Source organism: Magnolia sinica, chromosome 15, assembly GCF_029962835.1.
Source record: "Magnolia sinica isolate HGM2019 chromosome 15, MsV1, whole genome shotgun sequence".
NCBI classification, from domain to species: Eukaryota; Viridiplantae; Streptophyta; class Magnoliopsida; order Magnoliales; family Magnoliaceae; genus Magnolia; species Magnolia sinica.
The window spans coordinates 65868072-65940160 of NC_080587.1; the positions used below are offsets into that span (position 1 = coordinate 65868072).

The 72089-nt window shown below is 41.4% G+C and overlaps 2 protein-coding genes and 1 long non-coding RNA gene across 9 annotated transcripts; all 3 read right to left on the bottom strand.

Annotated features, from left to right (window-relative positions):
- Positions 1–263: 263 nt before the first annotated feature.
- Positions 264–30109, bottom strand: LOC131228233 (anthranilate synthase beta subunit 1, chloroplastic-like). 7 transcript variants are annotated; one of them, XM_058224125.1, is made up of 11 exons: positions 28136–28268; positions 28085–28102; positions 27830–27980; positions 27244–27301; positions 27015–27157; positions 12955–13025; positions 12390–12427; positions 12200–12310; positions 4809–4908; positions 1705–1840; positions 264–557 (listed from the first exon to the last, which is right to left on the bottom strand). In XM_058224125.1, exons 3-11 carry the CDS (start codon positions 27974–27976, stop codon positions 444–446), a joined length of 918 nt encoding a protein of 305 aa, XP_058080108.1. In that variant the 5' UTR covers positions 27977–27980; positions 28085–28102; positions 28136–28268; the 3' UTR covers positions 264–443. The 7 variants fall into 7 exon arrangements, with proteins under 7 accessions (XP_058080108.1, XP_058080110.1, XP_058080109.1 ...); XM_058224127.1 differs by lacking the exons at positions 28085–28102; positions 28136–28268 and adding an exon at positions 30009–30109 and having other exon boundaries at positions 27830–27976; XM_058224126.1 differs by lacking the exons at positions 28085–28102; positions 28136–28268 and adding an exon at positions 28275–28401.
- A 6061-nt stretch (positions 30110–36170) lies between these two features.
- Positions 36171–36523, bottom strand: LOC131228236 (uncharacterized). The gene is made up of 2 exons (XR_009162759.1): positions 36419–36523; positions 36171–36358 (listed from the first exon to the last, which is right to left on the bottom strand). It is a non-coding gene; the product is annotated as an uncharacterized LOC131228236 (long non-coding RNA).
- A 7549-nt stretch (positions 36524–44072) lies between these two features.
- Positions 44073–59564, bottom strand: LOC131228235 (anthranilate synthase beta subunit 1, chloroplastic-like). Its single transcript, XM_058224130.1, has 8 exons — positions 59275–59564; positions 59045–59187; positions 57265–57335; positions 56697–56734; positions 56506–56616; positions 55706–55805; positions 45911–46046; positions 44073–44385 (listed from the first exon to the last, which is right to left on the bottom strand). Exons 1-8 carry the CDS (start codon positions 59387–59389, stop codon positions 44272–44274), a joined length of 828 nt encoding a protein of 275 aa, XP_058080113.1. The 5' UTR covers positions 59390–59564; the 3' UTR covers positions 44073–44271.
- Positions 59565–72089: the final 12525 nt, after the last annotated feature.

Sequence of the window (72089 nt, forward strand, 5' to 3'; positions counted from 1 at the left end):
CAAATAGATGGTTAAGAACAAAAATACAGCAACAGTTCACATTCAACTATAAAAGGGCCAAATCTTCAACAGAAACAAACAGGTGATTTTGGGTGCATGGGCCATCTGTGCAGAGACCACTGTATTAATGGTTTGGATCACCCCACTGATACCAACTGGAAACCCAAACATACCATGCAAACTGATAACCTTATGGTGACATCCAAGGTTTCAGTTTAGATGCATTCGACATAAGCACTAGTCGAAACCAATAAACAACCCTATGATGAATTAAATGATAGAATAATAATAATAATAATAATACTAACATCAACTTACCTCACATGATATCTGAAAGTTGTAAATGGCGAAAATCAATCTATAGGCATATAATTTGAAAGACAGCACAACAAATTGCTTATGGATTTTCTTCTTCTTTCATTTCCAACTATAAAAATCAAAACCTATGGCTGGACAAATATGTATCCAGCCTCCATTCGATCGATTAGTTTGAGAAAATTGCGGACTACCTCTTTGCCTTCGGTGGTTATAATGCTTTCTGGATGGAACTGGACCCCCTGCAGTTCGATTGCTATTAGTTAGCTATCAGTTACTTATAAAAGCAAATACAAGACACCGCCAGTCTGTCCTCAAAAGAACAGATAGATTCTCTAATCATTTCAAGATTGACTGATGCATGATCACGTGACCTCCAATATCTAATGAACTGATGTTAGAGCAGGGCACAAGACGACTCGACTCATCCGACTCGTTCAGACCCAACTTGACCTGAACCAAATGGGTGAGTTGGTCCGAACCAAGTAGGCTTCACCCAATCCGAATTCAAACCAGTCTAGTTCGAGTACCCAAAACACGATCTGGTCAGACACGACTCAATCTGATCTGAAACTGACTAGACTCAGATTTGGGTATACACATAATAAAAAACCTTAATTTTTAAGTATATCTAACCCTATACGCCGCACCCGACCTCGACCCCGACCCGATCCTAAACCCTCTCTCCCTCCCTCATCCTCCTCCTCATCCAAGCCCGGCAACCACCCACCACCCTCCACTCTCTCTCTCTCTCCTCTCCACTCCCTCCCCCGCTCCTCTTCCAAGCTTCGTGGATGGAGCATAGCCCAAAGTTCACACTGCTCGAATGATCTTAACCATGTGATTTTGCTTGCTGAATTTGGATGGCCAACCAATTCATTCTTAACTGCCTATTTGATAGCTGCCAATTGGATGTTTATGATTGTTCAATCAGCTTTATTCTTGGGACAGGCTCCATCCACAGCCCTACAAATTGGACAGTCTGGATTGCTGTGCATTATGCTATATATATGGTGGATGAGATACCGCTAGGTCCACAACTTCAAATGGTAGTGAGCTATCACTATCATCTTGCCCTTCCCACAAACAAAATTTGAATGCGTGCAGAAAAGGATGAGCTAAGTTCAAGACTCAAAGAGTATGGATGCCCAATTTTAAGTACAAAATTCAAAAGATCAAGGGCCTGTTTGATTGCCACTTAAAGATGAGTTGGTCTCATTCATGGGCAGTAATATCAACATATTTTGAAATGAGACTTGAAAATCTCACTCATTGTGTTGGGTTCCTACATGTGCACCAATTCTCACTAAAAATTGTGCACACCAAAATGAGGCCCAGTATACAACAATTACTATGACGATGAAAACAACAACAATGATAATGTCTCACCTGGATATGCTTGTATTTTCTGTGACGAGCAGCCATTACCAACCCATCTTCTGTCCATGCTGTAATCTCAAGTGCCTCATTAGGAAAACTATCATTTTCAATCACAAGGCTGTGATATCTACCAGCGGTGAAAGGGCTGCAATACCATGATACATAAGAGAACCATCAGCCATGTTAAAAGCACGAGGTCCATTCACAAAATTGTGCAAAAACCCAGATTCTGATTTCATTCCAAATTCTTATCATCTTACAAGGTCCATTCACTTCAAAAAAATGGAAATATAGAATGTTCGAGAAAATTTTCTTATATACACAGCAAATGCTCGACTTCAAAATTGTTTTATTAATGATGGAAGATTTAGTAAACAACTTGATAAAATGATGGCGATAAACAACAAGAAAGATGGAATTTACAGCTACAGGCTACTTATGAGTGGCAATCGTTGGGCCTGAAAATGTCCTGGCCCCGATGTCTCACGTGTCAGTGTTCCACAACAGGACTGACTGCATTTTCTATCTTTCAAATGTATTTACTTTGAGGAGCATTTATATGTTCATTTCCAAAATTACAGTAGCGTTAAAAATAGCTCATTCCATTCAATATCTATACGTGCTAAAGGACAGGGTGACGGTATTTCACCCTGATATCAAAACCAATCAACATGCACCGATTTTCCATTTTGGGAATTAAATAGTACACATTTGCACTTTGAATTCCCAAAATGGAAAATGAATGAATGCAAATCAATCAGGGTGGGTGCAATGGCAGATCCTACAGGTATTTATGCCCATCACACCACAAAAAACAGTATATAAATCTTTTCTTTGCAAGGAGGAGGAGAAGAAAAGTCTGACAAACATCCACGTCTTGACTAGGCTTCCCTCAACGTACAGTATATAAAGGAATATTTGATCTCTGAAGATACAAAGGAACAACACCTATAGCAAACCTTCTCCCTCAAAAGAATATGGGAATTTTACAAATAGTACCTCATTAATATGGTATTTATATCCAGTACCTTTTTTTAATAAAGTTTTCATTAAGCCACCTCATTAATCAAGTTATTGTCAAGCAAGTACCTTCTGTTAGTTTCCTCTAGCGTCCGTCCATTTAAAGTATGATTTTTCCTAAAATGACGTCCCTCCGTTTAAAGTATAATTTTTGCTAAAATGATGAAAATGCCCACCAATGCGGAGCCTTTAACCAGGATGTGTGTGTGTGTTTAATCTACGCTGTCCATCCAATTTTCCAAATCAATTTAGGGAACATGCCCAAAAAGAAGGCAGATCCAAATCTCAGGTGGACCACACTGCCGGAAACAGTGGCGATGAACAACCACCATTAAAAATTTCTTGTGGGCTACAAAAGTGTTGGATCAAGCTGATATTTGCTTCTTCCCTTCATCCAGGTGTCCTTATCAACTGGTTGGATGGCAAGCAAAGATTATGGTGGTCATTACGGTGGGCCCTAAGAGGTTTTTAATGGTGGGAATTCAATCAGCACTGTTTCCTATGGTATGGTCCAGCTGAGATTTGGATCTGCTTAGTTTTTCGGTTCGTGGCCTAAAAGGAGCTGGCAAAGTGGATGGACGGCATGGATATACAATACATACATCGATGTAGGCCCCATGGTCAGGGCCACACCGTGTTGGGTGAAGCCGAGGCTACACCTATTCCGGAAACCTTTAACCAGTTGCAAAGATAGACGCAGATTGTGTGCGCTCCCGGGACTTCCTGTAGTCAGAAGCTGTGTCAGGCCCACAGATTTCCTCAACAAATCCTCTCCATTCATCAATTTTGCAAGACAACAAAAGGACGGGAATCTAAAAATCAGGCAGATCCAAAACTCATGTGGGCCACACCACACAAAACAGTGGGGATTGGACGCCCACCAATGGAAACTTTGTGGGGGCCACAGAAGTTATGTATTAGGATGATATTTGTGCCTACCGTTTATCTCAGTGGTAATAACCCCATGACCAGTTTGGATGGCCTGTAAACATCATGGTCAGCTCCAGGAAGGTTTCAACTGTGGACGTTTGCATTCCCACTGCTTACCAAGGTGTGGCCCACATGAGTTCTCGATTTGCCTGATCTTTAGAATCCTGTCCTATTGTCGTCTAGCAAAACTGATGGAAGGAGTGGATTGGTGATGGGAAATTCTGTGGGCCGTGCATCATATCCGACTACATGAACTTCCTATGCCAAGGGCACAGGCAATCTGCATAGGGCAAAGACACTTGCATACAGTGCTATGTGGGCCCCACCATGATGTATGTGTTTAATCCACACAGTCTATCCATTTTGCCAGATTGTTTTAGGGCATGAGCCCAGAGATGAAGCAGATACAAGTCTCAGGTAGACCACACTGTATGAAATAGTGACAATGAACACCCACCATTTAAAACTTCTGGTGGGCTACAAAAGTTCTAGATCAAGGTCATATTTGTTTTTTCCCTTCATCCAGGTCTGTGTGACCTAATCAACAGGTTGGATGGAAAATAAACATTATGGCGGGCATTAAGGTGGGCCCAAGGAAGTTTTTAATGGTGACCATTCAATCACCACTGTTTCCTATGGCGTGGTCCACCTGAGATTTGAATCTGCCTCATTTTTTGGGCTCATGCCCTAAAATGGTCTGGAAAAATGGTTGGACTGAGTGGTACATCATGGTGGGTCCCACAAAACACCAACCAGTAACCACGTCCCTGTTACTATGCAATCAGCTTACAGAGACTTTTTTCCCTTTAAATTTTATTTTTATATAATAACACATTAAAATCTAGGTACCTATTTAATTCTTGTTAAGCAACTGCATTAATTGGTGGGCATTTTTGGCATTTTAGGAAAAATCATTCTTCAAACTAACGGATGTTAGAGAAAACTAACGGAAGGTACCTGTTTGGCAACAACTTGATTAATGAGATAGCTTAATGAAAACTTAATTAAAAAGGTACTGGGATGTAAATATCATATTAATGAGGTATTATTTTATAAAATTCCCAATGAATATATTAATTAACCAATCGTGATCGAGCTAAGCATAAGCAAAGCACAACAAAACGTGGGAACTAAAAAATAGTGAAAGGAATAGAAAACCTTACTTTGATAGACCTGAAAACAAACCATCTTCACCCTTTTCGTCATAAAACACTTGAGAACATTTTCCATGCACGACACCATATGGAGAGCGCACAATTCGTCCTGCAGATTAGTAAGGGGCTTTATTGGCGAAACTGACTCTACTGACAACAAAGACTTGCTTATGTGCCATAAAAGAAAAGAAAAGAAAAGAAAAAAATAGCACCAGCTACATCGCATGAATTCTTCTAAATGGGCAAAGTATCTTTGCATGGTTTCTTCTAACTTGGCGAAGAGCACCCTTGTCAGCTTCCAAGACTCTCAAAGGTTCTTATGTGAAACTACCATAGGTTTTGAGTTTCACCCTACAAAGTTTTACATGAGAAATAAATTCACGTTTACGTAACCCTATACTACAGAAATGATTAGGCAGATCATGAGCAATTTCTTCACCCCCCCCCCCCCCCTTTTTTTAATAGTTTCCCTTCCTGAATCCTATTTTGAATCTTCATGAAGAACCATTCGTCAAATTGCTTTAAATTTTCAAATTTCTCCTCTTAATTCAATCTCCAGCCCTTGATGCTAATTGTTACAGGCTTCCTACCCAGTTAATCCAATTGCAAAAAGAACATCCAATTATCAACTTGCTGGGTTTCGAATCTACAAATCATGTTTTTCAGGGTTTTAGAGTGTCACAATCCATACTATTGGCAATTTAACACTACCAACTTTTAGAAACAACTGATGGCTAATAGACTATCATAAATACCATGATCAAGAAACGAGATGTTTTCAAAGAAAGACGATCTTTAATAATTAAACTAGGTAAGATGGAAGAAGATGCAGGCGATCCCACAGAGACAAGAACCGCGAAGACAATATCTCAAAATCATGCAAGAAAGGGAGAGACAGGAGAATGGATAGAGGTTCAAAGTAAATGGGGGAAGAAAACTCAGCTAGAAAGATATGGAAGAGAAGTGTCAAAACTACCCAACTCTATTTGTTTCAGGATACCCAAAAGGATGGCTCCCCATCAACATATCCAGAGTTTTCGGCCGCGCGGGAACTGTTATGGATGTGGTTATGCCAAGAGACAGGATCGGTGGTCATTACAGAGGTTTTGCGTTGGTTAGGATGAGCTTAGAGGAGGAGCTGGCTAGAGCGGTTCAGATGCTTCATGGTGAAAGCTTTGGCGGGTTAAGATGTTGGTCCAATGAGCGAGATTCGGCCCTGAACGTAGAGTGAAGAAACGGAATTGTACAGTTAACACAGTCCTTACGAAGTCAAAATCGATGCATTCTCAGGTTCGCCCCCTTCAGATTGATGGCCCCTCCTTTAAGGAGGTGCTCATCAATCACTCTCTATCTTAGACGCAAGATCCCCATAAAATCAATATCCGAAACGATATAGAGAATCTGAGAAACAAGCATAGCAGTAAATCTGAATCCAGTGAGTTTAAAGAAGATGGGGTTCTGTATATCAATCAAGAATGCTTGGAACGATCAAGAAGAGAGCTCCGGGACACGATAGTGGTCACTACCAGAGAAGGGGTTTCCATTTCTCAAGTTAGAAGATGGATCAACGAATGTTGTAACATCCAACCAGAGAAATACATAGGGTTGGGCATCGGACCAAGTCGGATCAGATTGGGTCTAACCCGATCCGGTCCGAAATCTAGCTGGACTGACCCGAACTCGATCCGATCCGGGACCGGGTCCGAGACATACGACTCGATCCGATCCGACACACGGTTGGCCTGACCCGAACCAAGTCCGACTCGGCCAGGGAAACTGACTCGGATCGGGTTGGGTGCGATTCAGATCAACTGTTTTTAACGGTAAAAATCATTATCCTCGTTATTATTTTCGGTGTGGTCCATTTGAGCTTTAGATATGATTCATTTTTTTTTCTAAATGATCTAAAATGATCACGAAAAATGGATAAACGGTATGGATATAAAAAATACATCATTGTGGGGCCCATGTAACGTTGATATCATTTGAGCCGTTTGTACAACTCGGAGCTCAAGGCGTTACAGCTGTGAACGTCACAGCAGCTGTAACGTGTTGTGCAAGCTTTCACGTTAGCAAGTTCTGTAGGTTCAGTGGGATATTTGTTATATCCAAACCGTCCATCCATTTGGCGAGCTCATGTTAAGGCCTGAGACGAAAAATATGATAGATCTGACTATCAAGTGGACCACACTTGACAAATCATTCTCAGCTACTATTTGTGGTGTGGTCCAGATGATCTTTGCATATGATTTATTTTTTGGATAATACTCTATAATGATCTCTAAAACTATATGAACGGTGTAGATATAATAAATACATCACTATGGGGCCCATATAACTTTGATCTCCTTTGAACCGTTCATACAACTCGGAGCTCGAGGAGCGTCAGTGCTCGTCTTCGCACGACACATGCCTACAGCTATAGGCTTAGGGACGCGAATTGCGTACTACCCCCGCCCATCCCTAGCTCCGAACAAGCAGTTCTGTGGACGGGCCCACCATGATGTATCTGTACATCCAAACCGTCTATCCCTTTTCTCGTATTATTTTAAGGCATCAAAATAAAAAATGAGACAGATCCAACAATCAAATGGACCGCACCATAGATGACTCTTGCATTTAATGCAACTGACATTTAATGCTTTATACATTTTAATGCAACCAAGATTAAGATTATTATTTGGTGTGGTCCACTTGAGCGTTGGATATGCCTCATTTTTGTATTTATGCCTAAAAATAATCTAAGAAAAGGGATTGACGGTTTGGATGTACAGATAAATCACGGTGGGCCCACCCATAGAACTGCCCGTTCAGAAGTAGGGACTGGCGGGGGTAGTACGCAATCCGCGTGCTAGGCTTATACTATGTATATATAGAGGAGGGGAAAACTTGTAATTTACACCCGGTCCGGCCCGGATCAAATCGAATCGGATCCAAACGGATCAGATTTCGGTTCGGTTCGATCGGATTTGTTGTTTACCCGAATCCGATCCGATTATCATTCGGAACTGCCCGGTCCTACCCGAACCTAACCGATCCAGGCCATCGGTTCTGTTCGAATCGGGCGGATCAGGTCGGATCCGCCGGATCGAGTCTATCTTGCCCACCTCTAGAAATACACCATCAAACCCATTGGTTACAATGATCTCAGTGCCCAGTGCCACAGTAGAAGTTGCTCCTGAGTTCCTGCTGCATCCGAGAAGGTCACCCTGCATCTTTGCGACACATCGGAAGCTTCCCATCTTGTTTCAACAGCATCAGACAGGGGATTTGTCTTCGAAGGGTAATGAAGGTTTGTCGACTCAAGTTCATCTACTCGACTCCTATATCTTTTCTTCCGCGGATGACGATGTCATGGAGACTGATAATCACTCATGGACGTCGGACAATCCTGACTCTCCCGTTTCTCCCACATACCCCCCATTTCAGTCCTCCTGCGACTGGCCAGATCAAGCCCTCATTACGCTTTTTCATGATGGATCTGAAGAAGATATCATAGAAGCAGAACCATTGCAGGTTCGACCTGGAATATTATCGAATCAGGAGGTTGTCTATGACAAGCAATTGGAAGAGGATCAGATCAGGGCAAAGCTGATAGACACTATTCAAAAAAAGAAATGGATTAGGGATGCAATTGCACACGTCGGAAGATCCTTAGGACTGTCCTTTGGAGATTGCCCTGAGGATTTTATAGCTCTATTCCAATGTGTGGAGACCCGCGGCAGACCCCTTCCAACCTCAAAATTTCACAGATTCCATCCTCCCAAGTCCAACAACTACAAAGAACTTCAATGCAACGACCCGAGTCCAGTCAGGTCCGAAGGCATTGGCATCGATTCAGGTCTTCAGGGTATTCGGGGCAGTGCGGTTCTCTAATGAAGATAGTTTCCTGGAATGTTAGGGGTGTGGGATCTAAACAGAAAATGAGGCTTATAAAAAACTCCTATGGGAGGAGCAATCCTGATGTGATTTGCTTTTAGGAGACAAAGGTGCACCAGTTTAATGATGCTCTGCTAGGTACCCTCTGGAAGGTTAGGTATGCTAAATGGGTGATTCTGGACGCTGTTGGAAGTGCTTGTGGCATTCTAGTAGCTTGGAATTCATCTCGGTGGTCCCTCTTGAACAATTGGGTTGGTTTGTTCTCTGTGTCAGTTATTCTTCAAGACAATTCATCTAATCTCCGCTGTCTCATATCTTTAGTTTATGGCCCTAATCTTGAAGTTAGCAGAAATCATTTCTGGGAGGAGCTGAGCGCTAATAGACAGTGCTTCTCTGGCCTTGCTTGTATCGTTGGAGATTTCAACCTCATCAGATCTGCTGAAGAAAAATCCCACGGTAAAAAAATCTCGCCGGCGATGAGACCGTTTTTGTCTTGGATCGATGATCAAGATTTAGTGGATCTTCCCCTTCTCGGGTCCAGATTCACATGGACCAATGGGCGTGTGAACCCAACTCTTTCTAGGCTGGACAGGTTTTTGTTGTCCCCTGAATGGTTGGAGTCCTTCCCCTCTGTCTCTTAGTCAGTCCTCCCTAGAACTACTTTAGATCACTGGTCGATCCTCCTCTCAGCTAAGGAGCAAAATTGGGGTCCAAAACCATTTAGATTTGATTCCTTCTGGTTTAGAATTGAATGATTTCGTTAGTTGTTAGCAGATTGGTGGGGTGGTCTCCAAGTGGAAGATTTTGCTAGTTACAGGTTATGCTTGAAACTTAGATTGTTGAAGGAAAAAATAAATCAGTGGAAACTTCAGGTCCTGCGCGAAAGGGAAGAGGAAACGGATGCGATTCTGTTGGAGTTGCATAAGATTGACGTTGGCATAGAAGATGGTCTGTCGTCTCCTGACATTCTATCCAGAAGAATTCAGCTCATCCAATTTCTTTCAGCAAGGGCCCTTGAGAACATTGTTGTCATGTGAGATCGCATATGCACGTATGCGATCATGGCATATGCGATCTGGCACATATGCGATCGCATGTGTTGTATATGTGAAAATATGCGATCGCATATTGGCCATGGCACAATGAATTTTTGTTTTTTTGCAAAATAATAATAATAATAACATTTTGTCTATAAAAAGGCTTCCATATCTCCTCCATTTGCAATATTCTCACTCTAAAACTCTCTTACTCTATTTTTCTCTTACATTTCTTAATTACAAGTGGTCTTAATCTCCCTCTCTCTTGTATTTCCTACTACCAAGTGATCTTAAATCTCTCTCTCTCTCTCTCTCTTGGAAGTTGGAAGATCAACATTCAAGCACTTTTAAGTTATAAGTTTCAAGGAAGATAGCTTGTTGATTTTCTACCATAATAAATAAATAGCTTGTTGATTTTGTTGTTACTTCTTGTTAACTATATTGTTAAATGTGGATGACTTGATGTTTAATTCATTGTTTAATTGATTTTATCTCTTTCAAATGTATTTTAAATGTGTAAAATTAGTTATCTATTAACTTAGAAAAGTTCTCCTCGGTTTCTTTTTTTTTTAACAATTTTTTGAATTTTTCCCTAATATATATATATATATATATATATATATATATATATATATATATATATTTCGAAAAAAAAAAATTTTAAGTATGCAATCGCATATGCGATTCAACAACATTGCTTGAGAATGAGATCCCTTGGAAACAGAAATCCCATGCTAAATGGATTAAAGAGGGACAAAAATACGAAATTTTTTCAAAGTATTGCCAGTATGCGCGCTAGAATCAATAAAATTAACAGTATAGTTGTGAATGAGAACCGTATAGAAGATAAAGTCAGAATAGCAGAAGAAGCTATTGCTCATTTCAGCTCCCTCCTTTAGGTAGAAGATTGGGATAGGCCTCATTTGGACCAGCTTCAGATTGATTCAATTTCGGGAGATGATGCCGCAGCCATTGAATCTCCTTTCAGCAAGGAAGAAGTGAAGATGGCGATTGATGCTTTAGGGGGAGACAAAGCCCCTGGGCCGGATGGTTTCCCCATCCTGTTTTTTCGATCCCTTTGGGATGTCATTCAAGATGATGTGATGGATTTTTTCGTAGAGTTTCACGACAGAGGAAGGCTATCTAAAGGGCTGGGGGCCTCCTTTATCACCTTAATTCCTAAATTTTCGGGTGCAGCGGCTTTCAAAGACTTTAGGCCAATTAGCCTGCAAATATGGCAGATCAGTGGGCGGTTGGTGGACCAAAGACTCGTCTCGCTATAAGTCCTTGGCCCTTTGGAAGCGTATCCTTCAAATGAGAAAGGAGGTCCTTAAAGGTATTGCTTTCGAGCTAGGTAAGGGCGACAATATTCACTTTTGGGAAGATAAATGGGTGGGTGATTCTATTTTGAAAATCGAGTTTCTGAACATTTTCCTTCTCGCCCCAAAGCAAGATATTTATGTAGCCGACTGCTACTCTGTTTCAGTAGGAAAAACTGTTTGGAATCTGGAATGTAGGAGGAATCTCCAAGATCTTGGAGATCAAGGAATATGTGGACCTTCTTCAATGCATCTATAGATCTGCTCCAAATCAATTATCCAAAGACAGGTTGATATGGTTGTCAGATAAATCCAGCATGTTTTCAGTGAAGTCGTTTCTATTATCAGATTATATCCCCGGTCAGAAATGATGAACCCCCCCCCCCCCGCCGCTAGATTGGGAGATCAAGGAATATGCGAACCTTCTTCAATGCATCTGTAGATCTGCTCCAAATCAATTATCCAAAGACAGATTGATATGGTTGTCAGATAAATCCAGCATGTTTTCAGTTAAGTCGTTTCTATTATCAGCTTATATCCCCGGTCAAAAATGATGATTATATGTTCAAACTTGCTAGTTGGTAAGAAGAAAATTCTGACGGTGGACAACTTAAGGAAAAAAGGGATGCCTTTAGTTAACATCTATCTCTGCAGCATGAAGAACGAAGAATCGGTTGATCATCTGCTCCTCCATTGTCCTTTCATTGCCTCAATCTGGTCTGATATTTGTACGTGTTTCAACATTTGTTGGTGTTCTCCTCAATCGACAGATCAACAGTTCAAGGCTTGGCATGGGTTAAATATAGGCAAGCAAAGATCTCGGATATGGAGAATGGCTATTCTAGCTGTTTGGTGGTCTGTTTGGGAAGAAAGAAATGGGAGATGTTTCAGGGATTCTTCAAACTCTGTTCAGGCAGTTTCTTCTAAGGCAAAGCGTCTTATCTTAGTATGGGCTGGTCAAGTCGATTCTCTAAAGGGCAACGATCTTCTATTTATTGGAGTTTAGTTCAGTCTGCTTCCTCAGCAGACTCTCTCTCCTCTTTCTGCTTTTCCTTTTTTCTGTTTCTTCCTTTTCTGTAATCCTTTTTCGTTTTCAATACAAGCTTTGTAATCTTTCAAAAAAAAAAAAGACGTCCGATACAACCATGAATACTGCAGAAATTACCTCCAAAAGCCTCCCCAATGCACTGTAAGCCCATGCATACTCCAAATAAAGGTATAGTAGGGCCAAGTTCCAAAACTGTTTGCAATGATATCCCTGAATCTTGAGGTGTACCTAGAAAAAACAAAGCATAAGCACTCAGTCATTATGAATGATGTCATTACGTAATAGAAAGTTGTGGAAATTTTCTCACCAGGTCCTGGGGAAATAAGAATGCCTCTTGGATTTTTCCTGGACATATGCAACAGACAAAGTTATTTATGACCAATTATTCACAACGTCAAGTAACCATAACAAGCATTATCAGCCGCTTAAACAGCATCAGGAAGTTAATAGTGTCCCTGTGTGCCCTGTCCATACAGGTAAGCCAATGGTTCAATTATCCAGACCATTGACCTGATAAGCCCCAACGCACATAAGGAGTTCCCAAAATAACCCAGATTCAAAGATCCTAACCTCAACCAGTTGCCTACAAATAGACAGTAAAAAAGAATAGCAATAGCATGGAAAGAAAGCCAAATATTGTATGTCTGAGACATTCTAATCTGGAAGATTTTTGGGAGACCCCCGTCCCATATGGGCCCATCAGATCACTAAACTATGGTAAATGTGTACAGAATGGGCCTATCAGGACATTACCCACATCCTCATACGTCAGAACCTGATTATTCCTCCTGAGGAACAACGCTAGTCTCCTACTTAGACAGATCATAAACATCCAATCACCAATGGAAACTTACAAGAATGAGAATGCTTACATTTTCATTTCCTCAACTGTGAGCTCGTCATTCCGATAGACCTCAAAGTTAGCACCAAGCTCTCCCATATACTTCAACACCACAAAGGTACACAATGAGAAAGATTTCTTCTTCTGATTCTAGCTTATAATTGATCAAGGGAAAACAGTTTTTCATCAAGCAACACCCAAATCCCAATGAAGTCCATGCAGCTGTCAAGCTTTCAGGAAGACACAAAATACAGGAAAGAACTGTACAGTTTTTGTTCTTTCTAGGAAATTCAAGAGGCAAGCAACCTTCATATGACCAGCATCAGATTATCACTTAAAGTCAAAGCTGGAGTTCCATGGAAGAGATACAGAGAATTTATTCCGACGCCTAAAACTGCAGGAAGATCCTCATGAAAATAACTGACCCTAAAAATAGATATAAGACGCAGCATGGTTCTGTGGTGAAAATATGTCTCCCATAGTATTTTGCATGTGAGATAGTGGATCAGATTGCGGGTGGATAGACATCATTGGCGATGGAACATTCTCGTTCTATTGGAAAAAGTGGCTAGACTCGCCCATGGACATGCAAGAGAATATAAAATACAAGAAAGCCAAAGACCCCCACGGTTCAATTATCCAGACCGTTGACCTGATGAGCCCCAACGCACATGAGGAGTTCCCAAAATACCCAGATTCAAAGATACTAACCTCAACCAGTTGCCTACAAATAGGCAGAAAAAAAGAATAGCAACAGTATGGAAAGAAAGCCAAATATTGTACGTCTGAGACGTTCTAATCTGGAAGATTTTTGGGAGACCCCCATCCGATATGGGCCCATCAGATCACCAAAACCATGATAAATGTGTACAGAATGGGCCTATCAGGACATTACTCACATCCTCATTCGTCAGAACCTGATTATTCCTCCTGAGGAACAACGCTAGTCTCCTACTTAGACAGATCATAAACATCCAATCACCTATGGAAACTTACAAGAATGAGAATGCTTACATTTTCATTTCCTCAACTGTAAGCTCGTCATTCCGATAGACCTCAAAGTTAGCACCAAGCTCTCCCATATACTTCAACACCACAAAGGTACACACAATGAGAAAGATTTCTTCTTCTGATTCTAGCTTATAATTGATACAAGGGAAAACAGTTTTTCATCAAGCAACACCCAAATCCCAATGAAGTCCATGCAGCTGTCAAGCTTTCAGGAAGACACAAAATACAGGAAAGAACTGTACAGTTTTTGTTCTTTCTAGGAAATTCAAGAGCCAAGCGACCTTCATATGATCAGAATCAGATTATCACTTAAAGTCAAAGCTGGAGTTCCATGGAAGAGATACAGAGAATTTATTCCGATGCCTAAAACTGCATGAAGATCCTCATGAAAATAACTGACCCTAAAAATAGATATAAGATGCAGCATGGTTCTGTGGTGAAAAAATGTCTCCCATAGTTTTAGAGTGACCACCACCACCGCAAGCTGACGAAGACGACGACGAATACCACAAGCTGACGTCAACGACCACCACCACCGCAAGCTGACGAAGACGAGGACATCGACGACGACGAGGAATACCGCAAGTGGACGTCGACAACGACCACCGCAAGCTGACGACGACCACAATGACTACGACAACCGGAAAGGAAACGCTTACTGCTGCGGAGAAAGGAAAGAACAAAGCCGATGATAATCCCGGGCTTGCTTGTAGAGTTGATGATGGGGAATGGGTTCAGGTTCAGTACAAAGGGAGCACGAGGGACCTTGTACCTATTGGACGTAGAAAATATTCTTCATATCCTACCTTATTCGTCAAAGGATATCCCCATGGGTGGTCCCCTATTAATCTAGAGAAGATCTTTGGACGAACGGGGGCTGTGAAGGTGTCCCGAATCGGTTACGGAATGGCCGATACGTAACGGTAGCGGTCGGGCCCGTTACGCAATGCAAGGGCATAACGGGCGATGCCCCGATTTTGATACCATAACGACCTTTACAGGACCGTTACTAACCCGTAACGGTCGAGTAATGGTCATATTTTTTTTGCCTTTTTAAGCTCTGTTTTTTCATTTTTTTGAAACTACTTGCTTCCAAACTCTCACTCAATCCTTTTACTACTACTTTCGACCAATCTTAGCTTGGTATTTGAGATTAAAAAAAACACATTACATTATGGATTTTCTTGAATCGAAGCTCGGTGGGCCACTTTTCAGAAATTCGTAAAAAATATGTATTTATACTTTTTTTTGTATGTTTTGTTGTTTTAATCATAGAATATGATGTGTTAATCATAGTAGAACATGTTAATGTGCATTTTACAGATTTGTGGTGTCATTTTATATATTTTTTTTCTATTTACGCATTAATTTTGGCCCTTTTTTAAAAAATTCAAAAAATCATTTTTTAATGAATGTTTTGTTGTTTTAATCATAGAATATGATGTGTTAATCATAATTGAACATGCTAATGTGCATTTTACAGATTTGTGGTATCATTTTATATTTTTTATATTTTTTTCTATTTATACACTAATTTTGGCTCTTTTTTTTATTCAAAAAATCATTTTTTAGTGAATGGTTTGCTGTTTTAATCATAGAATATGATGTGTTACTCATAGTAGAACATGTTAATGTACATTTTACAGATTTGTAATGTCATTTTATATTTTTTTATATTTTTTTCTATTTACGCAATAATTTTGGCCTTTTTTTTCAAATTTCGAAAAATTACTTTTTAATGAATGGTTTGTTGTTTTAATCATAAAATATGATGTGTTAATCATAGTAGAACATGCTAATGTGCATTTTACAGATTTGTGGTGTCATTTTATTTTTTTTTATTTTTTTCTATTTATGCACTAATTTTGACCCTTTTTTTAATTCGAAAAATCATTTTTTAATGAATGATTTGCTGTTTTAATCATAGAATATGATGTATTAATCATAATAGAACATGTTAATGTGCATTTTACAGATTTGTGGTGTCATTTTATATTTTTTTATATTTTTTTCTATTTACGCACTAATTTTGGCCCTTTTTTTAATTCAAAAAATCATTTTTTAATGAATGATTTGTTGTTTTAATCATAGAATATGATGTGTTAATCATAGTAGAACATGTTAATGTGTATTTTACAGATTTGTGGTGTCATTTTTCATTTTTTTTCTGTTTTTTTTCTATTTACGCACTAATTTCAGCCCTTTTTTTTAAAATTCGAAAAATTATTTTTTAATGAATGGTTTGCTGATTTAATCATAGAATTTGATGTGTTAATTATAGTAGAATATGTTAATGTGCATTTTACAAATTTGTGGTGTCATTTTATAATTTTTTTCTATTTTCGAAGTAGTGACTTTATGTTTTTATTTGCTTATATTGAACAAGTTTTGGAGCTTCTTAGGGTTTAGTTAGAACATAAAATTATCTTTATTGACATAGGTCATACACTCATACTCATATCTAATTATCTAGTATCTACCTAAACCTAAAGAAATGTCTGGATCTGGCCAACAACAAGTGAGGATATTGGATGGCAACATTGTGAGAGGATTAGTGGTACTAGGCACCAAATGAAGTGCAAGTATTGTGATAGACTAGTGACTGGTGGAATTACCCGTCTCCAACAACATTCGGCACATCGAAAGGGTCAAGTTGCCGCATGTACTAGAGTACCGAAAGAGATAATGCTTTTAATGCAAGCTAGTCTGGATGAGTCGAAGGGTAAACGTACTACCGTACAAAAGAAGAAAGATTATGTTTTGGATGCAGCTCGACGGGAGGTGTTTGGTCTTGAATATATGAGCGTTCGTGATGAAGATATTATCGATCCTGACGAAAATTCAGATCGGGAATTAACTATAGCTAAGGGAGAGCTTGCGTCTAGCTCGTGAAGAGGAAGAACGTTGCCACATGTTTGGCACGCATGGGTCAGTGCGTGATACAGGGGGAGGCAGTGGGAGTGGGAGTGCAACTGAATGTACAACTGCTTCTGCAGGGGGTAGGTTTGGTGGGTTACGACGTGTTTGGGAGCCGACGACAGACATCTTCACGTGATGCCCCTATACGTTTAGATGAAGAAGTAAATGCGCCCAAAAGACCCTCTATTGATCCAATCCTATTTAGGAAAGAATCAACTAAACAAAAGAAGATAAAATAAATGTGGAGTAGAACTTCCATTGAGAAATTAGGTAGAGCAGCAGCAAAGTTATTTATACATGCCAACATACCTCCTAACGCGGCCAATTCTCCATATTGGCAGGTGGTAATTGATGCAGCAGCAAAAGCAGGTGAAGGAATAAAAGCTCCCACGGCTAAGGAAATTAGGGAGAAATGGACAGATGCAGAGTATGCGGATGTGAAAGCATACGTGGCTATATTTAAACATGTATGGCAAGCCAAGGGATGCACGATCATGTGTGATGCTTGGACTGGCCCAACCAGACGCAGCATGATCAACTTCATGGTGTATTGCCACTTAGAAACTACATACCACAAGTCAATTGATGCCTCAGAGGTAACAAAAGATTCTAATTATATTACTGGACTAATAGATAAATTTGTGGAAGAGATTGGAGAGGAAAATGTAGTGCAGATTGTGACAGATAATGAAGCATCATATAAGCTTGCAGGACATATGTTGATGAATAAGAGAAAACATCTTTTTTGGTCATCATATGCTACCCATTGTATTGATCTTATATTGGAAGATATTGGGAAGAAAAAGAATGTTAAGGAAATGGTCGAAAGGGCAAGAGAAGTGACGAAGTTTATTTACAGCCATAATCAAGTAGTCGCAATAATGAGAAAGTTCACGAAAGGGCAAGAGTTGTTGAGGCCTGCAGCGACTAGATTCGCAACAAACTTTATAGTATTAAAGAGTTTATTCCAGCATAGGGGAGAGTTGAGTGAGATGTTCGCTTCCGGAGAATGGCTCAACACAAAACATGGGAAGAAGACATTAGGGACACCGGTTGAAGTTGCGAACATCATACGGGACAACAAATATTGAAAAAAAGGTCAAGTCGTTCCTAAAGGTGATGGAGCCACTAATGAGGATACTCCGTCTTGTTGAAACCGACGAAGCACCTATCATGAGCTTCCTATACAATGCTATGGATAAGGCAAAGTTGGCAATTCAACGTGATTATAGAAGCTGGGAGTCTTATTGGAGGATGATCGACAGGAGATGGACAAGATAACTCCATCACGATCTTCATGCAGCAGGTTACTACCTAAATCCTAGGTATAGATATGTCCAATCATTTGTTGCGAATGATGAAGTTCGTGTTGGGCTAAAAAATGTGATAAAGAGATTAGAGTCTGACTTAGATCTGTAAATAAATGCGTTAAATGAATTAGATACATTTGGAAATCGCCTTGGTTGCTTTGGAGATGCTCTTGCACAGCATGCAGTATCTAGGTTGCAACCGGCCGAATGGTGGATTAATTTCGGAGGGAGTACGAAGGCTTTCCAAAAAATTGCAGTAAAAATTGAGCCAGACAACATCTTCTTCTAGCTGCGGAAAGAATTGGAGTTGTTTTGCGCTTATTCATTCAAAGAATAGGAATAGATTGCAGACTAGAACATTAGATAGACTTGTCTTCATGCACTATAATATAAAATTAAGAATGCAACGACATCATAAGAGCATTACAGCTGCCGATGACAGAGACTACTATCCAGTAAACTTGGACAATATTTATGATGAGGATGACCCACTTCTACCTTGGTTGGAAACAAGGAAAAAGCAAATTGAAGAGGATAGTGAAGAATTGAAAATTGATGACCCAGAAATACGCATAGCGCAACAAGAGAGTCGTGCAGATATGTTGGACCCAGTAAGAAGGGTTGCGTTTATACCAAGTACGGGTACGGCTCAAGATCAACAAAAGAGTAAGAGCAGTGGTAGCTGACCGTGTCAGATGATGGTGACGATGACCCCCTGCCCCTGGTGCTGGCACTTCTGGTGTTGCTTAGCGCCCTATACATCCGTCTACAGATCGCGATGCCGATAAACATCGACGAGGTAGTACACGAAGTCGGACTTATGAGTGTACTGAGTCATGATACAGCCAGCAGGAGGAGGGTACATCTAGTGGTGCACGGGGTCCGGGAGGTCCGGAACATCAGCAGGCTCATGGTCCTGGTTATTATGATGGATATTCTTATGGTCAATTGGATTATAATTATGGTGGTTATACTGAGCCTGTTCCATCACATTCATGTGGGAGTAGTCCTCCCGATCAATATCCATATAATTATAGATATCCAGATCCAAATCCAAGTTACTCATCGCAGCAGACGCACTCTTAATCTCAAGATTCTCAACAGCCTGAGTATGGGCACCAGTATGGCTATTTGACGGGCACTGGTGGATATCCTTAGTCGAGGTCAGAGTCGTTGCCTAGTCAAGATCAGTCATCCTCTGGTTTCGTTGATCTAATATTTCCTTCTAACACTGAATATTATGGATATGCAGTACTTAACACCTATTGGACAGCCTCAGCCTGATGATGACGATGACGATGATGTGGAGGTCAAACAACCACAAAAAAACGGATTTTCATTTTGGTGGTGACTTGTGATTGTGAGTATATATTTGTATTAAGGTAAGTATTTGCAGCAGACAGCTCACAGCAGTATTATTGCAAGAAGCCAAGCACACACTTGACACTGCCGAACTTGTATTTAAAATAGCACCCCTGACAACCAATCAAGTAATCATTAATCAAGTTGCAGGCGAGTATATCAGACACTACTATTTTATTTTATTTTTAATATTCTTGACTTGAGGATGACAGGTCATAGAGAGTAATCACAGTCACGTCCACAGGTATGTTCGAGAAATTCCTCAAAAATAATTGCAAACACCTAATGTAAGATATTTTCATATTACATTCATTCTAATATATCTATCATTGATAGTAGATAGTTAGAAAATTAAATATATGAATTTTGTAATCAAATTCAGGTTATCTGGTTCATAAATTCATCAGACAGTCCGATACAACTTCTCACTAAAGAGCGGACAGTTACACCACCATAAACATGTTCCAATTTATAAATGAATGCATATTTGGAATGCTTAGAATATTCCAGATTTAATCCATATTTTTTCTTTTTTTTGGCAAAAAAAAATTTGCACCGTTACGGGCCATTACACCCCCGTATCGCCGTTACACCCCCGTATCCGTATCGGTTTCGGAGGGCACCGTTACGCCAACCGATACCGATACGGGATACCTGTGATGGATGTGGTGATGCCTAGAGATAAATCGAGTGGGGCTTATCATGGCTTCGCTCTCATCCGCATGGGAAGTGAGGCTGAGTTGGCTAGAGCAGTCAGTATGCTTCATGGCTTAAGCTTTGGAGGGAAGAAGATGTTGGTGCAAAGAGCGCGTTATGGTCCAGAAACGCTCTCTGCTAAGCACAGTCCTATAAAACAAGGCACTGCCAAATCCTTCAATCCTACTGCTTTCATTTCCCAAAAACCACGGTCGGTATATCTTCCCGTTTCTGATCATCCTAAAATGCCCGAACAAAATTCGTTTAAATATGCTCTGCTTTTCGGTGTTTCCCCCCATTCCCTCATTCCTTCGCCAGATGCTGCTATGGAGGGGAAGAAGGGGATGGACAAGGCTCAGCGCTCCCCTTCTCATAGTGATGAAAAAGATGACACTTCGGGAGCAACCGTCATCGTCGACCAGGATATTTTTGCCAAAAATAGAGCCGATTTGGCCAAGTCTGTGGTTCTTATTACAAAAGAGGGTGCTTCCATTGTGACGGTCAGAGATTGGATTTTTCACAGTACCGGGATTAAGTTCGGAATGTCTGAGTTTAAACCTCTGGGGTTTAACACAGTATGGGTCAGGACGGGAGCGAGTCTTAATCTAGAGATGGAATCGATGGAGGACCTTTTACCTTCCTCTAGTCCGGTGGTCAAGATTCTGCCATGGGAAGAGTTCTCCATCTTTGGTAAAGAAAATATTTGGGTCTTTATTTGGGATATTCCGATGGAATGTTAGTATGACGAATTCTTAATAACGGCTGCTTCAACCCTGGGTTTTCTTTTGGAATTGGACTCCAAGACGAAGCTAGGAGTCGAAGTCGGGGTCATCAGAGCCAGGGTGAGGAGGAAGAAAGGTATCCCCCTGCCTTCAGTCGTGAAGGTGAAGGTGGACAATCGTACTATTTTAATTCCAGTCCAGAAGGAGAATCCTGATGCAGCTCAACCTCAATGGGGAGACGTATGGAGTTCTAGAAATACGGTAAACTCGACCTCTGTGGAGGATACGAGGATAGAAGGAGTACACCTCCCTTTCTCCTGCGGACTACCGAACGAACGGGAAGCGGGAAAGCCTGCAGCAATCCATCAACGTCCCTTTAGAAATCGCCCGAACAAGACACGTGGCTGTCTCTCCGCCGAACCCGCGGCTCGTCCGTGAGATGCAATTTTTTGCTTTGCCGCCACGGAACCGAGAGCCATGGAGAGCCCTACACGTGGCATCTATTCTGCTTCTAGCTCTCGAAAGGAGAGACGACCTTCACATCAGACGACTCCGGAGCAGCCACGTTCGCACCTGCATCCATCTCGCATTAATGAGGGAGGCGTGCCTACTGTATCATGCCACGTGCCATCTGATACCGAAACAGATTCCATCCGAGCCGTCCACTTGCCTGATCGCAAGTCTCACCCAAGGCTAACATCGCTGATCGAATTCGGGTCCTTTGAAGCGGGTCCGGTTTCGACCCGAATCCACCTCTCGCCAGGAAAATGGGGTCCACTCAACATTACCGAGTCTGTCCCCTCTAACCCCTCTCCAACTCACTTCCCCTCCTGATACCCGAATACTCTACATATTCCCGCCCTCCCCACTCTCCCGAGTCCTCCTCTTCGGTTTCACCCTCCTGAGAAATGAGGGGACGTCTCATCTACGGGGACTGCTTCCGAAAGCCTTCTATCCAACAGCCAGCCCTCTAGCCCTGCCTCCCCACTTGATTCCCCTATCCAAGCCAGAGATTGGACTAATATGGGTCCTCTCACTTTATTCCAAGAGAACTCTTCCAATGAAGTGTTAGTCGCTAAACCTCTACAGGCGTACCCCAATTTTCCTCAGCAATAGCAGGACAACACCTTTTCGTCCCCCCATCCTCAGCAGGAACATTCTCTACGATCAATTCCGAAGGGAAGAGTAGAGAGGAAATTTTCGATGAAATTCAGAACAAGAAATGGATTAGAGATGCGGTTGGACACGTGGGCAGGTCCCTCAGTTTATTGTTCGAGAATAGAACTAAAGACTATACTGGCCTTTTCCAATTCATCGAAAATTGAGGTAGACCCCTTCCTCCTCCCAGAACTTCAGCCAAAGCCGTGGTGCGGTCCTCCAGCAACAGAGAGCTGCTAAGTCTCCAATCGTGCCCAGAATCAGCGTCTACATCAGTGGCTCGACGAGGTCGAAAGGGAGTCCGAGGTAGCAATGTTTCCCGATGAACATTTTTTCTTGGAATGTAAGGGGGATTGGCTCCAAACAAAAGAGGGGGCTGATTAAGGAATCCATCAGAAGAAAGAATCCGGACATAGTTTGTCTTCAGGATTTTGTCTTCAGGAAACTAAAGTTCCCCATTTCTCCAATAGGTTGTTGGCGTCAATTTGGAGAGCCAAAGATATTCGTCATGTTACTCTGGATGTTGTGGGCTCTTCGGGGGGAATTATCATCGCCTGGAAATCCTCCAATTGGGTCTTACAATCATCTTTCACCAGGGTCTTCTCCGTTTCAGTCATTCTTCAAGATAAGTCGTCTAGTTTTTGTTCTAAAATTATTGTTGTATATGGCCATAATGATGATTCTCTCAGGTCCTCCTTTTGGAATGAACTGACTACGTCTAGACAGTCATTTCCAGGTCCTTGCTGTATTGTTGGAGACTTCAATGTTATCCGTTTCCCTGACGAACATTCTCGCCCAAGGAGAACGTCCTCTGTCATGCAAGCCTTTTCTGATTGTATCCAAGCGCAGGAGCTGGTAGATCTTCCATTGTCTGGTGCATCCTTCACTTGGTCTAACTGCCGCAGATCTCCCATTCAATCGAGATTGGATAGATTTCTTTTATCGTCTGAGTGGTTGGAGGCCTTCCCTTCGGTTTGCCAGGTTGCCCTTCCTAGAACAACATCTGATCACTGCCCGATCATGCTTTCTATGGAGGAAGTAAACTGGGGTCCTAAGCCGTTTAAATTTAATCCAGCTTGGCTCAAAGTTGAAGGTTTTCAGGAACAAGTAATGGAATGGTGGGGCTCATTCCAGGTTGATGGTTTTGCTTGTCACAGACTGATGTATAAGCTCAGACTTCTCAAAGAAAAAATAAAAGATTGGAAAGAGAACGAACTCAAGAAAAGAGAGAAGGAAACTGAGACCCTATTGGCAGAACTGCAACAGATCGATGTGTCAAATGATGGAGAGGAGATTTCATTAGAAACTCTGACCAAACGGATTCAGATTATCCAGTCTTTATCATCCAGAGCCTTGGAAGATGAAATCTCTTGGAAGGTTAAATCGAGAGTGAAGTGGCTGACAGAAGGTGATAGGAATACCAAATATTTTCACAATATCGCCAATATGAGAGCTCGTGTCAAAGCCATCAGTAACATCACAGTTGAAGGAAGACAGATCGAAGACAAAGACGAGTTTGCTGATTGCGCAATCAACCATTTTAGAACCATTCTCTCCTCTGAAGGGTGGGCCAGACCTCGCCTCGATGGGATTGCCTTCTCAGCTATTCAAAGATCGGAGGCTGATTTGCTGGAGGTTCCCTTCTTAGAAGAAGAAACTAAGGCTGCTATAGTCGGGAGATAAATCCCCAAGTCCCGACAGGTTCATAATGTTATTCTTTCAAGTGTTCTGGGACATGGTTAGATCATATATTATGGACTTTCTCCTCGAGTTTCATGAGAGGGGGAAGCTCTCGAAAAGCCTAAGAGCCTCCTTTATTACTTTGATCCCTAAAGTTGCTGGTGCCTCTTCGCTGTCAGATTTCAGGCCCATTAGTCTCATTGGAGGCCCTTATAAAATCCTGGCTAAAGTTCTGTCTTCTAGGTTAGCCACAGCCATGGGGAGGCTTATATCCAAATATCAAAACGCAATCATAAAAGGGAGACAAATTATTGACGGTGCGCTGATCGCCAATGAATGTCTGCACTCTTGTCACAAATCTGGAAGGAACTCCATATTTTGCAAACTGGATATTAAAAAGGCCTATAACCACGTCGACTGGGGCTTTCTGCAATACATGTTGCTTCGTATGGGTTTTGGAGACAAATGGAGAAGATGGATCAGATCGTGTATGGAATCGGCTCATTTTACTATCCTTTTAAATGGTGCTCCCAAAGGTTTCTTTCCTATTTCGAGAGGATTACGTCAAGGTGATACCCTTTCCCCTCTCCTCTTCCTCCTGGTTGGCGAGGCTTTGTCGCAAATGATCCTTAGAGGACAGAGTGCAGGTTTGTTCAGAGGCATATCAGTATTTGATATGGTCATCCCTATCTCCCACATTCAATTTGCTGATGATATGCTCATCATGATTGAAGCCGACACTGATTCTATCAATAACCTACACACGACTTTAAGATGCTTTGAGGCAGTTTCGGGTTTGAAAATCAACATGGCCAAATCCAAAGTTTATGGGGTGAACGTCTCAGATCAGGATCTCTTTGTTTACATTGATATTCTGGGGTGTTCAGCGGCTTCTTTTCCTACGACTTTTTGTCTGTCTCCCCCTCGCTGTAGGGCCTCCTCCGCTAGCGATGTGGGAAAAAATTGTGGACAAAATTCAAAGGAAACTTGCTACATGGCAATGCCGTTATCTTTCGATCAGAGGCAGGATTACCCTCATTAAAGCTGCGTTGTCCAACCTTCCAGTATATTTCATGTCCCTCTACAGATGCCCGACCTCGGTCTTGAAACGTATTGATCTTCTTAGACGAAACTTCCTCTGGTGCGATAAGAAGAATCATAAGCAATTTCATCTTATGGATTGGAAGGAAGTGTATAGTCACTTTCGGAATGGGGGAGCTAATATAAAAAATCTTAAGATAATGAATTCAGCTCTATCGGGCAAGTGGTCTTGGAGGCTGGGTAAGGAAACTAAGGCACTGTGGAGCATAATCGTCAAAGGCAAATATGGTTTCTCCTGGTGGCTGGTGGACTAAGGACAATTCTTCGTATAGGGCCTCTTATGTCTGGAAAGGCATCCTCCGTCACAAAACAGATGTGATTTACCAACATAGGCTTCGAACCGGGAAATGGAACGAGAATTAGATTCTGGGAAGATCAGTGGATAGGAGATTGCACTCTGAGAAATAGATTTCCTGGTATTTATCATATCGCAACTGATAAAGAGAGTATGATAGCAAGTTACTTCTCGCAGACAGGAACCGGCGGGGTTTGGGAAATTAATTGTGTCAGGAATCTGCATGATCAGGAGGTGGAGGAATATGTGGATCTGCTTCATTGCCTATCTACTGTGTCTCTGGATCAGTCTTCCCCGGATAATATGATCTGGAAATGCGACAAGTCCTGCACATTTTTGGTGAAATCGTTCTATTCTGTTCTTGCCCCCAATTCTTCCTCTTCGACGCAGGTCTTCCCTTTTATATGGAAATATGCCGCTCCCCCCAAAATACATCTACATTGGATGGTTGGCAACTATGAACCGGATCCTCACGATCGATACTCTCATGAAGAGAGGGATGCAACTTGTTAACATCTGTCTCTGTTCTATGAGAAGTGAGGAGACTGTCGACCATCTCTTGGTCCACTGCCCCTTTATCTCTCGGATTTGGTGGGATTTTTGGTCTGCATTCAATATAGTCGGCTGCCTCCCAAACTCTACAGCGGCTCTGCTTGCAGCTTGGCAGGGTTTCAAATTGAGTAAAGTTAAAACCCGTATTTGGAGAATGGTGATTATCGCTATTTCGTGGGCAGTCTGGAAGGAAAGGAATGAAAGATGCTTCAACGACTCTCAGGCTACGGCTAAATCTGTGGGATCCTTTGCCAAAAAGTTGATTTTTGAATGGGTGACGAATGTGTTGGGCTTAAAAGACTATAATCTTGTATTCTTAGGCTTGTAGGTTGTTTTGGTTCTGCTATCTCAGCAGTCCTGTCTTGTATGCTTTCTTTCTTCTTAATATATCTTCGTTACTTTTTAATATATATATATATATGTCTCCCATAGTATTTTGCATGTGAGATAGTGGATCAGATTGCGGGAGGATAGACACCATTGGCGATGGAACATTCTCATTCTATTGGAAAAAGTGGCTAGACTCACCCATGGACATGCAAGAGATAATATAAAATACAAGAAAGCCAAAGAACCTTCACAGACGGGCTGTCTACATGGTGGCCCTGCCTTTCCTTTTTTCTATTTTTCTCCCTTCTTTAATTTTGTTTTTAATTTTGACGAAGAGACATGTTAGTAACTGCTTACGATGCATCCAATATTTTTCTAATGATCTAGTCGACTATTCAAACTAGTTAGGCTAAAATGTCCTGATCCAGGAACACTTCGGCAAGGCAATTAAGCATGACTCACAACAAAGTTGGGAGAGGCTGGGAAAAAATATATCCGGGAAATTTTACCTCGAAACAGGAAATAAAGTACTTCTTGAGTTCTTTTCTCCTTTCTTTAAATTGCTGAATGATTCTAGTTCGGGTATTATAATTCACTATTTCTTTCAAAATGTCAGAGAAGCTTCTTGGCAGAGTATAGAACTACTTTCCCCTCTGCTCAAACTACCCTCATCCGAAAATTCTCCAATCAGTGTGATTTTCACACGGTAGCCCACAAAGCCCACGCCGGACGAAACCTAGGGCACGGATCAACTGATTGCTCTGTCTGCATGTCCAAATGCAAATCAATACACTAATTCGCATCCTACTACCACAACATCATAATTCAAGAGCGAAAATTCAAATCCTCCGAATCAAATCAAAAAACGAAAAAAACAGAGATTGAAAACAGAATCGAGAGCTAAATCACAAACAGACACTAGAAAATCCAAAACTCCAATGAAGCGAGCCCTCACCTGACACAGATTGTAAGTGAAACTGTCGTAATTGTCAATAACAATGATCGGATTCTCCTTCTTCCCATCCCTAACCGAAACTCTAACACTGTTTACCCCGCTCGCCGCAGTCAGCGACGCCGACACAACTCCTCTACCAAAACCTGAAACAAGAGTCAAAGATATTAAGATTTGGAAGCCAAACGCTAGAATTCGAAACTTCAAGATGCAGATCTGGCGTTCTTACTACCTGCGGAAGTAAGGAATCCAGTGAGCCGGTGGGGAGCTGAAGCTACTGCTGCTGGAGTCTGTGAAGAGAGGGAAGTGGAATAAGAGACCAGGATTTGAAAGAGAGAGGCAGCTTGCTCACAGTCTGCACACCCATCTATCACACTTATACCAGGCCTCTTTGTAAACAACAAACCCCACTGTGAACATGTAGGAGATCTGGCACATTCATCAGACTAGCCCCACTGTAAATACATCCTAGCGCGAAACATGCAAGTTGCAGATGGACCCTTTCAATCAATTTTAACCGTCCATGGATTCACATCCCCATCTTTCAAGCAGCCAGCCTGATTTTTGGGCCGGGGCGAGTTCAAGGTGGGGCCCACCATATGACCCGCACGGTATCCAGCACACGCATCACACTCACTCACACACATCAGACTTCTCTACATAAACAAATTACTCTTCCGGAGAAATCTTCCAACACTTCACTTTCCAAATTACTTCTAAAACAATCGAATTTCATAAGCAGCAGGAATTCAGCGGAATCACTTGAATTAGATCAAAACGAAGAGAAAAAAGGAAGAAAGGCCGAAAGCGGGTCGTACCTTAATCCATCCGTTCGTCGATGGACTGGATTTCGTACGGAAGGAGACGAAATCGTGCCGCTGAGTAGCGAAAACGGTGGATTTTGCGGCGAAATTTGAAGGTCTGGTGAGAGTGGAAGAAGATCGAAGAACAGTACCACCTTCCATCTGCCTGCAAAGCACCAGAATCCTCCATCAGAAGGCGAGAGAAGGTGCAAATCGTATCTTAGGGCCTGTTTGGATGCCTGTAAGTTGGGTAAGTGGGAAGTGACTTACAGGTGGTGTTTGGGGGAGAAAATTCACCTGTAAGTAACTTAAATCTACCAAAAAACTGCAGGGCGATGGGGGTGAGGAGTCACTTCCCTGTACGCCACTTACAGGCTCAACGGTCGGATTTTTAAAAAGAGGAGAAGATGGAGAAACGCACTCTCCCTCTCTGCAATCTCTCTCTGTCCGCAACGACCGCTCTCCCTCTCTGCAATCTCTCTCTGTCTGCAACAACCGCCCTCCCTCTCTACTCCTCTCAAAACGGTAGGCATGCTCACCTGTGCACGTGCGCACGTTTCCACACGAAAGTGGATTAGTTGTGACTCGTACATAGGCATGCCCACCTTTTTTCTGCTTTGAAAACGGAAGTGGATTAGGTGTTACTCGTACATAGGCATGATCACCTGTGCACGTGCACACCTTTCCACACGTGTCCTGAGCCTCTGATCCGAGCAGTCCACGTGATTGTGACGAAACATCTCATTAAACCCTGATCTAAAACTTTGGTAGGCCATAGAAAAGTGAGATGAAAGTTAAGGGAGGAAATTATTTTCTTTTGCCATAGCCAACCAAAGTTTTGGATCGACATAAAACTTAGGGGGGAAGGTTTTACGGAGTAATTCATCATGTGGACTATTCACGCGTATTACGAGTTCTCGAAAAGATCTCACAAAAACTCGTACCAACTGGTGCGCAGCTGAGCATTTTCAGGGAAGGGGACTGCGTGTTGAGGAAAATCTGTGTTATCTACCATGATTTATGTATTTGATTCACCCTGTCCAGTGGTATATATACAATGGTACGACGTACACTCATCGAATGGCTGGTTTGTTTAATGGAGGTTACCTTTATTCATAATCAATTGGTCGCACCAGAAATGTGATCCGGATCACTAGGAGGTGGGTGCACCTACGCTATATGCCACTTAAATATTGTGTTGCTGCCGTTGTTTAAGAACAAACTGCCAATTTACCTTAAAAGATTCATATGTTGTTTTTTTCAAGTAAAAAACACTTACTGTGTACTCATTTTTGAACGTGGTCCCAAAAATTAAGCTGTTCCAAATGTCATGTGAACCCTACCACAAAAACAGCTGTGACTAGTTTAATGATCCATGGGCTGTTTGCCTATTTTTAATGTTGTGGTCCACCTAAGATGGAATCTTTTTATACAATTATTTATTAATATATTAAGGTGGGCCACATATGGATTCTTTTTATGCATTTATTTATTAATATATTAAGGTGGGCCGCACAAATCTTATCCTAATATGCTCCTTTGGATTCTTTTAATGCATTTATTTTTAAATTTTTATTTAATTATTTTCATGCATTTGGATTCTAAAAATTGGACGGTAATGATAATTCTGATTTTGTTATATACGGACCATTTATGTTTAATGGTATGTATTTCTTGACATAATAATTCCTTAATTTTTAGATTTATTTGTGAAATGAATTTGAATTTCAAAATGGATTAATGTTTCTTGACTTATTAATGTTTTTAAGTTTATTATCAATACTTAAATTAAGTTATTGCTCCATATTATATATATTTTGAATTCATGGGTCTAAGTTTATAGCCTACTTGATAATTAGTTTGGCCTAAAAATTAACTTAAATATTTATCTTGATGGGTTTGATAAAATTACATATTTGATCCCTATGCATTTTTATATGATCATAACATTTTGAAACAATTCCCTAATCCAAGTTCAACTCGATATGACTATACAATTTTTTACTTGTAAGTAACTTACAAGTTACCTAAACTAAAAAACTTACTTGTAAGTGACTTACAACTTGCATCAAAACAAGTTATCTGTAAGTAACTTTCACCTGTAAGTGACTTACAGATAAGTCACTTACAAATTAAAAGACCTTACAGGCATCCAAACAAGCCCTTGGACGTTAAATGCTAGATCAATATCTACGTATCCTGATGAAGAGATTGTACAAGGGACTGATCGGAGAATTTTCAGAGAGGGTTAGGTTTTGGGAGCGAGGAAGCTAAGGAGGTTGGTGAAGGTGTAGAGATGGAGGGTGGGAGAGGGCATTTATACCATAGCTTGTTGGTACCAGTGATTAGACTGACCCCGAGCTTTCATGTAAATTATGAAACTATCCTTGGGAGGAATTTGTAAAATCCTCGAACCTCTGGTTGAGACAGTCATACACGGGTTTTCGGTTTCAATAGGTGAGACCCATGGTTCTATCACATCGACCATAGACGCCGACTGCGGGAGCAGATTAGGTGTTACCACATTAGTAGGTTTTTCCGCGAGCTTATACTTGTGTTGCAACTAACAACTACTCAGTTGTTACCACGTTAGGGATGCAAATTTCCTGCGAAAGGAAGTTCATCCAGTGGAAACCTAGGTGGGGCCTACAGTGATATTTGTGAGAAATCCGTTCGTCCATTCTTCTTCTTTTTTAAAATCATTTTAGTACATGAGACCAAAAGTGATGAAGATACATGACTCAAGTGGGACGCACTAAAGGAAAATTTGGGAAGAGAAATTTCTACAGTTGAAACCTCCCTAGAGTCAACAATGATGTTTACATGCCATCCACACCTTTCATAAGGTCGTTGGTAATGGGATGATCTAATAACACAAATATTAGACTAATTCAAAACTTCTGTGGCCCCACACATATTTCAATTATGAACGTTCAATCCTCAAGTTTTCGGCTCACTTGAGTATTGGATTTGGCTTATTTTTGGCCTCATGTCCTAAAATGAGCTCATAAAATGTAACACCCTGTACTTTCCCATACTTGGGCGTTATCATGAGGACCTAACTTAGTATAAACATAATCTTATGTATTTGAACATTAACCCCATTCCAGCTTGATTTGATGGTTGGGAGTAATCCTTGTCCATAGGCTAACCTATCCATCCGTTAATTTTCAAGATGTGCCATAATGACATCCCAAAATTGAATCATACACCGATAACCTTGAGTCATAAATTTGCGAGATTTACTATCCACTACATCCTTGTCGACCCGATGATCAATCCACACCTAAACCATGAAATCCGGTTGATAGATGCCTAGGTAACTATCTAATCCTACCGAAGATTCTCTTAGGAACCCTAGGTGTCACTAATGACCAAGTTAAATATGGATCTAACCATTAGAATGATCATTAATGATAAGATAGCTCAAATTCCCTTGGTATGGCCCACCTGAGTTTAGGATCTGCCTCATCTTTTAATTTAGGTGTTAATTGAAGCTGAAAAAATGGTTGAACGGAGTGGATTTATTAGACTCATCACGGTGGACCCCACTTGAGGTGATGCATGTGTACATACTGTGCACAGCTGACCCTACCTTCTTTCGGGAAATTCTCTTGCCCGCGACAGGCGAACAGATAATGTCCGTTTGAGACGCGCTATGGCCCACCATCAAGACCCAAATGGTCGATCTGAACTGTCCATTTGATGGAGCACCCACTTATGACCAAAACCTTGTCTGGTTCACACACAGAAGAGCACAAGTGTGACACAAACTCGGGAGCAAGGAGGCTATATAAAACCATCCTTCCAAAAACGAAAAGAATTTCGTTCTTCCCTCTTTCCACGCTGGCAATCCGTGTGCCTTCGCTGCATCCATCCTAACCGTACATCCTAAGATAGCCAAATGAGTTTCCACCCGCCTCTGCATGCGAATCTTGAACCCATCAGATAGAAGTTGATCGTCGTCCAATTGGTGGGTCCCACGAGTCCATGGGGACCAATCCGGTCCTTCCAAGCACTTTAGATTGGATGATGATCCGTCCAATGAAAAATTGCCATGGACGGGTCCATCATCTTCTCCGTTAGCTGGAAAACCACCACCTTTTAGTGGGCCCTATCATCTAATCTAGGACGTCTGTCACACCCCAAACTCGAAAACCGGGCTCACAAAATTTTCGATCGCTGAATCCGATGCCGACAGCCTCCGTATTACTCCATTCTCGGCTTCCAACGTCCATATGCCAGATTCTGATCCTAAGATCCTACAAGGAGGATTTTTAACATACATTTGTTTCATAACAAGCATAACCACGAGTTTACCCAAATCACAAAGACAACATCATCATCACATATCCATTAATATAAACATTTGAATACAATGCTGAAGGGAAATACATATATCGAAAATCAAAGCTAAAGAAGACTGCTGCACGCTCCAAGCTCAATGCTACTGCAACCTAACGCCACCTACACGCATCTATAGTACATAAGCTTATAGAAAACTTAGAAGGTGGTGAAAGTGTGTGCACAAGGTAAGTGCCAAGTATGCAATACAATACCATAAATCATATGATATCGGGGTAAACGAAAATACTGGCAATCCATAAATCGTACAATAATAGAGTAATGCAGAAACATACTGGTAAGTCAATGAATGCTATCAACCATATTAAGGATATACAATGCAAAAACATAATAAGCTAATATCATATACTGATGAAGCAATGTACATCAGCTATGCAAATGAAAAGTCATAAAGAGTCATATATCAGATATCAAGGATTCAGTGCAATATGTAATTCCTGATGAGTTCACAAATATCGTCAGCCGTATCTAGGCCATGCAGAAACATAGTAACCCAAAATGTCATATGTCACGGATGTAATACAATATGCGGTGCGAATGGAATGACCATGCTGGAGTGTGAAGTCAGGATAATAGTACGTAGTATCGCAGGCTACAGGATCTACCACAAGGGACTTTTATCCAAACCAATCCCATACCTAAATTTGGATAGTCAAACTCAATGTGGTAAACTCCTGATCTCAGGTTAGTCGCGTGCCCCAACCGAAATCCTGACCATTGCAAAGGTATACGTAACAAATAGTTGTGTACCACCAGCCCAAGTGGATAGTGAATGGATGAATGAATGAGTATGCAACTCCTACTCAATAAGTCTATCTTTCAGCACTGTACATTCTGGGATCATCACTGGAGTCTAGTACACTCTGCGCCAGCTTGCCGCCCCATTAAGCCCACAATACAACTGGGTAAGTAAAAGAGACCTCACTACCCGCCTACCAATATCGGCCCGGCTTACCAATAGCGGACCCATTTAGGAGATGGTCAAACTCAGCCTAGATATGTCTACTCCCTCAGGCAAGTAAGGTCACATCCCCTCCCAACCGATTACGACACAGTGAGAGACGCGGCCTACTGGTATACGACCCTCATTCGCTCATATATATCCACTCGATCTCGGTGTTGGGACATCCTCTGGTACCAAGAAGGTTTAGGAATTTTCACCCAAGGCCATCTATGGCGGCCCGATGTTAGTAACAAATTTTTAGTATCTCATCTGGCTATCCATGACATGACTGTGGAGAATAAGGCCCTGATGTCGCTAGGGCGTACAGTAATCACCATCACATAATGCGAGATATATGAGTCACGTAGTCCAATCCTACGTATACCGTGCGCTCATGTGGGATAACTCTACCTATTAGGGAGTCCTATAAACCATCTATATTATGGCATATGCAATGGTCAATCACATCTCATAATAAACATGCAGATGATGCGTATGGGCATGTGTCATGATTATATGCAATCACATACTCATAATCGGTATCAACAATCGGCCTCGACAATGTGGACATTTAACCAACATTGCTCCCAAGTAATGACCCAAATAGAGCCTAACATATATTGGACCCATGGCCTCACACAAGGACCTAATATACAACACCATGGGCCTCACTCAACAGCTTAATACACATCACGACAAACCTCTAACATGGGCCTAATATACATCACAATGGGCTCTATCGCCTGGCCCTCAAATGCACCACAATGGGCCTCATCGCATAGGCCTCATATAAATCACATAGGCCTCATATACATCACATTGGCCTCAACGATTAGCCTCAACAATCAGAATCGGCCTCAATAATCGGAATCGGCCACAACAATCGGAATCGGCCTTGATAATCAGAATCGGCCTCGATAATCGGAATCGGCCTCAATAATCAGAATTTGCCTCGATCATCGACCTCAACAAATCGGAATCGGCCTCAATAATAAGAATTGGCCTTGACAATCGAAATCAACTTCGATAACCAGAATCGGCCTCGATAATTAGAATCGGCCTTAATAATTAGAATCAACCTCGATGATCGGCCTCAACAATCGGAATCAGCCTCGATGATCGGAATCGGCCTCGATGATCGGTCTCAACAATCGGAATCGACCTCAATAATAGGAATCGGCCTCGACAATCGAAATCGGCGTCGATAACCAAAATCGACGTCGATAACAAGAATCGACCTCGATAATCAGAATCGACCTTGACAATAGGCCGAACAAAGCCTAAGGAAAGGCCATAATATGGACATTAAACCATCATTGCCCATCAATGTGGTCATTTAACTAACATTGCTCCCAAGGAGTGGCCCACATAGAACCAAACGTATAGTGGGCCCATGGCCTCACACGATGGCCTAATGTACATCACGATGGGCCTCACTCAAGGGCCTAATATACATCACGACGGGACGAAAACACAGGCCTAATATACATCACCATGGGCCATGACCCATGGTCCTCAAATACATCATAATGGGCTACGACCCATGGGCCTCAATATACATCAAGTAGGTCACATCAATGGCCGCACCAATGGTCCTCATATACAACGAGTGGGCCGCATTAATGGGCAGCACCAATGGTCCTCATATAAAATGAGTGGGCCGCATTAATGGGTCGCACCAATGGTCCTCATATACAAAGAGTGGGCCGCACCAATGGGCCTCATATACACACAGGTGGGCCGCATCATATGAGCCACATATACATCACAATGGGCCACTCACACGGGCCTACTATACATCACAATGGGCCTCTGACACGGGCTAAATATACATTACAATTGGCCTCTGACACGGGCCTAATATACATCACAAAGGGGCCACATCCCATGGGCCTCAAATATATCACAATGGGCCTCAACTCATGGGCCCCAAATACCTCTCAATGGGCCTCAACCCATGGGCCCCGGATACATCATATTAGGCCTCTCAAATACAACAAGTGGGCCGCACTACTTGGGCCGCACCATCCACACCATTCATCTATTTTTTAGAGATCATTTTTAGAGTATTTCTAAAAAAAAAAAAATTGAATCATATCAAAAGACAATATGGACCATACCACAAATAAATGATTTTTCCACTATTAAAACCTTAATGGGCCCACCATAGGGTTTTTTTATTTTTTTTAATCCAGCCTGTTTATGATATCACAAGGACCTAGATTTAAAGGAAAAACAAATATCATATTGGTCCAAACTCTGTAACCCAAGGGTTTTAATGGTGGACATTTAAACCCACTGTTTTCTGTAATGTGGTCCACCTGATAATTGGATCTGTCTTATTTTTAGTCTCAAGCCCTAAGACGAGCTCGCCATATGAATGAACGGTTTGGATATAACGCATACATTATCTAGTGGGTCCATCCAGATGGATGGCCAGGATGAAACATGTACATCGTAGGTGGGCTCCACATAGCACTTGTTGATGCTAACTAGGAGTGCACACGGGTCGGTTCGGTCCGATTCTGGGGTGAAACCGGAACCGAACCGTTTCTAACGGTTCCACCATTTTTAGAACCGGAACCGAACCGTTGGTACCCTGGAACCGAATTGGAACTGGACTGTGAAAAACGGTTCGGTTCCGAATCAGTTCCACGGTTCTAGCCTTACCGGAAAAATCCTTTAAAAAAAAAAAAAAAACTCTTTATCAACTAAATTGAGCCCTCGCCTCTCTAGGCTGGTCCACCTCTCTGTAAAAGAAAATCCTTACCTGCGGAAGCAAATTGTGGACTAAGTAAACTCGATCTGTGGTGTCCACTCTGATTTATGTATTTTATCCACTCCCACTATCCATTTTAACAACTAAGATTGAGCCCAAAAAACTTTTTTTTTCCTGGACTCAACCTACTAATACCAAATACACCATGGAAGAGGGGAATTGGCCAAAATCCCTCACTTCGATTTTTGAAGTCACCTGGAATTTCAATATTAGCCATGCCTACTTCAGAGAGAGAGAGAGAGAGAGAGAGAGAGAGAGAGAGAGAAATACTATGTAAGAGAGCTCTGCACGTGTGTGGCCCACTAATAGAGATGAAAATGATGATTTAAAATATGGGCTCAACCTCAAAAAATTGTCCACCTAAATTGTCATGTGGCATAACTGAAGCACATGGCAATAGCAGGTCATTGTATCATTTCCTGACATAGCCCAAAAACAATTGTGTTGCTTAATCGACCTTACCGACGGACAGTCAAAAACTGACATAGCCCAAGAACAATTGTGTTGCTTAATCGACTTTACAGACAACAATTTACAATATTCACCAAAAAATCAACTACGCCCATTCACATATCACTGCCACAAGAGGAGTACTGATCCAATAAACAAAAAGGTCTCAGCATCAATCTTACAAAGAAGAAGGCCAAAAAGAAAATTAATTGGCATAAATGAATTTGTATATTCGGCTATGTAAGATGAAGAGTGGAAATTGACAACTAATCATAGTTATCAACAACCAGAAGTGCAACAAAGAACATTCTCATTTTTCACTTTTGGTAGTGCCAACCCTACAAACTGTTAATTGGCGCACTTCGGGGACGGATCTACACTATTCAGACAATGGAACAACTCTTGGATAAAGAGTAGCCTGAAAAGCATGCTCACTGGTAAGTTCATAACTGTCCAACCCATCTCCTTTTTTCCATGGCCAAGACAAGTTTACACAAATGGTCCAAAAGACAATCTACATATCTAACAGTTACAAATGCAAACCACTTAAATACAATTGACCCATCATTGAGGTGGCCTCTAGTGGGTGCTTCCAAACGAGCATTTGAGACTGATTCAAATACTCAAGTCAACAACAATAATCTACACAATCAAACTCCATTTGGGCTGTGCTTTTTTAGATATTCTGGCCTAAAAATCGTTTGTTTCACTTGTCAAGTGGGCTATAGCATACAAAACAAATGAATGGCTAGCGAGAAACAGTTTTAGGCCTCTGTTTGGCCAGCTTGAGGAATGAAATGGCCTGATTTTTGACTAGAAGATCTAAGCAATATGGCCCGCCTAATGGTTGGATCTCTCGCATGAATCAGTTTCCAAATGGCCTGATTTCATCATCTGCTTTCCAAATCATGTTTCAATACACTGAAAAAATAGTATTGAATTTCTTTCTTGCAATATCTGGAAGCAGTTAAAGATTTGTTCAGAGGTAAATGTTTTTTCATACAGGATGAAGAGCTGCATTATGGTAAAAGGCAGTTGTTTCAGAGAAGGGAGCATTATCTTTCAAGGCTTATTGAAAATTTTGAATTTAAGAGGGCCTTCGACTCTTCTTCCTCCATTTCTTGCAAGTTTAGTGGAATCGATCTGTCTGGTTAACCCAAATTGTATGGAGGCAAATTGTAAATCTTTTGAATAGAAAAGTGCAGCAACACATCAGCAATCTCACATCAGAAAAGTGCAACAACAAATCATCTAAAGCTTTACATATAATAATACAATTGCAATTTTAGGATTATTAATAATACAAACAATAAGATAAAATACTTAAAATAGCCAAAAACCAACAACAAATCATCTAAAGCACACTGGTTTAATATCCTGGTTCTCAGAACAAAGGTTCAGTATTCCAAACACACCCCACCCACCTTAATATTTGATTTGAAAAATGCTTGAAGGGGCGAGTTACTTGGCCAAGTCATTGCAAGTTGCATTGAGTTGACATGGCCGACCTTACTCTCTCCAAAACTTGGCTGAGTCATGCTCAAAACTGTCTGAATTTTGAGTGAGTAAGCAAGTTTTAGAGCATGTGAAGAACTGCCATCACTTTTTTCTTTCTTTTTTGCCTTTCTCCATCTCTTCTTTAGTTAATACTACATTGTTTTTAAGAATGCCAATGCATCAGAACAGATTATTGTACCTAGGACTGGCTACTTAAATGAGATTTTCTACTCTGTTTGTGAGCATGGTTGGAGAAGTATGCTGAGTGTCCAAAGTTCTTCGTTGGTGTTTGGCATTTTGGTGCTTGGCCTGCACTATACAAATTTCAAAACGAGGGCTGGAATTTGGACGGTCCAGCCTCCCATTGCATCTGTACGGAGGAGGTGATTTGCTGCAACAGACCCTATATTATTACAGGAGCAGAATGGGAGGGCGAGAGAGAGAGAGAGAGAGAGAGAGAGAGTTACAGAGAGGGAGGGCGCCGCACGGTACTGATTGGGCAGGGACTGGCCTGATCGGGTAGGGGCCTAAGCTGCACGACGCACGGTGATGGGGCAGGGACTGCCGGTGATTGGGCAGGGGCGTAGGCTGCCGGTGCCATCATTTGAAATTACTAAAAATAACACACGTGTTATATCTAAACCGTTCATTTGTTTTGTAACCTCATTTTATGGCATGGGCCTAAAAATGAGGTAGATCCAAAACTTATGTGGCCCCAAAGAAGTTTTCAATGGTGAGTATTCAATCCCCGTTGCTTTCTATGGTGGGGTCCACTTGAGCTTTAGATTTACCTATTTTTTGGCCCATGCTCTAAAATAATCTCGAGAAATTGGTGGACGGTGTGGATATAGCCCACACATCATGGTGGGACCTACACAACTTGCTAAAATTGAGTGAAATTGGCACAGGACCAATGGAATTCCATCTAATCTAATTCCAAGCTTTTCCATTCTTCCAAACATGGAGTGGATTTGGCACAGGACCAGATGAATCCCATCCCACCGAATCCCTTCTAATCCCACTGCCCAAACACGCCCAAGGTTGCTAGGTGATATGTGTTACATATGTACGTCTACTTTGGGCCAATGTCATTAATTTTAAAATGGTGGTGACTCATCACTGTCTATGTGACTTATGTGTAAATCAATCCTGACCATTCAAATCATTGGCCTACCGTGGATGGAGCATATCCTGAAAATTAAGCTAGTTGGGTTATAGGAATCATCTACTGTTGGTAATTTTATTTCTAACCATCTATTGGTTAAAACCATCTCCTAAAGTGCAAATTCTGGGATACGTCACACCCTAAATAGGGCCCATGATCTGAACGGTCTGGATTGACATACTTGCAGGCTACGTGTATGGTGGAAAAGTTTCCACCATTTAAGAAATGGTGAGAAAGCGAAATACATAAAGACTGCCATGAATAGTCCTGTGGTGTCTTCCCTCTAATAAAATGACGAGACAATAATGAAAGATTTTCTTTGGTGTGGGGCCCAGTGGGCCATCTTCTCTTTATGGAACTGGGCGCCATTAATGATATGAGTATGCCAAGGATTCTCAAAGACTTGTAGGGTGGAGCAGTTGGAAAACTTAGTATAGATGAGGTCTGTTAGCGCTACTGCCTGTTTATGACAAATTATCCCGTGCTCCTAGGAAAATAGACATTGTGATTGCGTGTCGAGGCAATGTTAATATTTGTAAAATAAATGTTGGAGTTACTTATAGGGGAGTTTTGGATTATAAGGTGTGTACATTATTCCATAATTATATTCGTGCATTTAATAAGAGTATTTAGGAAATGCTTAATTTATATTTATTATTAACTGCGTTGATTGAGTCGATAATATGTGTAATTTAGAACTAATGGAACCACTTAATTAACTACTCATTTTCACCTGGGATGGTGTTTTAAAACACTAAGCAGGAGATATTATTGATGTAGGTACTAGCGAAACCTCATACGGCTGGGCATAGATCGGTTTATGCTAATGTTGTTATGTTTTGGAGGGTAAGGCGAGAACTGAAAACTTTATATTTTAATCGTCTTGGGTATATATATTATAACTTGTATAATCTTCATTTGGGCGAATACAACTTTTAATTGTATCATAACTGTTAGCCCTATATTTATTGACTATTGTTATCTTTTACCTCACATTTGATCTGCTAATTTGAATTGTGTTACTCTGATTATTCATATGCGAAATGAATTTGAATTTAAATGAGGTCACACGTGCATTTTCATTCGGTTAACACATGTGAACTCAAGATCGGAGTCTATATATTCGAATGCCGATTTTCGAGTCGTTACATTGAAGTTAACAAGGTGGGCTATCAGTAGAGACGTTGAGTGGCCATGATCGATTCAAGTTTGACCGTTAAGGTACGCAGATCTTAGACTGGTTGTTTTCTTTAGATAAACTTTGGTGGTCTCATACATAACATTTAGTGGACCACAAACATCTCTATGAAAGATTAGTTACGATAAGAAGATCTGAAAAGCTAGCAAGTCTAAATATGGGTAGAGTCCTTTCTTCCCAATCCAAGTCACCAATTCTAGATCCATCAATGAAACTCCTACATTCAAAACTGCAATGTGAGCATGAAGGATTTAAAAGAAACAAGGAAACCTAGCGAGATATTTAACCACCTCGACAAACTATGAAAGTAGCACACAAAGAAGAGCCTAAGGCCACACGCCAAACACATATATCTACTTTGCATTTACATTTCCTTAGTTTAACTTAGCCGAATTCTAGCATAGATAGCTACTGCATATCGACTCCTGCTACAGTACCTTAAAAGTATAAATAAATATCATCAACCTTAAGTTGTAAGATTATGATTAATTAACATCTTGCTGACCACCCACCTCGATTGTCTTTTCCAATAAACGTACCAGGTATTTATCTTTCTTTCTTGCTTTAATTTAATTTATATGGTTGATTATTACTTTATTGATTGTAATGCTTTATACATTTCAAAATCAATAAAAATTGACATTTTTAGTCTTGTTTCATTTATTTGTTAATTTGAGAGACATATAAACTTAAGACTGGTGGAAGAAAAAGTATTTAATTCTGTAGATCCGCATCTATTATCACAAGGCAAAAGGAACTTATTTGAAGGGGCTAACACCTACCATTTTACAAATGGTACTAAGAGAGCGCAAATCGGTGGTTGAGGGGATAGTTTGATTCCGGTCCAATCTCTAATTTAGTCTATCTTGACGTAGGGGACACTAGTGATTTAATCAAAACCTCTTAGTCAAGCACGCCAGCGGATCTTACTCTCACACAAATAACCAATTCAAACCTCTAATTATGGTCGTGGTCTAGTTTAATCAAATTAGTAACATGTGGTCTAGTTTGATCAAATTGGTAGCAATATCTTTTATTCAAATGGGCACACAAAAGAAACAGTTTGGGAGAGATCCCATGTTTAATTTTACAACCCCTCATTATATGTTCATGTAAAATCCACTTGAATTATTGGATGCTACAAAAACATTTAGGTCTGGATGGATGGATGGATCATGTTTTTATTCTAACATTTAAAAGAAAATTTAGGTAAAATTAATATTTAAAAGAAATTTTTTAATAATAATTTTAAAAAAAAATTAAAACCAATCGACTTGACCTGCGACTAAGTTAATCTTGCCAAGTCATTTCGAGTCAGCTTAATCGAGCCAACTCCACAAGCCATCCAGAGTTTGAAGCAAATAAAGCTCGCTAGCAAGTTTCATATTGGTTCTGATTGATTTTTAGCTATGAGTAGAGTCGACTCAGTCAAAATTTCAATCAATTAACCGAGTTTTAGAACTATGGTTGGGTTTCTCAGAGTGGGATAAGAGAGAGGCAGCTTATTCACAGATCAGTCTATGGAGGGTTTAAAGTGTCCCGGTGCAAATAGGAGGGAGACGAATTGGGTCGGTGGTCTGTGGGACCCACCATGATGTGTGTGTTTCATACATGCTGTCCATCACTTTTTCTGGATCATTTTATGAGACGAGACGAAAAATGAGGTATATCCCAATCTCAAGTGGACTACATTACAAGAAACAGTGTTGAATGAACCTCCACCATTAAAAACATTTTGGGAGCTATAAAAGTTTTGGATCAAGATGATCTTTGTTTTTTCCCTTCATCTAGGTCTGTATGACCTAATCAACATACTGGACGTCAAATACACATTACAGTGGGCCTTAGGATAATTTTAATGGTGGATATCCAATCACAATTGTTTTCCTGTGGTGTGGTCCACTGAGATTTATATACCTCTTATTTTTAGGATTAACCCTAAAATGATCTTTAAAAATGGATGAACGGAATGGATGAAACACATACATCATTTTGGGCTCATAGAGCACTAAAACTTGTAATGCTCAGGTGGACCACATTTGCACGTTCAGTCTGAAACTTGAGAAATTGACCACTGTAAAAGCCACCTTTTACCCGACGTCTTTTCAACGCGTTGTACGGACACACTATTTGCTGACGAAAATGCCCTTACATTCACAACCTATGGCTACGAATTAGAACCGTAGCCATAGGTGTGTACCCACCATAATTGCCTGTGTATTTTCGTCTACAAATAGTGTGTCCATACAGAATGGTTTACTTTGTAAAAGTAAGGTTGTGGTCAATTTCTCCTTAAACTTAGATTTGATTTTTAGGGGTGTTAATGTGTCAGGTCGTGTTGAAGGGGGGACTGGACCCGACCTATTTAACAATCTGAGTTAGAAAATGTTGGACACAGAACAAACCCATTAAAATTCACATCAGGTCCAAATAAAATAATAATAATAATTAAAAAATAGCACTCATTCATCTAATGGGTCAGGTGAGGTCTGATATAATACAACACAGACGTAGATACCCAAACCTACCCAATCCATCGCATGGTTAGTTTCGGGTTGAGTATAGATATTAGAATTGAATTTTTTAGACAAATAATCTTCCAAACCATCTCATTAGTGATCATGTTGGGTATAGATTTTAGAATTGATTTTTTTAGACAAAAATCTTCCAAACCATCTCATTAGTGATGACTATCATTTTGTTAGTAATGATTAAGATGAATTGTCCAAAAATCAGATGATTATGGTTGTCCAATTTTGATAGTAAATTGTAAAATAGCAAGCTGTCCAAATTCAATGACTAAAATCAGATGATTACAATGGTCGGATTAATATAATTTTTGATACAAGGCTTAGGTAATGATTAGGTAATTTCAAATTGGGTAGCCTCTCTCAGAAACGGATTGTGGTGTAGCACGGCACCCACATGGTAGTGTGTGCTGCTTGGAAAACCTCTGGGGCCCACCAAGATGTATGTTTTATCCACACCGTCCATCCATTTTTCCAGCTTATTTTAGGACATGAGTCCAAGAATGCGGCAGATCAAAACCTCCAGTGGACCACACCACAGAAAACTGGTGATTGAATACCCACCACTAAAAACTACCTAGGGCACACTGTAATGTTTATTTGACATCCAACCTGTTGATTAGGCCACATAGACTTAGATAAAGGGAAAAACAAATATTAGTTTGATCCAAAACTTCCATAGCCCGCAGGTAGTTTTTAATGTTAGGCGTTCAATCACCACTGTTACCTATGGTGTGGTACACCTGAGATTTGGATCTGCCTTATTTTTAGGGTTAATGCCTTAAAATGAGCTGGAAAAATGGACGTATGGCGTGGATATTGTAAATACAACATGGTGGGGCCCACAGCTTTCCAAGTAGCACACTCTGCTGACATGGGTGCTGTGTGTGCGAGCCTCTCTCTCTCTCTCTCTAATGAAGTGAACCGAAGTTTTGATTTGGGATGAGAGTTCCTTGCAGCTTTTACTAGTAGGAACCATGGTTAAGTGATCCAAACCGTTGACGTCATGGGCTCGACCGTGGATAACCAATGAAAGAAAAAAAAAACACAGAAAGAAAAACCCCAAGTCCTAACCCTTCAATGTGGCCCAACAAATAGATGGTTAAGAACAAAAATACAGCAACAGTTCACATTCAACCAGAAAAGGGCCAAATATTCAACAGAAACATACAGGTGACTTTGGGTAAATGGGTCATCTGTGCAGAGACCACTGTATTAATGGTTTGGATCACCCCACTGATACCAACTGGAAACCCAAACATACCATGCAAACTGATAACCTTATGGTGACATCTAAGGTTTCAGTTTAGATGCATTCGCCATAAGCACTCTACGAAACCAATAAACAACCCTATGATGAATTAAATTATAGAATCAAAATAATAATAATAATAATAACATTAACTTACCTCACATGATATCTGAAAGCTGTGAATGGGGACAATCAATCTAGGCATATAATTTGAAAGACAGCACAACAAATTGCTTATGGATTTTCTTCTTCTTTCGTTTTGAACTATAAAAAGCAACGCCTATGGCTGGACAAATATGTATCTGGCCTCCATTCGATCGATTAGTTTGAGAAAATTGCGGACTATCTCTTTACCTTCGGTGGTTATAATGCTTTCTGGATGGAACTGGACCCCCTGCAGTTCGATTGCTATTAGTTAGCTATCAGTTGTAAATGCAAAAACAAGACTACCACCAGTCTGTCCTCAAAAGAACAGATCGAGATTCTCTAATCATTTCAAGATTGACTGATGCATGATCACATGACCTCCAATATCTAATGAATTGATATTAGAGCTGGGCACGAGAACTCAACTCGTCCAACCTGTTCAGACCCAACTCGACCTGAACTAAATGGGTGAGTCGGTCCGAACCGAGTAGGCTTCACCCAATCCGAATTCAAAGCGAGTCGAGTTCAAGTTACCCAGTAACTCGACCTGAAACTCGATCCGAGACTGACTTGACTCGGATTTGGGTATACATAATAAAAAAACCCCGCACCCAATCCCAAACCCTCTCTCTCCCTCCCTCATCCTCCTCTTCCAAACCCGGCAACCACCCACCACCATCACCACCCTCCTCTCTCTCCTCTCAACTCCCTCCCTTCTCTTCCGAGCCAGGCAGCCACCCACCACCATCACCACCCTCCTCTCTCTCCTCTGAACTCCCTCTCTCCTCTTGTAAGCCCGGCAGCCACCCACCACCCCCCATCTCTTGATCTGAATAGGTGCCAACTCGAACTGACTAGGTGCTTCTCTCATCTCTTGATCTGAATAGGTGCCAACTCGAACCGACTAGGTGCTTTTGACTGGTTCGGATTAGTCCAGGCCAGACCCAGAATCGAATCAGTTAAGGCATGCTAGACTCGGTACCCAGTCGAGTTGAGTTCGGGTCAGGCCTATTTCAAAACCAGATCGAGTCGGGTCAGCCCTAACTCGGTCCGACTCAACTCGATGCCCAGCTCTAACTGATATTGTGCATAAAACGTCTCTTTGATTTCCAAAAGGGGCTAGAGCAAGCAGTAGTTCATCACTGTAAACATGGAATGTGTATAGGAATTCTGCATCCAAATTACAGGCCCATCGTGGATGGAGCATAGCCCAAATTTCACACTGCTCGAATGATCTTAACCATGTGATTTTGCTTGCTAAATTTGGACAGCCAACCACTTCGTTCTTAACTGCCTACTTGATAGCTGCCAATTGGATGTTTATGATTGTTCAATCAGTTTCATTCTTGGGACATGCTCCATCCACAGCCCTACAAATTGGACAGTCTGGATTGGTGTGCATTATGCTATATACATGAGAAGCCGCTAGGTCCACAACTTCAAAAGGTAGTGAGCTATCACTATCATCTTGCCCTTCCCACAAACAATATTAGAATGCATGAAGAAAAGGATGAGCTAAGTTCAAGACTCAAAGAGTATGGTTGCCCAATTTAAGTCCGAAATTCAAAAGATTTTGATTGCCACTAAAAGATGATTTGGTCTCATTCATGGGTAATATCAACATATTTCAAAATGGGACTTGAAAGTCTCACTCATTGTCTTGGGTTCCTACATGTGCACCAATTCTCACTGAAAATTGTGCACACCAAAATGAGGCCCAGTATACAACAATTACAATGAAGATGAAAACAACAACAATGATAATGTCTCACCTGGATATGCTTAAATTTTCTATGACGAGCAGCCATTACCAACCCATCTTCTGTCCACGCTGTAACCTCGAGTGCCTCATTAGGAAAACTATCATTTTCAATCACAAGGCTGTGATATCTACCAGCGGTGAAAGGGCTGCAATAACATGATACATAAGAGAACCATCAGCCATGTTAACAGCACGGGGTCCATTCACAAAATTGTGCAAAAACCCAAATTCTGATTTCATTCCAAACTCTAATCATCTTACAAAGCATCATCCACTATAACAGGCCGATTTCTCTATTTCTCCCCTTTTCCTTATTTTCCTTCGAAAACATGGAAATATAGAATGTTCAAGAAAATTTTCTTATATACAGCAAATGCTTGACCTCAAAATTGTTTTTATTAATGATGGAAGATATGATAAACAACTTGACAAAATGAGGGCAAAAAACAACAAGAAAGATGGAATTTACAGCTATAGGCTACTTATGAGTGGCAATCTTTGGGCCTGAAAATGTCCTGGGCCCGAAGTCTCACGTGTCAGTGTTCCACAACAGGACTGACTGCATTTTCTATGTTTCAAATGTATTATTTACTTTGAGGAGCATTTATATGTTCATTTCCAAAATTACAGTAGCGTTAAAAATAGCTCATTCCATTCAATATCTATACATGCAAAAGGACTGAGTGACAGTATTTCACCCTAATATCAAAATCAATCAACATGCACCGATTTTCCATTTTGGGAATTAAATAGTACACATTTGCACTTCGAATTCCCAAAATGGAAAATGAATAGATGCAAATCAATCAGGGCAGGTGCAATGGCAGATCCTACAGGTATTTATGCCCATCATACCACAAAAGACAGTATATAAATCTTTTCTTTGCAAGGAGAAGAAGAAGAAAAGTCTGACAAACATCCACGTCTTGACTAGTCTTCCTTCAACGTACGGTATATAGGTATCTGAACCTTTGTGAGAAACAGAGGCCCTAAAGAATATTTGATCTCTGAAGATATAAAGGAACGACACCTATAGCAAACCTTCTCCCTCAAAAGAATATGAGAATTTTACAAATAGTACCCCCATTAATATGGTATTTACATCCAGTACCTTTTTTTGATAAAGTTTTCATTAACCTACCTCATTAATCAAGTTATTGTCAATCAAGTACCTTCCATAAGTTTCCTCTAGTGTCCATCCATTTAAAGTATGGTTTTTCCTAAAATGACGTCCATCTGTTTAAAGTATGATTTTTCCTAAAATGACGAAAATGTCCACCAATGCGGAGCCTTTAACCTGAATATAAGTGTGTGTTTAATCTTCCAATTTTCCAAATCAATTTAGGGAACATGCCCAAAAAGAAGGCAGATCCAAATCTCAGGTGGACCACACTGTGGGAAACAGTGGCAATGAACATCCACGACTAAAAATTTCTTGTGGGCTACAAAAGTGTTGGATCAAGCGGCGATAGAATGGGCTTCTAATGTAGATAATCTCAAAGATTGTAATTTGCTTTTTATTGGAGCTTAGGCGGTTCGCTTTCTCAGCAGCCCCACTCCTCTTGTTTTGTTCCTTTTTCTCCTAAATACAGTTCAGTGATCTTTCAAAAAAAAAAGTGTTGGCTCAGGCTGATATTTGCTTCTTCCCTTCATCCAGATCTGTGCATCCTTATCAACAAGTTGGATGGCAAACAAAGATTAAGGTGGGCATTTCAGTGGGCCCTAAGAAGTTTTTAATGGTGGGCATTCAATCAGCACAGTTTCCTATGGTATGGTCCAGCTGAGATTTGGATCTGCTTAATTTTTGGGTTCATGGCCTAAAAGGAGCTGGCAAAATGGATGGACGGCATGGACATACAGTGCATACATCAATGTAGGCCCCATGGTCAGGGCCACACTGTGTTGGGTGAAGCTGAGGCCACACCTGTTCCAGAAACCTTTAACCAGCGGCAAAGACGGACGCAGATTGCATGTGCTCCCGGGACTTCCTGCAGTCAGAAGCTGTGTGGGGACCACAGATTCTCCATTCATCAATTTTGCAAGACAACAAAAGGACAGGAGTCTAAAAATCAGGCAGATCCAAAATTCATGTGGCCCACGCCACGCGAAACAGCAGGGATTGGATGCCCACCAATGGAAACTTTGCGGGGGCCACAGAAGTTTTGTATTAGGATGATATTTGTGCCTACAGTTTATCTCAGTGGTAATAACCCTATGAACGGTTTGGATAGCCTGTAAACATCATGGTCAGCTGCAGGAAGGTTTCAACTGTGGACGTTTGCATTCCCACTGCTTACTGAGGTGTGGCCCACATGAGTTCTCGATCTGCCTAATCTTTAGAATCCTGTCCTGCTATCATCTTGTAAAACTGATGGAAGGAGTGGATTTGTGATGGGAATTTATATGGGCCATGCATCATTTCTGAGTACATGAACTTCCTATGCCAAGGGCACATGCAATCTGCGTAGGGCAAAGACAATTGGATACAGACCCCACCATGATGTATCTGTTTAATCCACGGTCTATCCATTTTGCCATATTGTTTTATGGTATGAGCCCAAAAATGAAGCAGATACAAGTCTCAGGTGGACTACGCAGCATGAAATAGTGGTGATGAACACCCACCATTAAAAACTTTTGGTGGGCTACAAAAGTTCTAAATCAAGGTCACGTTTGTTTTTTCCCTTTATCCAGGTCTGTGTGATCTAATCAACAGGTTAGATGGAAAATAAACATTATGGTGGGCATTAAGGTGGGCCCTAGGATGTTTTTAATGGTGACCATTCAATCACCACTATTTCCTTTGGCGTGGTCCACCTGAGATTTGAATCTACCTCATTTTTGGACTCAAGCCCTAAAATGATCTAGAAAAATGGTTGGACTGCATGGATACATCATGTTGGGTCCCACAAAACACCAACCAGTAACCACGCCCCTATTACTATGCAATCAGCTTGCAGAGAATTTTTTCCCTTTTATTTATTTTTATAATAACACATTTAAATCTAGGTACCTATTTAATTCTTATTAAGCAACTACATTAATTCATGTGCATTTTTGACATTTTAGGAAAAATCATTCTTTAAACTAAAAAATGTTAGAGAAAACTAGCAGAAGGTACCTAATGCAGGGACATTTTCACATCGGGCTCGAGTGAGGTGGCCTGTGGGATGCAGGGGAACACTCGAGGTGAGCCCCACCCATATAAGGCAGATGGCTCTTGTGAAGCGAAACCCATGTGAAGTGGGGCTCATGAGAGGGGTTCAGCTGAGGTCTTAACCCATGGGATGTGGGGCCTGTAATATGAGATAAAAGGATTGATTCGCCATGCTCTATCAATTTGAGTTTTTAGAGCAAGTGGTTAATTGCCCTGCATCAAAGTGGTATCAAATCGGGAGGTCTCATGTTCGGGACTCCTCACCGGGGGTGATTAATGTAGGGGCATTTTCACATCGAGCTCGAGTGGGGTGGCCCTTAAGATGCAGGGGCACACTCGGGATGGGCAGACCGTGTGAGGCGGGTTGCTCGTGTGAAGCGGAACCCATGTAAAGTGGGGCCCACGATGAGGGGTTCGGCCGAGTTCCTAATTGATGTAGAGCGGGTCGCGGACAGTTACATGGCCAAGATGGATCAGAAAAGGCCCGGTCGACGACAGAAGTGATCCAGACCATCGAACCTTAAATCGGGCGTATCTTGCAATCCGGAATGAGTTACCTAACGTAAAATATATGATTTTGGGGTAGAACGAGCTACTGAAGCCAACCAACCCCGCTACGCTGGGTTGCGCAGCCCGGAATTGCGAAAAACCCCTGGATCGATGGTCGTTTCCCTATTTTAATTTCGTTTTTACTATAAATAGTAAGTTTTAGTTTGATTATAACTCTTCATCCATCGGGCTTTAGGAGTTGCGCCCAACGTGAAAAGAGCTTAAAATAATTAGGAGGACGGTTTGGTGAAGCCAAATAGGACACTTACTATTTTTAGCCAAAAACCTTGCGCACTAGTAGACATCACGACCGTCTAAAAATAGTAAGTTTACTATTTATAGTAAGTCACGGATTCTAGGAGTTTGAGTTGTAGTTTGATTCTGATTTCTTTCCCATTGCTTGGTACCCCTATTTAAAGGGTTGTGAACTCGTTTTTATTCATCAATTAATCAATTTCGAATTTATTAGAATTTATTTCTATTTTCTGCTTTTTTCCCTCGTGGATTTGAGAAGTCTCTGTGAGGAGTCCAAAGAAGCTCCGTGGATTCGGAGTAGTTATCCTCATCACGTTCATCCCTGCGTCAATTGGTATCAAAGCGAGGATTCCCCTCAGGCCGATGATAAACAACGAAGGTATGAATCAAAATCCTGTGGACGGTGATCCAGGGATTCGTTATCTTTCGGAAAGAATGAAAGCTTTCCACCGGGAGAGTCAGTTGACCATGCAAGGGCTGCAGGCAACTCTCGACCGTCTTGCGGATGCACTACTTCAGCCCCGAGCCCTAGGCGGTGCTCCACCACCCATGGTTGCTGTACGACATAACCTCGATTTTCGTAGAGGACTACCAATGGCAAACCGTAAGGCTACACCAGATAATTCAAGTTCTAGCGACGAGGACCTTAATGAGGGTTTTGCTCGACGACCAATCCATGGAGGTGATCATCTAGATTGTGCTGAAAGAGACTATCGAGGTAAGGCTGAACTTTCTAGTTTCAACGGTTTATTACGTATAGAAGATTTTCTCGATTGGCTAGTCGAAGTAGAGAGATATTTTGATTACATGGACGTGCCAGATCATAAAAGGATAAAATTGACAGTGTTTAAATTAAAATCTGATGCTTCTGCATGGTGGGAACAATTACAACTCTCACGAGCCCGCCAGAACAAGGCGCCCATCTCATCATGGCTACGGATGAGACGTCTTCTTCGATCTCGATTTCTCCCCAGTGATTATGAGCAGATATTATTCCAGCAATATCAAAATTGCAGACAAGGAAATCAAACAGTCACAGATTACACTGAAGAATTCCAACGGCTGGCTACACGAAACGATCTGTCTGAATCTGAGTCACAGAAGGTGGCACGATTTATAGGTGGGTTGCGACCGACAATTCAGAACCGAGTTCAGATGTACCCAGTCGGGACTGTGAATGAAGCAGTTCAATTGGCAAGTAGAGCAGAAACACAACTCGCAAGAGCTCCTACTCGTCCATATCCTTCAACTCGACCCCCCATGACGGGTCCCACGCAGGATCCAGTGTTGCCACGAGGAAAAGACTAAGTACCTCAACTTCCTACAAACGCAAATCGTGATACGGGGAGCGGCTCATCCAGACCTCAATGTGCAGCACCCACGACAGCGGGTCCAAGTAGGATTCCAAATCCTTATGCTTGGCCAAGGTCGAACAATTGTTACCGCTGTGGCCAACCAGGCCACTTATCAAACACTTGTCTTCAACGTCCCGCAGCACACTTGATTATAAACGAAGGGGGCATTGAAGATGAGGCCGTAGAAGAAGACCACCGCTTTAATGAACATGAACAAATCACTGAAGAAATAGCAGGTGGCGATGAAATGACGGGCGAGGATCGTGGCGAATTTCTAGTTGTGAGGCGATTACTGTATGCCCCACGAAAGGAATTACATCTACAACGACACAATATATTTCGTACTTGGTGCACCGTCAACGGAAAGGTCTGTGATGTGATCATAGACAGTGGTAGTAGCGAAAATATCGTCTCGAGAGTGATGGTGGACAAGTTGCGGCTACCAACGATGAAACATCCTTCCCCGTACTCAATCGGCTGGATAAAAAAGGTGAATGAGACCAAAGTAACTGAACAATGCACTATCTCGTTTTCAATTGGTAAAAATTATAAGAATCAAATACTTTGTGACGTGGTCGATATGGAAGCTTGTCATATGTTACTCGGTCGACCTTGGCAATCGGACCGTGATGCGACCCATAGGGGACGAGATAATGTTTACGTATTCGTCAAGGATAGTCGAAAAATAATCCTTGCCCCTATGGCACCAGAGAACCACCCTGAAGCCTCTAAAGTGGAAGGGAGTTCCCTCTTGACCATTCGGGATTTTATGGAGGAATCCAAGGAAAATGGCGAGGTATACGCCGTAGTAGTGAAGGGCGAGGAAGAGGAACCCTCAAACATCCCTCCAAGTTTAAGATTGTTGCTAAACGAATTCAAAGAAGTCTGGCCTGAGGATTTACCTGATGGATTGCCCCCCATGAGGGACATCCAACATCACATAAACCTCGTCCTTGGGGCTAGCCTGCCCAATCGCCCTCATTATCGGATGAGTTCGAAGGAGTAAGATACTTCAGGGGCAAGTGGAGGAATTGATCCATAAGGGTCTCTTGAGAGAGAGCATGAGCCCATGTGTCGTACCAGCATTATTAACGCTAAAAAAAAATGGAAGCTGGCGCATGTGTGTCGACAGTCGAGCAATCAACAAAATTACCATCAAATATCGGTTCCCAATACCACGGTTGGTTGACATTCTCGATATGTTAGAAGGGGCCAAGGTGTTCTCTAAACTAGATCTAAGGAGCGGGTACCATCAGATTCGTATTCGACCCGGTGATGAGTGGAAGACGGCATTCAAGACCAAGGAAGGGTTGTATGAGTGGCTGTCCATGCCCTTCGGCCTATCGAACACACCAAGTACTTTTATGCGTTTGATGAATCAAGTTCTAAAACCGTTCATTGGCCGATTTGTGGTAGTTTATTTTGATGATATATTGATATATAGCCAGGATGAGGCAGAGCACAGGAAACATCTCAGGCAGGTGCTACAGGTCCTACAAATTAACAAGTTGTACCTCAACTTGAAGAAGTGTAGTTTTTTAACTGACAGCCTGTTGTTTCTAGGATTTGTTGTAACTTCCACAGCCATTCGTGTGGATGATGAAAAGGTGCGAGCTATTAGGGAATGGCCGATCCCGACAAACATTCATGAGGTGAGGAGTTTTCACAGGTTGGAGACTTTCTATCGTCGATTTGTGCGAGATTTTAACACCATAGTCGCGCTTATAACAGATTGCATGAAAAAAGGACCGTTCCAGTGGACCGATAAAGCTGATAAGAGCTTTCATGAGATCAAGCATCGTTTGTCTACAACACCGGTCTTGGTGCTTCCTAATTTCGACAAATTGTTTGAGGTTAAGTGTGACGCTTCATACGTCGGAATTGGAGGAGTATTATCACAGGAAGGCAGACCGGTAGCCTTTTACAGCGAGAAGCTCAGCGAAGCCCGAAAGAAGTGGTCGACTTATGAGCTTGAGTTGTACGCGGTTGTTCAGGTGCTGCGACATTGACAGCATTATCTGATTCAAAGAGAGTTTGTTTTGTACACTGATCATCAAGCATTAAAGTTTATTAATAGTCAGACTAACGTGAATCGTGTGCATGCTAGATGGGTTACGTTTTTACAGGAATTCACGTTCGTTCTAAAGCACAAGTCAGGGCAACAGAACAAGGTGGCTGATGCACTTAGCCGTTGTGCATCACTACTAACGAGGTAGTCGGCTTCGACTGTCTCAAGGAGCTGTATGCCAAGGATGATGACTTCAAAGATTCTTGGATGATGTGTCAAGAAGGTCACCCCAGTGACCTTCATATACAAGACGATTTTCTCTTCAAAGGGAATCGATTGTGTATCCCCCAAAGTTCTCTGAGGGAGCAGATTATTCAGGAGCTACATGGAGGTGGCCTTGGTGGACACCTGGGGCGAGACAAGACGCGAGCTCTTGTGGAAGAGCGGTATCACTGGCAGCAGTTAGTACGCGATGTGGGAAAAGCCGTACAACGTTGTCATGTTTGTCAGACCTCCAAGGGACAATCTCAAAATATGGGCCTCTACACCCCGTTTCCTGTTCCTGACGGTCCTTGAGAGGATTTATCAATGGACTTCATGCTTGGTCTCCCACGAACACAACGTGGCATGGATTCGATGTTCATGGTGGTAGATCGTTTCTCCAAGATGGCGTACTTTATCCCATGCAAGAAGACTCTCGATGCAACACACGTGGCGAATTTATTTTTTAGGGAGGTCGTACGGCTACACGGGGTCCCCACGACTATTACTTCCGATCGTGACACGAAGTTCATTAACCACTTTTGGCGGACTTTATGGAATCGATTCGATACACAACTTCAATTCAACAGTGCTTACCACCCACAGACTGATGGGCAGACCGAAGTTGTGAATCGCACGTTGGGAAACCTCCTTCGCTGTATTTCAGGAGAAAAACCGAAGCAGTGGGATTTAGTCTTGTCTCAAGCAGAGTTTGCATTCAACAACATGGTGAACCGCTCGACAGGGAGATCACCGTTCCGGATTATCTACGAACAAGTGCCTCACCACACACTTGACTTGGTCCCTCCGCCCAAGCACCCAGGCACGAGCATTGCAGCAGAACATATGGCAGACAAGATCATGGGCATCCATGCAGAAGTGCAGACCAAGCTACATGCCTCGAACGAGAAGTACAAGGAACAAGCGGACAAGCATCGGTGACAAAAAGTGTTCAAGGTGGGCGACCGCGTTATGGTCCATTTGGGCAAAGAGAGATTTCCGACCGGGACGTACAACATGTTGAAAAATAAGAAGATTGGACCGGTACCAATCATCCGAAAGATCAATGACAATGCTTATGTTGTTGATCTTCCAGATGACATGGCAATCTCACAGACTTTCAATGTCGCGGACCTGACCGAGTATCATGAACCAGAACATGACGAGAACTCAAGGACGAGTTCTTTTGAAGTGGAGGAGACTGATGTAGAACGGGTCGCAGACAGTTACATGGCCAAGATGGATCAGAAAAGGCCCAGTTGATGACAGAAGTGATCCAGACCATCGAACCTTAAATCGAGCGTATCTTGCAATCCAGAATGAGTTACCTGACGTAAAATATATGATTTTGGGGTAAAACAAGCTACTGAAGCCAACCAACCCAGCTACGCCGGGTTGCGCAGCCCGGAATTGCAAAAAACCCTTGGATCGACGGTCGTTTCCCTGTTTTAATTTCATTTTTACTATAAATAGTAAGTTTTCGTTTGATTATAACTCTTCATCCGTCGGGCTTTAGGAGTTGCGCCCAACGTGAAAAGAGCTTAGAACAATTAGGAGGACGGTTTGGGGAAGCCAAATAGGACACTTACTATTTTTGGCCGAAAACCTTGCGCACTAGTAGACATCACGACCGTCTATAAATAGTAAGTTTACTATTAATAGTAAGTCGCGGATTCTAGGAGTTTGAGTTGTAGTTTGATTCTGATTTCTTTCCCATTGCTTGGTACCCCTATTTAAAGGGTTGTGAACTCGTTTTTATTCATCAATTAATCAATTTTGAATTTATTAGAATTTATTTCTATTTTCTGTTTTCTTTCCTCGTGGATTCGAGAAGTCTCTGTGAGGAGTCCAGAGAAGCTTCGTGGATTCGGAGTAGTTATCCTCATCACGTTCATCCCTGCGTCACTAACCCATGGGATTTGGGGCCTGGGCTATGAGATAAGGGGATTGATTCGCCATGCTCTATCAATTCAAGTTTTTAGAGCAAGTGGTTAATAGTGCTGTATCAGTACCCGTTTGACAACAACTTGATTAATGAGGTAGCTTAATGAAAACTTAATTAAAAAAGGTACCGGGGTGTAAATATCATATTAATGAAGTACTATGTTATAAAATTCCCAATGAATATATTACTTTGACCAATAATGATCGAGTTAAGCATAAGCATATCACAAAAAAACATGGGAACTAAAAAATAGTGAAAGGAATTGAAAACCTTACTTTGATAGACCTAAAAACAAACCGTCTTCACCCTTTTCATCATAAAACACTTGAGACCTTTTTCCATGCATGACACCATATGGAGAGCGCACAATTCGTCCTGCAGATCAGTATGGGGCTTTATTGGTGAAACTGACTCTATTGATGACAAAGGTTTGCTTATATGCCATAAAAGAAAAGAATAATAACACCAGCTACATTGCATGAATTCTTCTAAATGGGCAAAGTACTCTTGCATGGATTCTTCTAACTTGGCAAAGAGGACCCTTGTCAGCTTCCAAGACTCCCAAAGTTTTACATGAGAAACTACCGTAGGTTTTGAGTTTCACCATACAAAGTTTTACATGAGAAATAAATTCACGTTTACATTACCCTATACTACAGAAATGATTAGGCAGACCACGAGCAATTTCTTCACCTCAAGATCCCCCCTTTTAATAGTTTCCCTTCCTGAATCCTATTTTGAATCTTCATGAAGAACCAGTTGTCGAATCGCTTTAAAATTTCAAATTTCTCCTCTTCATTCAATATTCAGCCCTTGATGCTAATTGCTACAGCATTCTTAACCAGTTAATACATTTGAAAAAAGAACATCCAATTATTAACTTGATGAGTTTCAAATCCACAAATCATGTTTTACAGGGTTTTAGAGTGTCACAATCCATACCATTGGCAATTTCAACACTACCAACTTTTAGAAACCGCTGATGGTTAATAGGCTATCATAAATACCCTGATCAAGAAATGAGATGTTTTGAAAGAAAGGTGTGAGATACAACCATGACTACTGCAGAAATTACCTCCAAAAGCCTCCCCAATGCACTGTAAGCCCATGCAAACTCCAAATAGAGGTATAGTAGGGCCAAGTTCCGAAACTGTTTGTAATGATATTCCTGAATCTTGAGGTGTACCTAGAAAAAACAAAGCATAAGGCACTCAGTTATTATGAATGATATCATTAAATAATTGAAAGTTGTGGAAAAATTCTCACCAGGTCCTGGGGAAATAAGAATGCCTCTTGGATTTTTCCTGGACACATGCAACAGACAGTTATTAATGACCAATTATTCACAATGTCAAGTAACCAGAACAAGCATTATCAGCCACTTAAACAGCATCAGGAAGTTAACAGTGTCCTGGCATGCCCTGTCCATACAGGTAGGCCCATGGTTCAACTATCCAGACTGTTGACCTGATGAGCCCCAACGCACATAAGAATTTCCCAAAATAACCCAGATTCAAAGATCCAGTTGCCTACAAATAGACAGTAAAAGAAGAAGAAGAAGAAGAAGAAGAGCAATGGTATGGAAAGAATGCCAAATATTGTACGTCTGAGATGTTCTAATCTGGAAGGTTTTTGGGAGACCCCCATCCCATATGGGCCCATCGGATCACCAAAACTATGGTAAATGTGTACAGAGTGGGGCCATCAGGACATTACTCACATCCTCATATGTCAGACCTGATTATTCCTCCTGAGGAACAATGCTAGTCTCCTACTTAGACAGATCATAAACATCCAATCACCAATGGCAACTTACAAGAATGAGAATGCTTACATTTTCATTTCCTCAACTGTGAGCTCGTCATTCCGATAGACCTCAAAGTTAGCACCAAGCTCTCCCACATACTTCAACATCACAAAGGTACACAATGAGAAAGATTTCTTCTTCTGATTCTAGCTTATAATTGATAAAAGGGAAAACAGTTTTTCATCAAGCAACACCCAATGTACTAAGGTTTGCTAAGAAAGTGGCTTTAGAGTCCATGCAGCTGCCAAGCTTTCAGGAAGACACAAAATACAAGAAAGAACTGTACAGTTTTTGTTGTTTCTAGGAAATTCAAGAGGCAAGCACCCTTCAAATGATCAACATCAGATTATCACTTAAAGTCAAAGCTGGAGTTCCATGGAAGAAATACAAAGAGAATTTATTCCGATGCCTAAAACCGCAGGAAGATCCTCATGAAAATAACAGACCTAAAAAATAGATATAAGACGCAACATGGTTCAGTGGTGAAAATATGTCTCCCATAGTATTTTGCATGTGAGATGGTGGATCAGATTGCAGAAGGATAAACACCATTGGTGATGGAACATTCTCGTTCTATTGGAAAAAGTGGCTAGACTCACCCATGGACATGCATGAGATCATATAAAATACAAGAAAACCAAAGACCCCTCACAGATGGGCTGTCTACATCGTGGTCCCCACCTTTCCTTTTTTCCATTTTTTTCTCCCTTCTGTAATATTGTTTTTAATTTTGACAAAGAGACGTGTTAGTAACTGCTTACAATGCATCCAATATTTTTCTAATGATCCAGTCAACTATTCAAACTAGTTAAAGGGCTAAACTGTCCTGATCCGGGAACACTTCCGCAAGGCAAATAAGCATGACTCACAACAAAGTTGGGAGAGGCTGGGAAAAAAAAAATTCCCTCAAAACAGGAAATAAAGTACTTATTGAGTTCTTTTCTGCTTTCTTTAAATTGCTGAATGATTCTAGTTCGGGTATTATAATTCACTATTTCTTTCAAAAAGTCAGAGAAGCTTCTTGGCAGAGTATAGAACTACTTTCCCCTCTGCTCAAACTACCCTCATCCAAATAGAGAATTGAAATTTCCCTCAATTCTGCCATCCAACTTCTCTCCCCCATGTCTGAAAAACACCATTTCTCACTAATTTACAGAACAGCCCCGGGAAGGTTTTTGGTTACTAATCCTATTTCTTTAGTTGCCATTATTGGGGCTATAGTACTGACCATTCTTATGACTACAAAGTTGAAAAGACCAGATGTATTCCGACGAAATGCTATTAAAACTAGGAAGTCTATAATGAGGATGACAATGGACCAACCAAATCTCAGATTCTCACGACTCCCAGTCAGCCCTGTTAGCAACCAGAAAGCCTTTGATGGCACTTTGGACGAGTACAAGCCCACTTTAAAGTGATCAGATTCAATCAAGATGGATCCTACTGAATAGATGGTCCAGATCGATAGTTGAAACTTTTCGTTATGAAAGATCCCAACCTTCCATTTCTCAGGACGCAATCAAATGGATAAATTCTCCAATCAGTGTGATTTTCACACAGTAGCCCACAAAGACCACGCCGGACAAAGCCTAGGGCACAGATCAACCGATTGCTCTGTCTGCATGTCCAAATGAAAATCAATACACTACTTCACATCCTACTACCATAACATCATAATTAAAGAGCGAAAATTCAAATCCTCCGAATCAAATCAAATAACGGAAAACACAGATTGAAAACGGAATCGAGAGCTAAATCACAAACAGACACTAGAAAATCCAAAACTTCCAATGAAGCGGGCCCTCACCTGGCACAGATTGTAAGTGAAACTGTCGTAATTGTCAATAACAATGATCGGATTCTCCTTCTTCCCATCCCTAACCGAAACTCTAACATTGTTTACCCCGCTCGCCGCAGTCAGCGACGCCGACACAACTCCTCTATGAATTCCTGAAACAAGAGTCAAAGATACTTAGATTTGGAAGCCAAACGTTAGAATACGAAACTTCTAAGATGCAGATCTGGCGTTCTTCCTACCTGCGGGAGTACGGAATCCAGTGAGCCAGCGGGGAGCTGGAGCTGCTGCTACTGGAGTCTGCGAAGAGAGGGAAGTAGAATAAGAGATGGGGACTTGAAAGAGAGAGGTAGCCATGGGAAGGGCAAAATGAGAGAATGGGTATTTGAGAATAAAGAGATTTTGAAATGGGTTTTGAAGAACTGCCTTTTAGGGTTTTCGGAGAAAATGCGTTTTTCATCCATCTCTCTCTCGCTTCGTAGCAACGATTTTTCCGCTGTTCGAATCGAAAATCTCTCTTCCTGTAATAATAGCGAGCACGGGAGATCTGTTCAGTACAACGTTGTATGTGAACTTACACCTACAACGTTTTATTTCCCGCCCAAATTTTCTGTATATAGAATGATCCCATCCGTTCAAAATATGGGACAGAACATAGAAACCGTTTCAGATGAAAATGGTCCAGTCAAATGAATGTTTAAACCGTTAAATCAATGTACATCCGATGGTCTGATCTAGTTGTACGGTTGTGGCATACGTAATTAATAATTGCTCTTAATTTCATAGTAGATTATTTAAGGGCTAGGATTTTCTTTTTATTTGATGCTTTGGCTTAAAAGAAAGGATGTATCGGAAATTCACATACAACGCCGTATGTTAAAACTTTTCTAAGGTGTACTAGGCGATGCGGATTGACTACTGACAGCGTCAGTAGCTACTGACAGTACTTTGTGGCCCATCATAAGGTGTGTTTATCATATCCACGCCTTCCATCCATTTTTCCATGCAATAAAACGTTTTACTGCATGGGACCAAAAATGCGGCGGAACCAAATCTCATATGAACCAAACAATACAGGAAAGAGTGGTGATTGACTACTCACCGTTAAAAACTTAGGGCGTGTTTGGCCGGACCGATCCCATGAGATTTGGTGGGATGGAATGGTTTTTAAGGTAATGATGGTGGTGTCAATGTTTGTCTGTTGATCCCATGAGTTTGGGATAGCCCATGAGGGTGTTCGGATGGTCACAAATGGATAGGTTTACATCTCCACTGCTTCTCATGGTGTGCCCCTCTCACTACTTTATAGCTGCCTCAAAACAACTTCATGACTGAATGAAAGCAGGTGAAAATGATGGAGAGAGTAGATATCTCATTAATATCTTGGTGGGCCCTACACAGGGGTAAAAACTTATATGTCAGGATTGGCGGCATTCGGGCGCTGTTTACGAGGGAGTGTGGAATGGTTTTATCCCGCGTCTCAAACAAAAAATGGGATGGGATGTAAACAGTATAACCCATGGGATTCGTCTTAATCCCATATCCAGCGCCCGACCAAACACGCCCTTATTAAGGTTACAAAAGTTTTGGATCAAGTTGATATTTTCGTTTTCTCTTCGTTTCAATGTTCGCGTGACATTTGCTGGATGAAAAATAAATATTACATGGCCATTGAGAAATTTTTAATGGTGGGCATTCAATCATCATAATTTTGTTGTGGTGTGGGATCTCCCTCGTGGTTCGGCTCGTACTTTATAATGATATGAAAAAATTGGATGGACGGATTCGATGAAGAGTGCGCACTGGTAGTAGCGAAAGCGGATGGCTTGGTGTACCTCACACCATATGTTGTATTGGACGTCAACAAGTTCCGTGGGTTTGATCATGAGGTATATGTTATATCCAAACCGTCCATTCATTTGGTGAGCTCATTTTAAGGCTTGATATTAAAAATAAGATATATCTAACTATCAAGTGGACCACACTGCAAAAAGCAGTGGGGAATTAAACGTCTACCATTGAAACCCTTTTTGGGGTCACAAAAGTTTTGTTTCAATATGAAATTTGTTTTTCCTCTTCATTCAGGTCTTTGTGACCTTATAAACAGGTTGGATGGAAAATAAACATTATGGTGGGCCCTACGAATGGTCTAATGGTGAAAATCATTATCTCCGCTACTATTTGTGGTGTGGTCCAGATGATCTTTGGATACGTTTCATTGTTTGGATTATGCTCTAAATGATCTCTAAAAATAGATGAACGGTGTAGATATGATAAATACATCAATGTGGGGCCCACGTAACTTTGATCTCCTTTGAACCGTTCGTACAACTCGGAGCTCGAGGAGCGTCCATGCTCGTCTTCGCACGACACATACTTGCAGCAGCTGTATAAGGCTAATAGAGTATGCATGGCTACTGACGTTGTTAGTAAGCTAGGACGGAATTTTCGAAATATTTTTTTACTAGGCCATTGTGAGGGGACTTCGCACGTGTGGGTTTGGGCCAACTAAGTCGTGGCCACACACGCTAATGTGGCAGTGCTAAGGCTAGATTGCCTTTAAACCAGTGGGGGGTGGTGATGTGCGTATATGGTGTTGTATTTTAAATTATTTAAAAATAATTTAGTGTTTTAAAATATTCATTGGACGAACCATGGTCGTGGTAGGTGCACATGTGCCCTATTGATGTGTCTTTTTATTTAAGTCTGAAAGGTTACATCATTTCAATTTTTATTTTGAAAAGTTATGTCTTTTTAAGTATAAGGGTCGCACCAATTGAATTTAAATTTAATAGTCACAACCCTTTTTTAAATAGTGTCTCTACACTTTTAAGGGTGTCTTTTCAAAGTCTATAAATAGACTTCTCATTATGACTTTAACATGGATTAGAAAATTAGGTTTTTTCTTTTTTAAAAAAATGTTTAAGTATTTTCTAATTCAGGTTAAGACTAAAAGTGGTTCGAGCCTATGTATAGTGAATGCACTGCTAGAGCGGGGTAGTAGTTGTTGTATCTTAGAGGTCGATTGCGTCTAAAGGGAGCAAATTCAATTTTAAGTAGAGTGACTCACGTCACACTTCGACTTTTATAAATAAATAAGTTTTCTATTTTCTCACTTTAATTTTAATTTTATTTTATCTAAATAATTTTTTAAACTCCGTAGAAAATATAGACAATCCAGTAGACAAGTGTTGCATCTGGACTGGCCCAAAATTCCTACACTTATTGTACGAAGCCTGTGCAACTAAAGCTCTACGGGGCCACAGAAATGTCTGTGTGACATTTACCACGTCCATTAGTTGGGACAGCTCATGTTAGGACGTGATTCCAAAAATGGGTATGTTCCAAGACTCCAGTGGGCCACATCGGAGGAAGTGGTGGGCATGTGACGTCCACCACTAAGACCTTCTTGAGACCCATTGAACCATTGGATCAGGCTTATATTTGTGTTTTGACTTCATCCTGGCGGTACTCAAGTTATGATCGGGTTGGATGGCGTACAAACATAACGATTGGTCCCAAGGGCGTGGCATAGGTGGATCTCCTATTAGATCCCTAATTGTGGGCCCACCTTGATTTATTTACCTTACATCCACGCCGTCCATCCGTTTTTAAAGCTCTATGTATGGCATTATCCAAGAAAATGAAGTAGAATAAAATCTTAGGTGGGCCACACCACCACATGAAACAGTGGTGATTGAATCCCCACCATTAAAAACTTCCTGTAGGCCACCAAAATGTTTATTTCCCATCCAATCTTTTGATAAGGCCACAAATACATGGATGAAAGGCCCACACAAATATCATCTTGATCCAAAAATTCCATAGTCCACGAGAAGTTTTTAATGGTCATTCACCATTGTTTCTTGTTATATGGACCAACTGAAATTTGGATCTGCTTCATTTTTTGAATATCGCCCTAAAATGAGCTGTCAAAACGGTTGAACGGCGTGGATGAAGGAACATACATCAAGGTGGGGCCCACAGGGACCACCGAAGCCACGCCCCCCAAAGACATCACGGTGGCCCCACAAAGCTTTTTGCCGACGTAGGCCCCACCACGTTTCTGTTGTGAAATAAATGAAGGAAGAACCGACCAACTTCCCTCGCACGTGTTCCAACCCTCCCAATCTGGGCCCACCATCTGATGCCTTTTCCAAGAATCAGTTCTTTCCATTACGGGCTACGTTCAAGCTGACGTGGCAAGTCTCATACACTCGTTCTAGGGTCGAGCCTCCACCGAGTGGGGCCCACTATTTTGATGCACTGGCCCAATAATTTAGCCAGTAGGATCATCTGGTGGAGAATGGTTATAAATTAAGAAAGAAATCGACCATCTACGCATTAGGCAACAGGAGTGGACCACTAGATGAGGCGGATTGGCCTTATCTTTGGAAGATTGCTTCTTAAAAGTGGGCCCCTTCTGATGAACGGTTAGTAATTATAACAAATGGGTCACGTCGGCATGGTTGGCCTCGACTGCATTGCCAGGTGGAAACGCCCGACTCTCCTCGTCATTTCCGTGTTTCTTGGAGCCATGCTCAGGTTACTCTCACATGTGGAGAAGAATCCTACTCGCATGGATTACGTGCGGAGGTTTGCTACAATGAATCGGGACGTATTACAATAAGATACGTCGGGACTCTAGCGGTTGGATTTGGGCTTCCTTTTAGTGATAAAAACCGTTTATTTGATGGGGGATTTCCAAAACAACTATCAGATTGAATATTTCAAACCATTGATTATACAAAAGTCATCGTGACCGTTCATGTTCAAAGCAAAAGAGCCACATTATCGAGGGTTGAAATGATCGGACTGAAGCTTTTATTCGAATATTTCCTCATAAAAAAGTGAGATCTGTCATATAAACGGTTTGGATCATAGTAAGATGACTCAAATTTAAAGGCTGTAGTCCCAACATAATCGTATTGTGGTGCGTTGAATGACCACTGCTTTCAAATGGTGTGGTTCACTTGATATTTAGATCTGCCGTATTTTTGGGTTCATGCTCTAAAATAATGATCCAAAATAGATGAACGGAGTAGATAAAACACATAAATCACTGTGGAGCCACAGAGCATTGTCCAGTAGCCACGTCACTACTTCGGGCCGATCTCTGCGGAACACATGGCAGGGAGCGCGTGCAACAAGAAACCGTGTGAGGCCCACCATGATATGTGTGTGAAATCCACTCCGTCCATCATTTGTAACAGATCGTGCTAGGTTATAATGTAAAAGATCAGGCTTATCTAAAACTCAAGGGGGCCACACCAAAGAGAAAAGTGGGTTGGGGATGCCTGCAACTGAAATCTTGCTGGTGCCCACCGTGATCTTTACATGCCCTCCCATCGAACCATGATGCTATCGGTAGCATGTAGCAGTAGCTAGTTGACGGTGCTCTCTGGACCGCACCATGATGTATGTGTTTTATCCATACCGTCCATCCATTCCTTAAGATCATCTCAGGGCATGAGCCCAAAAATGAGGCAGATCCAAATCTCACGTGGATCACACCACAGTAAATAGTGGTGATTGAACGCCTACCATTAAAAACTTCCTAGGGCCACTGTATTGTTTATTTTCCATCCAACCTGTTGATGAGGTCACACAGATCTGGATGGAAGGAAAACACAAGTATCAGGTTCATCCAATGTTTCCTGTGTTGTGGACCTGTGGTCCACATGAGATTTTGATCTCAGGGCCATGGAGCATTGTCGAGTAGCTAGGTGGCTGCTGGCTGCGTGAGGAGGCGATCCGCCACCTTCGTAAAGGTGAGTTCGACAGGGTTGAAGTAGAAAGCAAATACTAACCTAATAAAAAACTGTGGTGACCCTGATGCAGTTCAATTAGGCATGATAGTACACGTGTTAAAACCAACTGTCCCTATTCAATCAAACAAGCAGGTGTTGGGTTTGCAAAAGTAGTATTTAACTCCAAATTTCGATTGAAAGGTTGAGAGCAAGTGCCAAATCAATAGTAAGATCAGACGGTAAAAAGGTCGTCTTGATTATCCAACCACCAATTTCATCCATAAAGCATAAAGTGATTTAGAGAGGTAGTTGTTATCTAATGTCTTAAATATGTTTATAACAAGGTTTATTGATAAAATTGAAAGACCACCTAAGCAGGCGTTGCTATCAACGGATGCCCCATCCCATCGAAAAAATATGAAAAATCCTTATTGATTGTTGCATCGTTTGGAGGTTGCTATTCAAGTTATTAAATGTCACCAATCCATCCTTGATGTCTATCAATGCTATATAAGATACCATCGAAAGTGTGCTATTTATTTCCTATTTCGGTTGTGGTTGTATATATTAGGTGTAATCTTGATTAGGGTAAAGAATTAGGGTTCTCTAAACTTGCTTTGTTTTCTTCTTGGGGTTTTCATCGGTGAGGTTTTCATCTCCCATAACTTAGTTTTCACAGTGCATTATAATAAACAAATTAAGAGACAAGTAAAGGAAAATTGAAAGATGTTATATTCATAGCCATCAGCTGCTTAAATAGAAGAGAGTACACGAATTACCAAAGCATGAAATAAGGGACGTTGCTCCTATAAACTAGGTAAACAAATAACAGACTCCTAAATACTAGGACAAATAACGACTTATTCAAATTAAACTCTTAATACCCTCCCTTAAACCGAGTGCTCTATAGACAATTAGTTTATAAAAAAATTTAAAAAAAGGTACTTCGGGTACTTCACCGGCCCATCCCCTCTGGCAATTAGTCCCTCCCAGCTTTGTTTTGTAGACCCACTTAACACCAATTGATTTTTGTCCCTTAGGAAGATCTGTCAATTCCCAGGTGTTGTTCTTCTCAATGATTGCTAGTTCTTCATCCATAGTTTTCTGTCATTTTGGGTCTTTGACAGCATTTTGAAATGTAACATGATCACAATCTGAAAATAGAGCAAAATGTATAAGTGGATCATCTAAATGATCAAGTCCACTTACTTCATAATCTTGCATCCATACCGGTCTTGTTAGGGTGCGTTGAGGTCGGGATGTAATAGAATAATCTTCAGATATTCCATCTGGTTGACTCGTAAAGCTGGAATGTAGTGGTTGCTGGTCACCAATAGTGGATTGTGGTAATCTTTCTGCTTCCTCATCATCAAAGCTCACAGGAATGTTCTGGTCTGAACCATTGAGGGTTATTGTTCAAGTCTTCTCTTCATCAAGGATTACATCACAACTGATGACAATCTTCAACTTATAATAAGCCTTTGAATGTTCACTTACCCCGAGAAAAATACATTTTTCTCATTTATCATCAAGTTTCTTTCTCTTCTTGTCTGGAACATGTGCATATGCAATACACCCCCAAATTCGTAGGTGATCGACACTTGGTCTTGTGCCACTCCATGCTTCTTCAGGCGTCACATTTTGGACAGTGATGGTAGAACTTTTATTTAAGAGATGAACACTCCACAAGATTGTCTTAGGCCAGGAATTTTTAGGAAGATAACTTTTATACAGCATACTTCGCACCCTGTTTAGGATCGTACGGTTCTTCCTCTCCGCAACCCTATTTTGCTGTGGGGTGTAGGATGTTGTAAGCTGTCTTTGGATTCCATGTGTCTCACAGAAATTTACAAATTCCCGTGAGTTATATTCTCCACCACGATTTGTTCGAAGAGTTTTAATAGCCTGCCCAACTTCTTTTTCAACAAGGGCCTTGAAATTTTTGAAGACTGAGAGAGCTTTAGATTTTTTCTGCAAAAAATAGACCCATGTTTTTCGACTATAGTCGTCAGTGAAGGTAATGAAATACCTTTTAACACTATTGGATGATAGATTTATAGGCCCACATATATTGGAATGGACCAGCGCCAACACCTTCGTGGCTCACCTTGCTTGCCCTTTTGGAAAAGCAGTCCGATGTTGTTTGCCAACGACACATTCTTCACAAACTTATACAGGATGATCAAGCCGTGGAAAGCCTATCACCATATTATTTTGATGAAGCAGCTTCTGAAAAGGCCGAGCTAAGAGTCCTAGAGGGGAGGGGTGAATAGGACTATGCCAAATAAAATAATAAATGCGGAATTAAGAAAGAACTTAAAAAAGATAGCACTTATCAATCCCAAATAGCAGAAATAAATAACAACTTCAAATGCATAAGTATTGAGAGGTTGATACAGATGTTGTTCTAAGGACAACCATACACCAAAAACCAATGGCTTATGGTAGGACAACCTGATTACTAAAACGGTCTGTGTATCAAAGTCTCAAACCGATACAAAGGAATAAAGAATAAAGCAGAAATAAATATCTACTACAATTACAACATTCACCACGTGTGCCGAAAAATAAATTACAATCATTCACCACAAATTCACAAAAATAAACATTTACAACAACTCCAGCAATTATAGTGGTTCGCTTGTATGTACACTAGCTGTTAGAAAACAGCCACACAACTACTCCACTCCCAATAGCCTCACCCACAGGATATTGGCTTTTACTATGAAATAGGTTTTCTAAGGTTCACCGAAAACCTTCACAATTGTGTTTTCAAAAAGGCTACTATAATTAAAAACCTCACTCACTGAGATCTTCAGGCTATCTCAGTCAAAACCAAAAATAAAAGATTTTTTAGCAATCTTATAAACCAAATACAGAAAATTGAAATGTACTTATGTAACGCCCTGGAAATCGGGGGTCGTGCATATACTCGACTCCCGAGTTCCCGAGGTCACTTATAGCCAATTTTCATTAATATGCGATCCAATCTAAATGCGCAGCCTGGAATCTCCTGAAACATGAAGTACATCCACACAAGTCCACTGAAATGAAAGATACTGAATACAAATATATATATATATATACATGTCCAAAGAAATACATAGGTCGCATAAGATGCTACCCAACAAAATCGCAAAAGAATAGTAACTCCAAAAAGGAATAAAATTGAGCCCCTGCTCAGCGATCCAATCCCCCCTCTCAAGCTGGTGGAGAACCGTCCATCAACTGGAAGTAGGACAGCTCGTCCTCCTCCTCGAAGCTCGCCTCACCAGGCTCCTCAAGCCTCGAGTCACCTGCATCTATGAATGAGTCTGGTTGGTGTTTTAAAACACCGTCCCAGAGTGGGAGTGAGTGATCAACTCAGTGGGTGCTATTAATCTCAAGTTATCACAGGCATCAATTATAATATGATCTTAATGAAAAGCAGACAATGACATACGTCTAAGTAATCTTATTAATGCGCATGTATGCAGCATGACATGATGCATGCCCTCACCACAACGCTCCCTCATGCAACACCATCTAACGATCGCCAATGTTAACACTCCCTCAGTGCGACCTCGACTGCCAAGTCGTCACCCTAACTAGTGCGATGCAATACGATCTTGTTAGCCATGTGATTAGTTAGGTCCATTCATCCAGCAAATTTAAAAATCTGGTACACCCCACATATCAATGCCCTAAACGGGTTGCGAGGCGAAGACCCCCCAATACGTGAGGCCGAGACCCCGCGGTCCGTGATCCCGTCGGGTTCCTCATCCTCGACTTCAAGCACATGAGGAGTGCCATGAGAAAGGGATCGCTCGCGGTCACTACGGGGAGGCGCGGTACCCCAGCATAGGCCGACAACTCAGACACAGTGTCCCATTCCACCATGCCTGGCTCACGAGACTGTGGACCAAATTTCAAGTGGGTTAATGATGAGCTATAACGGTTGTAGGGTGTTCCAGGTTCCATACAAGTGTGAACAAGCAGGGTTAACAATCAAGGTTGGTCAGACGGTAGGCTAGACCTCACGAGTCAGGCGAGCGTGAGGCGTGTGACATCGAGCACGAGGGTCCCATGTAGTCGAACTACAGCCACCCGATCACACCCGTCCAAACCCACAAGTCCAACCATAGCGTAGTCCTACCGATGGGACTACCGTCTCTCCTCAAGTTCCTGACCAACTCAAGGGTAGGAATAGTGACTCATAGCATGCCAACAACTAATGCAACATCAAGCATATTCAACATCTTGTTCTCATGTTGCTCAACATATAATTCAAATTTTTCTAACAAGCAAACCATTAATATCATGAATAAAGTGTATGTGTGTGGTGTGAGTTGGTGAGAAAGTTAACACTTCCTCCATGTTGAGAAATCATGTACACAAGAGTAATGAAATCATACATAATATGTAGCAACAACATATAAAAATCAACACGGCATGAGCATATGATCATCCATACACCAAATTATGTGAGAAACATGAACGACATCATGAGAGAGAGCCAAACATATAAATCCATACCATTCCAACCGACGTACAATTCCTAGGATTTCCCTAGACTTTCAAATATAACATCTAAGTAATCAAAATCATTAAGCTCGTACTAAAATTGGTGCTAGGCCACCTAAGAACAATAGTCTGCACCTATGGATCATTGAAGGCTTGGAAGACGACTTAGGAAGATGGATTTTTGGGGTTGAATGGCCGGAATCCCTAAAGCAAGCATTTGTATATTAGAATCCATGTCAATCTCTTCTCAATACATGGATTTCAAGAAAAAGGGGTGAGGGGTTTTACCTAGACGATCAACGGACGATTCTTGTGGTTGTGGTGTAGGGATTTCCTTGGAGAAAGGGTAAAGAGTTGCAAGGTTGAGCTTCCTTGAGCCCCACCATCAACAACACCCTCCTTCACTCTCTTCTTCCTCTCTCTTTCTCCTCCTTCTCTTCTCCCCTTTCTCTCTTCTCTCTCTTCTAGGGCAAAATCGTATGGGGAGAGAAGGTGCCCAGATGAGGCCCTTTTATAATGCCAAATTTGGTGGAAATGGCCCCAAGTGTTGAGTTTTTACTATACTAGACCTATGGGAGGGTCTTTCTAAGCTTTAGGGCCCACTATGAGGTGTACATATTGATATACACCATAGGATAGTTAGCCCTAATGATGATCTACATATGAACATGATCGGCCCGTCATTTGGATGCACCGATCGATAGATACGATTAGAAGTCTATTCAACGGTCACCGATGGTCGATCGGGGCCAAGACTATACGGATATGAGTAGGAAAATATTCTTACTTCACGTGTGAAGTTTGGTCACAAACCGACGGTCCGAAATCCTCAACTTTGCATAAGAGTGAATGACTCAATTCACTTAAGTTCCAGTTCCTTTCTTTAGGGTATTTGCGTTTCTCATGCACTCGTCCTTCAACTCAAGTTGAGCGGTTCTGGACACTACCCAGGTCCGACTCTCGCGATGAACGTCGTGCCCAGTAAGACGAACATTACTCTATAATTTTGGAACTAATGGCCCACCAACGAGCGGTCTAGAGCTTGTTCGGAAAATCAGGACGTTTTTGGAATGAATTAGGTATTGAGATTTCTCGTGGGTAATGATCAGGGTTTGGATTAACTATATTTGTAGGGTGGCCTATTTATAACTAGTGAAAGTGGATATTTGGTCATGATCACTCTAAACCGTCGGTTTTAGACTAAAAGAGTAATGGGGTTGATTTAGTCTATTATTCAAGATCCGGGCCTTATCTGACTCACCTCGGTTAGATCTTTAATTTAGTCATGCTTGCCTTGATTAGTTAGCGAAGGGTCGGCTAGATTTGGGCCCTCTGGCCTTAAGTTTCAATGAATTCCTACAATGGCCCTCTAGGATTCCTCATTGGCTTTGGGGCAGACCCAATACCCCCTTGGCCACCAAATTTGGTGTGTAGGTGCCTTATGGCCCAATGAGGGGCCATATAAAATTTGGGAACAAACGGATGAACGGTTATGGGGTTTGAGTAAACGATTCCGATCTTCAAATGGCCTTATGGGGTCCATTTTGGTGATTGGAGTGGTTCTGGTGGCCCTCTGGTTATGAAATTCATAGGATAGTTGCTCCATGGCCCGATGAAGGGTCACGTAAAATTTGGGGACGATCGGATCTGGAGTTTGGTCACACGGACCCGATTTGTGATCAACGGTCACTGTTCCACGATCGGGTCATAGAGTTTGTGGACGGGTGTAGGAAAATTCATTAGACCTCCCCTGAAAATGTAGAAGAGATCTGACGGCTGGATAGTCTTGTATCTCAGCTTCATTTGCGAGCGCCAGATTCCGGTCCTGGCATAAGTAGGGTGCATTTAGTCAGTGCCAGATCCCACTTCTGGGTATTCACTGGGTCCGTGGTTCGCGATGGTCCGCAAGCCCAGTGAGCTCTATGGTTCCCTAAATTTTTAGATTTTTCTGACCTTCCCGTGTCGCGGTACAGCCCGCACGGTCTGTCGCTAGGTGTAAACGGCCATCTAGCTTGGAGGCCCACACTAGGTTCTATCAGGACCCGTCTGGCCTAATCAATTGGGCAATTCTTGGTCTAATTTATTTGTGATACCTTACTACGAGCAGCTTAAATGAACGGTCTTATGGCAAATCCTACGTGGAGGCCCCAGGACACTATTCTGGTTGGGCGGGACGTTACACTACACCTGATGTTCAAGTGATCGGGCGGATTCATTGGCTTCCTACGGCTGATTAATCAGACTGGTGAGGTTCTTTACTGGTACCACCCCTGTATACACTAACATTGAGTGCTAATGGTTAATAAGTAATATTATAAGTTAATTAAATAAAAAAATTAAAGAAATTTTAGAAATCTAAAATAGTGAAAATCCAGGATGTTACAATCTACCCCCCTTAAAAATAATTTCGTCCCTGAAATTGCCTAAGGGTATTATTAAATAAAGATATTATCAGTTCGTTTGCTTAAGTTTTGTTGGTTTCGTGTTTATATACGTTTGCGGGTATATAATAAATATGCTACCGTAGCTCATTATGATCTAGCCCCCTGAAAACTTTTTCACCCTGATGGTTTACTAAAATTTATTTATTTACCTTTTTTTTTTAAGATTTAGATTCATGGTGATGGCTTCCCTCTATCTAGAGTGAAATATTTATTTTCAATGTTAGACCAACACGGAGAGACGGTTGTAGTGGGCTTTAACCCGATACGTCAATCATCTACCTGACTAGGGTAAAAGACTCGTCTTATCCCTTCTTCATCCTGGTGGATCCTGGTCTTCTGCTCAGTCAAAGCAGTGAGTCC

Bases quoted from the DNA above. Each gene is read 5' to 3' on its own strand.
- LOC131228233 (XM_058224127.1), bottom strand. From the start codon at position 27,976: ATGGAAGGTGGTACTGTTCTTCGATCTTCTTCCACTCTCACCAGACCT. The intron at 27,158-27,243 runs GTAGTAAGAACG...CTCTTGTTTCAG, and splicing joins TGGATTCCTTACTTCCGCAG to GTTTTGGTAGAGGAGTTGTG. The intron at 13,026-27,014 runs GTGAGGGCTCGC...GTGGTGTTGAAG, and splicing joins TCACTTACAATCTGTGTCAG to TATATGGGAGAGCTTGGTGC.
- LOC131228235 (XM_058224130.1), bottom strand. From the start codon at position 59,389: ATGGCTACCTCTCTCTTTCAAGTCCCCATCTCTTATTCTACTTCCCTC. The intron at 59,188-59,274 runs GTAGGAAGAACG...CTCTTGTTTCAG, and splicing joins TGGATTCCGTACTCCCGCAG to GAATTCATAGAGGAGTTGTG. The intron at 55,806-56,505 runs GTAATTTCTGCA...ACTGATCTGCAG, and splicing joins CATTGGGGAGGCTTTTGGAG to GACGAATTGTGCGCTCTCCA.